General features: G+C 46.6%; 2 protein-coding genes across 2 annotated transcripts in view; both read left to right on the top strand.

Annotated features, from left to right (window-relative positions):
• Positions 1-13593: 13593 nt before the first annotated feature.
• LOC144146208 (putative chitinase 10) lies at positions 13594-32082 on the top strand. The gene is made up of 6 exons (XM_077678172.1): positions 13594-13678; positions 15272-15694; positions 16993-17061; positions 19412-19506; positions 31391-31395; positions 31583-32082. Exons 2-6 carry the CDS (start codon positions 15286-15288, stop codon positions 31986-31988), a joined length of 984 nt encoding a protein of 327 aa, XP_077534298.1. The 5' UTR covers positions 13594-13678; positions 15272-15285; the 3' UTR covers positions 31989-32082.
• Positions 32083-36536: 4454 nt separating this feature from the next.
• The window catches only part of LOC144144891 (cationic amino acid transporter 4-like), a 122428-nt gene continuing 98016 nt past the window's right edge, over positions 36537-60948 (top strand). The window contains exon 1 of the mRNA XM_077676392.1: positions 36537-36569. Coding sequence (XP_077532518.1) covers positions 36552-36569 — 18 coding nt within the window. The 5' untranslated portion in view covers positions 36537-36551. The remainder of the gene's footprint in view (positions 36570-60948) is intronic.

Here is a 60948-nt window from a genome sequence, read left to right as displayed (position 1 = left end):
GCCGTCGTCGTAAGCCTCCTCGTAAGCGTCGTTTCATGCAATCACGGTACTAAAACACCGGTAAACTAGTTTACGCCTCGCGCTAAAACGTAAAGCGTGCTAAAAAAACACCGGGACACTCGTTTACGCCTCGCTCTAGAGAGCTTCGTGCTCCAAAGAGAAGAGACGTTATTAGTAAAGCTGTATACCTCTACCCCCAGCAGTTTCATCTCCGTTGGTAAAAATGTCAAGGGGCCAAAAATACACTTATACACTGCATGCTTCGCCCCTCCTCAGGTTTCACGTTACTGGAAATGGCCCGGTATTTTTTCTTTATTATATGGCTTATTTGAGTGAAGTTCAGGTTAAAAGTGGTGTCACGTGTCAGTATTATTTTTACGAAGCAATCTTTCGAATGGACGAAACTTCGATTGTCTTCATGGCCAGGACGCGGTGAAGAGAAGGGCAGTGTTGATTTTCGAGAACAGAAAAATAACGTCGCAGTTCTTTTTCACGGCTGTAATCTAGGATATCGTCTTAAAAACGTTGGTTTCCGCGTGGAGTAAGCGTTTATAGTGTTCTGGCTTCCCAATAAACTAGCCGAAACTTGGACGCTGGTTGCTAAAAACCCAAATGGGGAGGATAAATCTGCTGAGAAAAAGTGACCTGTAAGCCACAAATATAAATATGTTGCCTATGTCGTTGGGGTCCTTTATCGCATCGCCTAGTAGTTGTTTTAGTATACTGCGAAAACGGGCCACCATGATAACAGCCAGCTACTCGAGCACTACATCTGTCCTTTAAAAAATTGGTGCAGCTTGCACTAGTGGTGCAACGCTGGAGAAACAGCAGAGCTCGCGGCCCCTCTCCTTTCATCGTAAACGGGGGTTGCACCTCATGCTACTTCCATCCCCATCTAAATTCATGTCACGAAGACACGCTACAAATATTAGACAGGGGCAGACATTGTCCCTCCCTTGTAGTCTGTTTCTACCAGGCCGTCCGCACTGTCAGGTATGCGGTGGCTATCCGGACAATAATCATACATATTGGCGTTGTGTACTGGCGACTTCGTCTTCCTTATTTCTTTCCACCAACCCCTTCCCCCCTGATATTCCCTAGTCGTGGTCTAGCTGGGCCACTCTCCCCGGAACCCTACGGGCAGCCCCGTGGTCCCTCTTGGCTGCCCAAATTGAAACTCTTTGTGCACCTCCGCCATGCCCGCCACCGTGGGTGGACCGTGGAACACCCCCTTCCTCCGAGGGCTGATAACTCCGCGTCTCGGACTTGAGCTGCAGAATAAAGTTTGATCTCTCTCTCTCTCTCTCTCTCTCTCTCTCTCTCTCTCTCTCTCTCTCTCTCTCTCTCTCTCTCACACACACACACACACACACGTGGCACGTCATGTGGGATTGTGCCTCCAACCCAGACAGCGCAAGTTTTGAAGCACACCCGGCGGAACTCCAAAGAGCTATTGAGTCAAGCAACAAGACGGATCAAGCATGGGCCATCCAGCAGGTCTTCATTGCGCTCGAAAGGCACGGGCTCCGCAAAGGGGCCAGCGCTTAGTAGGGCCGCAAAGAAGATGTGACGGTGGGCCACGTCGGGGCGGGGGTCGTAACAGACCCAAGCCCACTGCAGGTTTTATTGAAATAAAGTATTTTCCAGTCCAGTCCAGTCTCCATGAATGGCAGGCACAGATCGCTTTGCCCGCAGGCTTTCACATCTCTCCCAAAGCGGACCTCGTTAGCACGGGCTAGAGCCCGTGGCAACTGGCTTAGCGAACTCGGAGTCTGTGCTTCCCACTTAAGGTGCGAACGCACGTGAACCGGCGAGGAGCACAGCACGCGAGAGATTACGCCACGGGCGCTGGGCAGAGTGCTTTCGAAATTCGAGCTGGCCGACGCCGGACGCTCCTCCCAAGTTGCACGCTCACGTGCGCTCGGTATTTTTCTTGGTGTTCCCGAGAGCTCCTCACGTGGCGCAAGCCCACGCTAGAGCCTGGATGATGCTGGGCCCTCCTCACGAGGCGCACTCTCACGTGCGCTCGGCTGGGCTGAGTTTTTGGTAATGCTCCAGGGCGGAACTAAAACCTTCAACAGCTGTGCTGTGAAAATGTTTTACTTCTCCAGTTGTCATTATACTGCGCCTGGCGTGGTTGTGCACACGTTTCTCTCAGCACCACTTTCAAACGTTGCGACCAGCTTACACGAGAAGTGCAGCAAGCCTCCTATATTTGTAATGCAGGGCAACACGCGTCAGCCAAACTTCAGTGAAGTTGGACAAAACGGTAGGTTCTTTATTGTAGAGAGTATGACTTACAAATGCCATTCTACCCATTGCGCGGTATTTTTTATGTCTACCTCACTTCACGTGTGCGGTTTTTCTCTTCTTTTCGTATATAAGTTCGTTTGTTTTTTCAATGAACTTTTATTTGTAATCGTGGCGTTATGTTTTCCTTCCTTCATCTTCTCACACACGTTTTTGTGGGCTTGTTTCTACAAATATGCACAGTATGAACGCAATGAGAGCAGTCTGCAATGCGAAACCCGATTATTATTCCATGACGCTCTTCTTAGTTGACCTAGAACTTCTCAAGGTCAGATTAGAGCAAAGGTCATGACCCCATACTTTTCCTTTATTTTTCTTTGCGGGAGGGTAGCGGGTTGCTGCCCTCGGCAACTCGTTTGCAATGAGTAGTTGAAGCAAAGCGGGCTAACAATGGTGGTGTAATATACCAAAACCACGCCGAGATAACTCCTTGATGTGTTACAAAACTTTACCTTCTCTTCGACACCGCGGTGCCTTTGGTGTTTACACTGGAGTCGTGGGTTTAGGCCGCAATGAGTGCTGAAAAGTGTTCGTCTCCGCGCGACCTCTTAATCGGCAAAGTTACCGATAAAAGGAAGGGCATTTGTATTATTTCTTGAATTGAGTGAGGTTTGGAACGTCTAAGTTCAGAGCTATTAAAAAAAGAGCTCCACCAATCGCGTCATTTAATTTCCCCAAATTCAGCTTTGCATTGCTGCGACACAGATGGAAAAGGAAAGAAAGAAAATGAACACTTATTTCCCCTCTGCTACCGCTGTCCTCACCAGCCGAACACTGCATTTTACAAATCTGCTTCCCCGTGCCTTGAGGATCAGCTATTACTGACACGTGTTCAGCAATGCCACGCGTTAAAATATTCCCATTGAGGACAATGCATGACGACAATGTAAAACGGATGACACACCTTTTTAACCCGTACACTTGCCTCTTGTGGTTGCAGGCCATACTTCTCAATGGTTCCATTTGATGGGTCTGCAATACGAACACAGATTTGGAGCGAAAATATGAAGAAAGGAAGGCATGGTCTAATTTCCGCGTGAAACGGGCTAGATTGGGGGATAGATTTCAGCGGGTGTTTGGCTTATTGTTTTTTATTGTCTGTGCGCAATACAAGAAGAGGTCCCTAAGTTACAAGAACTGTCCGGGGGCCTCCCATTAAAAGATACCAAGCACTGTTACATGAGGAAAGCAGCGACAATTATACATTAACTAAATTAAACCTCATTTCCTATCACGCATAATCAAATCTGGCCCTATACACCAGCCATCACCATTGCCGTTAATTGATTTTATTGTTGTTTTGGCTTCAGTAGCCACTATTTTATTTTAGATACTTTTGTTTGGCGCTCTTTGCCCCAGGTGGCCTTGGGCCAAAAAACTCCAACCATCATCATATACATTAACTAAACAAGGGAATGTGATCAGTACAAAAAAAAATACATAGACAAACTAGTCGGGACAATGTACAAAAGCAATACATCCGATGAAATCGTAAGCAATAGAAATTTTTAACATAGTCATTAACATAGCCAAAGCATTATTCAGAGGTTAGTTTGAAACCTAAAGTTGACTCAATAGCTGCATACGAACAAGTTTATGAAAGCATTAACGAATAACTGAACATGAGCTGTGAAAACCTGCGGCATATGAGGAATCGAGTAAGAGTTATAAATTAGTCACTAATAAGAAAACAATGAAATATTGCTTCACCATACGACTGAACTACGCTGATGTGCGAGCGGATTTCAGATGTCCAGAAAGTCTGTTTTATATTGAAATACCCATGAAGTAAGCTGTAAATTGACCTTAGCTTGTTTTGGCTTTGGATCGAAAAAAATTGTTATTTTCGGAAAACCGCGTGTTCTTGTAGTTAGAGCAGTGGCTGTCAGGTTGTCAATCAAAATTGTCCCGGTCACGAGCACGGTAGATCACTGTGATTTCTTTTTGCTGAAAAATGTATTTCAAAAACAACATCTTTAGGCTGTAGTGCTACTTCGAAGTAATAGGCAGTGCACCCTCACGTAATCTCCGGGCTTTAACCCCATTTTCCTTCCGATGATTCCACGCTTTTGTGTAGTCGCCATCAGAAGGCTAAGTTGCAGTATTACCCTTTGAGGTGTTCTTTTTACACATATCTATCCCTTCTTCGTCACTTTAACGTGCTTGTTGCATTGAATAAGGACGTTCGACCCCTTCCTTTCATACTCGCGGCAGCTATTCAACAATGCGACGCCTGTTTCCACCATTCGTCGGCTTCCGCATCCTTTCTGGCTTCATTTATTTTTTTCCTGTTTCGGGATTTCTGTCTTAGATTTCTCACATCCATATTTCTAGTTTTACGCGCTGAAGCTCCATCAGCTAGACTATGACAGGCGCCATTGTGAAGGCGTGCAGATTATTTTCGGCCACCTGGGGTCCTTTAAATAACGTACGCCGAAATTTTGAGACTACAGCGTTCTTTCTTTTTTTTTTCTTTTTTTCACTGCTGCGGAGTATCCTAAATTTTGCCAGAAGGATGTTGTCTCCGCCCCACGTCCTCTCATGGCGGCGACCGATGATTATGACGATAATGAGTTGGTTTATCCTTGCTGAACGACGCGTTTCCACTCCGGGTGCAGCTTGGATAAAATGCCGCGTTGAAGAAATTTAGCACACACTAGAAGACAAGGGAGAATCAAAATCAGCAAGAATTTTATAAATAAAAGGTAATTCAATTAGCTGCAAGAAAAATTAACGGAAGATTCATTGGTGGATATTTAGGAATGTGTGAGCGACTATTCCTTTTTCCTCCCGCACACCTTACTACAGCTTGATACAGTACCAGAAAATAAAAAATCACCCGATACTATTCATAGAAAAGGAACATCTAGAAATTTCATCAAGATGGTCGCTGTAGTCAAAACCGAGAGCTACGTTCAGTCTGTGGATTCACTTTATTTATATGGGATTTAAGATTAATGGGGCTAAACGAACGTAAATAAGGCGAGGTTGCATTACGTATTTTTGTGGTTTTTCTCTTCATACGTGTCGCTCGAAGATGCATTATCTGTGGTTCCAGATACTGGGAAAGTTAGACTAAGTGGCCTTCTCCTCAAGCTCTCACAAAAGAGGCCCAGGGCTGCAGACACTGTCTTTGTGGGTAGTTGGCGGTGCGATAGACTGAAAGGTCATTTATTGATTGCAGGGTTTAACGCGCCGACGCAACGAGGGCGATGAGGCGCTCCGTAGTGGAAGGCTCCGGATTAATTTTGACCACCTGGAGGTCTTTACGTGAGCCGAAATCTCGTGTGCACAGGCGTTTTCGCTTTTCGCCTCTACCATAAAAGCGGCCGCCGCGGCCGGGAATCGCACCCGCGTCCTCGTGCTCAGCAGCGCAACGCCTTAGCCGATAAGCCAGCGCGGCGGGTCTGAAAAGTCATTTACCACATTGAAAAAGCACACCACCGCTTAAAGAAACCAACCCTGCATGTCATCGGCGCTGATAAATCAACTCACCTATTGTGTTAGGGGTTAAGTTCATGTAGTGTGGGAATCCACGTTAACCAAGCGAATGGGAGGAGGGAGACAGAAGAAAAGGATGCTGAATGGATGAAAGAGGAAAGAGGAAGTAGAGTTACGGGGCAAATGCTCGGTGCGTTGTGCAGCACTGACAAAAGAAGAATGGCAGGATGATTTGGAAAGAATAATGAGAACCCCATTATTAAGCGTTGTGCTATCATCATCATCACAATCATCATTGACGTACAATCAACCATTTCTTCTTTTCCTGCCGACGGTTATCCTCTATAAGACGAAGATGATTAGAAAGAACATGCAGTCGGCTAAACCTCCCGCTGTCTGCTTCACTGATTTTGTCATTCGGGGCGAAAGAACTGGGATTTTGCCACGGGGACCTTTGCCGTGCATTGCACTCATTCATCCTAGAATCAGGCCGTCTGCCGTGTTAGACAACATTTGGCCCTGCTGGATTCCCGGTCAAGCCTAATCCCTTCTTGCTAATCCAATCCACTGCTAATCCATTCAAATATTTAAATATTTTCCTTTTCCTACAAAAACTACGTAACTTCTTTCGGTAAGGCGCCCGTTTCCTGGCCAATCCCCCTGAGTGGGTATGAGTCAGTTTACTCGTACCACTGTCACCACCCTATATGCGGGGCTGTGGCCGTGCAGCTAGTTACAGGGCCGTTGCAGCAAGGTAGCAGAAGAAGGAGAAGAAGAATAAGAAGACGAAGTAGCGAGGTCCCCAACGCTCGTGTTCGCAGCATCCGCCGCTGCGAAAATGTTTGAAGATTCTCATGCTTCGCGTACGTGTGCCGAGGGTGGAGGCCAGCCACGGCGGGGCAACGAATCGCAGCTCCCTTTGCAGAGCATGCACATCCGCATTGGCGTCGGCATCACGTCGCCAAAGGCCAGGTTCTCGTCATCGGCTCTATCTTGGCCCAGCGTGAGGTCGCCTAGTCACGATGTTCTTTCTCCACTCTCGGGTACCGTCGTCTCCAAAGCCGCGCCACCATCGCGGACTTGGGCCTGCCGCCACCGGAAGTCTTCCGAGGAGGCGTCAAGCCAGTGGTGCAGCCCTGTCGTCTACGACACCAAAATACCGGCTATCCCACTGATTCCGCCCTAAAAACTTCATACTCATCGCAGCAATAAGCAGTGGCTGTGGCCGCCCTTCACGAAGATGGGTACCGCTAGCTTGCAGCTGATAACGGCTGCTAGTTTCAACACCTTCTTTTGTTCTCGGAACGGCAAACCAATAGCATAAGCGGGATTGTTCACTGACTTTTACGTCCTCACATTCTTTCATTTGCCTAATCTTTTAACACCACAGCTTCGCCAAGCTTTCTCGCAACCTCAATAAACTAACACCATGATCTTGCTTTCAACCACGCTAAGAAATTTATACTTCATGCTTTGTTTATATCGGACTTTTAACTTAGTGTGAAACACATGAACCCCACATTTCGGGTTCTAACCCCACCCTCTCACCCCGCCGCCTAAATCTGATAGTAGTGCGTTAAGCGCAATGCCAATCTTTACAGAACGACACATTGAACATCGAGGTTGACACAGAAATAATAAGTTTATACGTTTTTTTTTAAGTTGTCTCTTTCACAGCAAACATCTACGCCAGGTTTAAACGTATTTAGAGCCCTAACCGAACTAATCCACGCAAAAATAAACACCGTACACGTAATCCTCGCAAGTACGCTCGCTAACAGCGCTATCGAGATCTCGTTTTCCCCCTTATAGGGACATTAAACCTCTTGCAAAATTGCTTTTTCCGGGCTGAGCACTGAAAACACCTCCATGGTATTCCTTATGGGGGGAGCGAGATGGGATAGTGAAAGCGTGAAGAGTAGGATGGAGAGCGACCTGGGAGGTTGGGTGGAAACGGGATTTGGCTCGGAAGCCCCGTCCCCTGGATTGCATCAGGCGCGGCCTTATTATTTCGGCGTGATTCTCAGCGAACGAAGCAAATACGCTGCAAACTTTTAAGTGCAGAGAACTTTAGGAGTCCGGCTTATCGTCGTAGCTCTTCCGCGATCCCGCTATCTTCCCGCCGCAGTCACGTGGCGTCACGCACCCAAACAGAGGCTTCGAAACGAGACCCGCTTGTCGATCGGTTCAACCTTTCGGCCAAAAGTTAAGAGGATACTTGAACAAGAGGTTTATATGGGCATAACCGTTCGAAACTCCTTGAACCCCTCTCACTTGTCATACATGTCCCCATTATTTAGCGTAAAGAAAACTGCTGGTACATTTAAGGCACAAAATATGTACTTAACCGGCAGTACCGGCGTACACTTAGTTAGGAATGCTCATTGGGTTGGTTTTTACGATAGTAAGCGAAAAAAAAAGTTGCCGCCGAAGAAAAAAGCGGGGCTTTCGAAATGGCGCAAAAGGGATCCAGCACGTGCGAGATGAACGCAAGCACAAAAAGAACAGAACTCACGCTCATTGATGATGATGATGATGAATGAATTTTTATGGCGAAAAGCCGACTTAGGGCAAAGAGCGTAAAGGAAAAGCTGTTTTATGAGGGCAAAGTGATACTAAATATAAAGCATTTAATTAAAAATATAGGTGAAATGCCATAAAGACAATGAAGATGACTGGTGTAAAGGGACAGGGTGTCAACATGCATGGTAAGTAATGAGGTGTAAAAACTTGACGTCGCTAAGAAACTTAAGAGTACGCTTCTGGGTAATTCTGGGGTCGTCTCCTAAAAAGTACGATGGGGTAGTGGAATGTGTTGTCTGTATAGTTCTGCGAAGTGTTTGCGTCGTGTTGTTTCTTATGACCTGCATTGTATGAGGATGTGGATCACGGATAGGCTGTCTCCACACCTGCTAAACAGAGGTAATGGCGATCCAGTGAGCAGGTGGTGAGTGTGTTGCATGTGTTTGCTCTATCCGTAATCTAGCCAAGGCGACTTTTGTACGTGTATCTATTGCGTGTGTCGGTACTGTATGGTCCCGAGTGTGGTTTTATTACGTGTAACTTGTTGTCTGCCTGTGCACTCTAGTGTGTTTGCCATGTTTAGCGAAATTGTTGTCTGATGTGAGGCTTCATGTCGGTGTAGGGTAGTGTTGTTATTTCCACTGTATTCAATAGTGCAGCAGTAGCGGCCATTTGATCTGCCGCCTCATTACCGGCGATCCCAGAGTGACCTGGTACCAAGCTAAGAAACACATGAAGTTTTTTGTCATATACAGACATAATGGCATTGAAGGCAAGATTGCGTACATGGTTTTCGGAAGACTTTGAAGACGACAATGCACACACAGCACTTCTGGAATCTGGATAGATAATGTATTTTTGACTATGACTTCGAAGGATAAGATCAACAAAAAGTATACCATAGGCCTCTGCCGTAAAGATACTGGTATTACTATTGGGGGTTTTAGTGACATTTAATCTGGGTCCATCCGCAGTGCAGGACACGGAGGTAGCAGTTTTGAAGGTTGAAGGCATTCATATAAAATTCAGCGCACTGGTATTTCTGCTGCAGATACAAGAAATGCCGCGGGATAGACCATCTGGGCGCTAGATGTTCCTGTGTATGTGCAAAAGATAAGTCGCATGATACATTGCGGAGATTTCATGGTGCAATAACATCTGCTACAGAAATTTTGATGGTATCTAAAAAGAGGACAGCAAGCTCCGACGCGTCCTCACTAATTCTCTAAGATAAGGGCGCAGAGAACAATGCACGATTTAGCAGGAGTTGATATTTCGATGTATCGTAAAAATCTGACTTAAAAGGATGGTGAGGCATTGATAAAATTTTAAAAGCATAAAGGAGGCCTCTGTAGGCTCGATGACGCTGTAGGTTCCATTTATTACACTCCACGTAGGGGCTTTTGACCGGGCTAGTGCGAAAGGCGCCACATGCCAGGTGAAGCCCCAGTCGAAGAACTGAGTCCAGCATTTTGAGGGATGTTTTACTTGCTGACCCATAGAGAACACTGCCATATTCCAATGATGAACTAATTAAGCTAGTAAAAACACCTAAAAGAAGGTGTTTTTGAAGTGTGTGAGAGAACTTTTAAGATAGTCATTGTCTCTAAACATTTCTGTTTAAGTTGTCTAATATGTGGAATCAATGGATTTTCTTTTAAGGACTACTGCTAGAAACTTGTGTTCGTTTCGGACCGGAATTTAGACACCATTGAGTCTTATGGCTGTATCCAGCCGAACGTCACGCCTCTTGCAAAACAAAACACAAGTACACTTTCCTGGATTAAATTTAATACCGTTTTTGTCCGCCCAACCAGCTAGCTTGTTAACAACTAGCTGGGTTCGCCGTTCGCCGGTAGACAGGTTACAAGACTTAAAGAATAGTTGCACGTCGTCTACATACATTAAACATTGAATTGATGCTGGCAATTCCTTTCTGAGTGAATTCATTTTCACAATAAAGAGTGCAACTCAAAACTCCACCTTGCGGCATGCCGTTTTCCTGCGCATGAACCCTAGAGAGGGCACTTTCAACTCTTACAGGAAAGATACTTTCAGACATGTAACTGGCAAGCGTGTTCATCATGTTATCTGACATGCCAAAAGGCTTCGCGTCGTTGAGGATTCCCTACCGACAATCGGTATCGTAAGTTTTTCCCAGATCAAGGAATGCCGTCATATAATACTGCCTGTGCAGGAAAGCCTCTTAAATATAAGAATTTAATGCAACGAGCTGATCGTTGGTAGATCGTTCCACCCTAAAGCCTGCCTGGCAGCTCTCGAGAAGAACGTTGTGCTCTAAGAAGTACACGAGTCTCCGGTTTATCCTCATCTCGAGGAGCTTGCATAGGTAGCTTGTAAGGGCGATGGGTCGATAGCTGGCCGGTGAGGGTAGGGACCTTCCCCGCCTTCAGGAAAGCCACTACAGAGAAAAACTCCCGCTCGTGTTGTCCCAGACAGAACAAGAATAAAAAAAAAGAAAAGTATACGAGCGGTCTCAGCAGAAGGGGCGTGAGTACTGATAAGGATGGAGAATTGATTGATTGTAGGGTTTAACGCACCGACGCAACGCAGGCGATGAGGCGCGCCGTAGTGGAGGGCTCCGGATTAATTTTGGCCACCTGGGGATCTTTAACGTGCTCCTAAATCTCGTACACACGGGCGTTTTTGCTTTTCACCTCCGTCAGAAAAGCGGTCGCCATGGCCGGGAATCGAACCCTCCACCTCGTGCTCAGCAGCACAACGCCTTAGCCACTGAGCCACCGTGGCGGGTAAGGAGGATGGAGAATTGAATTGCATTTAACAAACATCTGTTCAATTCATCAAGATAGGATTGAGACAGAGAGAGTAATAGCATGAGATGTGTTTGCAAAGAGCGGATAGCCGCGCCACAGCCCCTATGGCGAAAGGCTGCTGTGCACTTCCGACAGCTTTCACGTTGAGTGGAACTGCTTTAATTATTTTTCTTTGTCTCTAGTTTATTAGAGCTACTGGGAAACCAGCAATACATACAAACTAGTCCGATTGATGGTTTTTCTAGGGAATCACCCCAACGCCCCGATTCCACTGGTCGTTTCGCACTGGAACTGTGGAGTTAGATGTAAAAGCTTTATGGATTATAGAGGAAGCGTGCTAATTCATCCTGCTCTAAGACTTTTGATTACCTGAAAAACAGGGCTAGCCTATTTATCAGACGAGAAAAATTTAATAATTATTAAACTTAAACCGGCGTCTGCGTCTAAAGCAGTCATCTGTTTTGTAGACCACCGAGGCGGAGTCAGAAGGTTGCTTCTCCGGGACATTTAATAATAACTCACGAGGTTTTAAAGCGAAGATTTCTTTCCTCACTGATTGCAACCATACGCCGAAACGCACTGCAGAAATGCCAACGTTGCACAATGGGAGGGCAGATGATGATGACGGGTTTCCACAAAGGCACAATAAGTGCCTCAAAAAAAAAAAAGACGTTTACCTTGTAGGAATGGAACCTGGATCACTCGCGTCATGGCGCCGATGTCTATCTCATAGCGCCATTGCTACTTTTTTTTCTTTATTACATGGGAGACTACGCTCAGACGTTATAGTACGAGGAACACAAGCAAACAAAAGAATATACGGAAGTTATGAGAAGCACATATACATCAAATTTCCGGCAAACACATGCAAACGTTCAAAAGAGGGAACCACTCAGGTGGTTGGCCAAGCGAACTATACACACGATGTACAAATGCCACAGTTTCTCGGAAATATGACTTAGTTGATCTTGGTGGCTCAGCATGTATATCACATAAGCGGCATCGCCACAGACTGTACAAACCAATCAATACAAACATGTCACAAGGCGGCTCACCAGGATAGTCGAATGGCAAAAATCGGATAGAGAAAGGCGTAATATCCATGTCTTTTCTGAACGTTCGCTGTAAAATGTCCCAGAAAAAGACAGCATCTCTGCAGTCTAGAAAGTAGTGATCACTTGTCTCTGGTCGAGTACAGAGCTGACAGTCTGTCGACCAAGCTATAAACAGACCCCGGTCTTTCATCCAAGTTTTAACAGGGAGCGTGCCAGTGTGTAATTAAAAAAAATGTTTTAACACCTAGCGGAACACACATTTTGCACACTCTATTGAGGACATCCGGGTACGGACACTGTAGGTACGGAACACAATATAAAGGTGTGGGAAAAATCCCAGAAAACAGGGCAACAGAAATAGACTCGCGCGAAGCAGTAAATATGTACTCAAGGCTAAACCGAGCCTGTAAGAAGCGAAACTTTTTTTCTACTGGATGGAAAACTCGCACTTATTACGGACTACAAAATTTATGAGTTGGTTGAAGCAGTTCGGATTTTGGACTTTGACTTTTATTCAAGTTGCATAGGAAAAAGCTTCGCGTTTTATTCATCTCTCTTTTAAACAAGGGATTGATTTTTCAATAAACTTTGTTTCAAGTTAAGTCAAGGGACTGTTGCTCTCCAGTTTCAGTTGCTGGTCATAAAGACGGTGTCTTTCCTTATGCTGCGAGGAGCAAACAATTTGCGTAAATCCAGCCATGACACCTACAATTGTTGCCTTCGCCGATTCTATACGCAGAAACAAAAGGTAAATTTTCCTGAAGTATTTTTAACTCGGCTCACGCAGATAGCACTTTATCTGCACCTTATTTCGTCGACAAATGTCATTCATGGCGCCCCTGCGCAGCCGCTCTACCGTAAGGCGCAAAAAGTCGATCATAAAGCGACACCACGCGACGCTGCCCAGGAATTCGCTCCAAGTTATCACCGGAAACCGCCTCTAACCTCAACTTTCCGGTACGTTCACCCTTACCGTGTAATAGGCGATGCTGTAAGAGTTAGCAAGAAAACGTAAGCACCACCTCGAACTTGACAATGCGGCTGACGGCCCGCTCAAACATCGCCTTATCTTTAAGCTCTGTTTTGGCGCATAAACTGCCCTTATAGGCGGATGTCTGCCTCAGGCTGGAACTTCCGCCAGCTGCATTCGGTATTTCTTTTTGTATGTGTGACCATATAGAGCAGATATTGTCGTCAGTGTGTTCTTTGGAATCCAAGTCACAAAGACACCCCCCGGTCTTTACGGCTTAACAGTGTCTATATCCATTCTTCAGCCCTGTGCCGTTGTCGTTATAGTGTGAGTAAACAACTGCACAGCATGGTGGAATAAACGCTGTTGACGTCACGGCGTGCTCTCCAGAGTAATGGGAATTCTCATTGGCTGCAGAGTCACGAAAACCGGAGCGTGAGGGTTCCTCGGCAGTGCCTTATAAAGCCCCGCATGCGTAGGTCTTCATCGTTCTAGTTCGGGTTCATCTCAGCACTTTGTGGCCAGAATAAGGAACGAACTACTTTGGCTGCCTGGAAGCGCCGTCAGTTATTCCCCTGTTGCAGGTGAGAAATGGGAGTGTGAAATCTGTCACGCATTTCGTATTCCATTTTGGCGCTTATGCTCCCGGGTGTTAGATATGTCCAGTTCTCCGTTAGCTGTAACATCTGACAGGCTCTTTGGATTATATTTGCCTCCTTGATGCGGTTTAGCAAAGATGATTGCATACTGCTTAGATTGAAAACATTTAGCGGTCTCAACACCTATACTATTAAGGTTGCAGACAATGGAATACCATTAGAAATTATAGAGACTAGCATTTTAAAAAAAATTACAGCATCTTCCCGTAGGGGAACCCAGAGTAGTATGCGAAGCAGCCATGGGGTCGACTGAAGTTCCCATTAGTTTTCAGTTCGTCGTTTCCGTTGACGTTCAGCTTCGCGTGCCTTCGTTGTATCAGTAGCTTCTTGACGTAGTTTGAATGAGTGAAGGCCATAAGGCGCATTCGTAGCACGTGCTCCCGTCTCGGTTTGTAGTGCAGTGGAAAGAGCGCCACAATAAGGAAAAAAAAAAGTGGAAAGAGCGCCACGTACCTCCCATTGTGGCCAGATCGAGATTCGTGGGATCGAAACCGGGCGCCGCCTAACTATTTCTTTTTATAATGGACTGCGCTGACGTCAGCCCAAACGCTGACGGGGCTGAAGAGACGCACATGCGCCGTAGAGTGCGGACGGCGGACAACGACAACGACAACGAGGGAGGGAGGGACACAGCCCCGAGCATGAGATACTTCGTATCTAAAAACTGCTTGTTTGCAGTTGGTGCGACATAATTTTATTGCATAGCTCAAACTTACGATGGGCAGAACAGCAAGAGGACGACGACACGAAGGGCTTTGCGTCGTCGCCGTATTACTGTATCCCCTATGCAAGTTCTCGCTTTCGACAAGAATTGTGTTTATTCGTTTTTACTTGAGATTCATTCGTTCATATCTGCGTGCATACTTTCGTACAATATACATCGCAACATTTACCTCCCTTTCGCGATTTTATTCATAGCGCTCGATACTCTTTATCTCAAAGGCATGGTCGCTCGTATCTAAGTGAAACGTGAGAGAAAACTGACATCCTTCGACGGCGGGTAGAACCAACGGAGTCCTGATCCAAGGACCCCGCGTCAGACAAATAGTTTTTCCTCCTCCTCCTCCTCCTCCTCCTCCTCCTCCTCCTCCTCCTCCTCCTCCTCCTCCTCCTCTATATCCTCTTCCTTCTCCAGCCAATTACTGCTCGCAGGCACAAGCGAACGATTCACGTCATTAATAATTACAAAAGCCAGGGCGTTTCAATGAGAATGAAGGCGTAATCGTATGATTGTAAAAAATACGGCCCGTGTTAGGCACGTTTCAAATTGAACGTAAAAAAATGGCCTTTGTTTTTCTTTAGTCTTTAGCGTTAAAAAAGTATTGATCTAAATAATAAAACAAAATAAGTGCAAAATGAGATGAGGTATCAAGGTGTGAATGGGTAGACGCAACATTCTATCTGAGCCTGTACGTGTTGCGGGGTATTTAGGTGCTATAAGGGCATACCGTGAAGTTCATTCACCAGTAGCGGAGATGTCGTTAACCGCGACTCTAAAGCCTTGTTCATCACTTCCAGAAAACGAGATCAACATGGGTTGCACCACTGTCTTCCTGGCGCTGGCCGCAGCATCGGCCGCGGTTCTCCCAGCTTCAGCTGCCGTCTTTTGGAGCCGTTTTGTAGGGGCGCCCTCCCCGGTCGGTGCTCCGGGAGCAGTGGGGCAGGGCCCCGCGTGGGGCTACCCCGGGTCGTTCGGCTCTGCTGCCTTCGCCTACCCGGGAGCTGGAGGCGCCAACGCCCCAGTGATGGGAATGCCGGCTGAGCCCAGCTGCCCGCCGACAAATGGCATGGTTCCGCTGTATGTTGCCGACCCCGACGATTGCACCAAGTACACGGTGTGCAGCGGGGGTTTCGGCATGAAGCTCGACTGTCCGCCTGGTCTGCACTTCAACAAGCATGAAAATCACTGCGACTTTCCACCAAACGCGCGGTGCGAGGAAGGTACGTTTCAAGGGGGAGGTAGTTTGCAAGTTTTCTTGTTCACAGAGAACTTAATCTGGAAAACTGCATTTCTTTCCAAATGAGGAGGGGGGTAGGGGGGGATCGAAGAAAACAGTTAAAAGGGAACACATATAACAAGAGGAAGAACTCGAAAACTGCTATATGTCGGTGAAAATGCGTGATACGTTAGCATGAGGAATACACGAAGGGAGCCAGAAACCTGTTTTGGGAATTGAAGAATGATCGGCAACTCTACGGTTTTAAAGGGGCGGATATGGCGATACGGGACATATTTTAAAGCAATTCGTTATTGCGGCGAAATCAGCACGTACACTAACTTTTCGATGCTATTTGTGTGGCTGGTTGCTTTGCTCTTAATGTGTGCTCTGCAAAAGAGCCAACTTGTAACACGATGCACAGGCATCTTTTTCGGGTCACCGCCAGGGTTTGATGGAAAGATAAAGGATTTGCGCTTCTGGATGGCCTAACGAACCCCCTAAAGGGCCTTCGTGGACAATGCGTGATTCGGGGACCTCCATGCGAAAAACATGTCTTCCAGCGTATTAAAGTGGGGAGAGTTCCATGAATGGAACACCGAAGGTATACAAAGCAGCGTTGGGAGGAATCGTTATGTACTGTTCGCGAGAGATCCTCTCGCTGGAGTGTGTTGCGATGTTACACGAAACAAGCAAAGTGACGGGACAACACACCAAGGGTGAAGACGAGACGTTTAGGTGCGAGCAGCTTCATTCGTCCTAAAGTGTCGTAGACGGCAGGCAAGATCACTGGGGGCCGTCGAGCTAGGCACACTGATCGAAGGTGTCGGATATGAAACATACTATTATTCCTAGATCAAAATTTTGTTTACTCGGGACTAATCTATGTAATTAAATTCAGTAAGGCTGCCCCTTTGACGTGATGTACACGAAAGGGGTAGTTTGGTTCTAAAAATTTCCTCACCACTTGCTTTCTCTCCGTAAACATAAACCTTCGTCAAACAAATGTGTCACGCAACCGGAAGAATGCGGATCTAATCTCATTGGGCAGTCGTGGCAGATTTATAATGCCTACTTTTCTTTTATACTATTGCGCAGATAATTATTGCGTGAACTAATTGATGTCGCACTAATATTGGCAAAGCTAGGTTATCGCATCGTCTAAATAAGGAATGGGCCTTTATAAAGGGGACGCATCCTGCACGCAGTTGGCTATTCGTTTGTCTGTGAAGGAAAGAGCTTTGCAGAGGTTCATCACTGCGTATTTAGTTTTCTAAGGCATGTTCCTTTTCCTGTCACCAGCAACCCCATCTGACGAGGATCCTATAACGCTGGCCGCCTCATCTGGAGTCAAGAAAAACCCACCCTTCAGTACGTTGTCATTCTATTTTCTGCATATATGGTTAACTGTATCACGCTGCTAACTTATTATGTCGTAGCTTTATAACGTAGTAGTTTTATAGTGCCGTAATTTTTGTCGACGTGTTAAAGTAAGGCAATGAGGTTTGTAAGTGACGAACTCTTGCTCCAAAGCAGTGCCTGCATGCAGCCTGTGCTGCAACTCGTGAAAATTTATGAGTATTTGTATTTACTTCGATTACATCCCATACAGAGTTATTTCTAACGCACCGTGGAGTAAGGAAGATAGAAAAAAAATGAACACAGCGCTTTGGGTCGTCCCAGTACGGCAGCGCGCTTGTGTAGTGGGTGGTAATGCATTACCAACTGGCCCAAAACCAGTACTGCGTTAGAAATCTCGCATTGTTATCTCAAAACATGGTTGCTGGGCCGTTAGTGGACTCATACGTACCGTATCGGTGCTTGCTCAAGATGTGTACAATCAGGCTGTAATCTGTCGGTGTAAGTTGGACCTTTGGGCCAACAGGGCTGCCTGGATGTAGACCAACTGGTACGTATTTACAACAGGAAAGTAGGTGGCTGGGAGACTGCTATTGGACAGTAAGAACATAACTGTCAAATGGACACCTCAACGCGATTAGTATCTCAGCGTGGACACATTCTCAACGTGATTTCTATCGGTGTTATATGTGAAGAATTTAGTGAGTCCACACGAATTTACTAATAGACGAAAATTGGGCGCAAATGTGGTTGCAAATGCAGTACATGCGCGGCTGTGGTATGTTGCTGCAAGGGGTGAAAATGTGACAGTTTTAGTATTTCAAAGTGTTTGTTTACGGTGCTGACCGATGTACAGCGGTTGGTTGAGTGCATGTCCGTGGCATGGCCGTGAAGCTTCCGTCTCCAGATGTTCACGTAGGTATAAATCGGAAAGAGGGCGAGGGAAAGTCGCGTACTGCTTTTTTCTGTGTGCTCTATTTCTAAGGAGCGTGTGCCCTTGAGGGGTACGTGTGACGTTTCTGCGTTTCGCTTCTGTTGGTGGAAGTTCTTGCAACTTCTGTCGGCGTTCCGCTTTGGCGTGACGGGGTAAGGTCCGGTCACGGCCAAGAAGCACGGCTGGTGAGCGCACCAGAATCAGGGAAGTGTGCCTAGTAATATTTTTTTTGCGTTAAAAGCGTCTCTAAGAACATGCATGGAGGACAGATGACACAAGCACTGGCAGACAGATCAAGATGTGCTCCGATAGGCGTGGAGTTGCACTCGAAGTGAAAAAATCTTCACAGAGGAAAACAAATCTGCACAACACTAACAATGTGATTGAGGTGTCCTCGCACACAAGGCTCCTATAGCATATGAATGACCAACGCTTGAGAAGTGTTTTTTCGTCCATTGATAAATAGACGAATGTATGGGATCCCAAACCTTGTGAAAGTCACGAGCGTAAAAACGCACGTTTCATATTTGGTTAGTGCACTTTGAAATCCTTTGCACAGCAATTTATCCACGTGTCCGGGAAGTTGATCGCTGATACTATAAGTAGTAGTATCAGAACTTATAAAGAACAGAAGTTCTACCAAATTGTACAGACGTGACCTGCTATTTTATAGGCTTCCCTGTCAGTCTCCTCGGCACCCTCTTTGGTGCATGCCTGACTGTCATTCCCTTGTCAACGCAAGTCCGTGATGATATCATAATTAAAATTGGTTTGAGCTCATGAAGAAGCATGGCCACTTCTTTTAATTTTTAATCCATTCATATCCTCTGCAGCTTCTAAGTGCGGTGCAAATTCATCGTCCTAAGTGGCAACTAGCGAGTGAACAATCAGATGTTTCAACGCTTCTCGTAATACTAAATATGCGCTTCTTGCAAGCTGAGGCCGCTTTGTGTAACTACATAGCAGTGTACGGCGTCTTTGGCATGGTGAAAAGAGCGACATATGGGGACACAAAAAGGGACACTTACACAGGGCGATTGTAAGTGTAATTGTAAGTGTAAGTGTCCTTTCATGTGTCCCTGTCGTGTCTGTCTTTTTACCATGTCGAAGTGGTTTCTTTAACTAGCCCAAATTTCTGTGTTGAATAGTTCTCTGGCATTCGGCCTTAGACCTCTTTAGCCGAGTACCCCTTGCGCAATTAAACAACAATATCATCATCATCATAATACTTCGGTGAGGACGCGTGTATAAGCATTTGGTTAAATATGCAGTTCTGTAGTGAGTGCAGGTTCGATGTTATTTCGCGTTGTGCTCACCCGAAGCGAAAGCTGCTAGAGGAGTGTCACCACTTCTCGCAAAATATGTGACGCAGTAGAAAGGATAGCGTAAAGGTGCACTAAATATGACCATTGTCTTTTTTTTTTTCAGACTGGAACCAGCTGAGCAGCCCTGGCTTTCCTTTCTTCCTCAGTAATCTGAACCCTTTGATCGGACAGGCGAAAAACACTCCTGGAGTTCCTAAGGCCCCTGGAGCATAAAAAATAGCTATCGACCATCAGCAATCTCGGTGTATCTATGTGTGTATAGCAGGCATGCTCTGTGCAATGATCAACATAAAAATAAAATCAATATTGACACCGTTTAGCGCACTGTTTATTTTGATTTCCGCGAACATGAACACATCCCCCAGGGGAAAGTTCCAGTCATGTCCACGCTTGACTATTTTGTGTGTGCAGTCCGCAGACACTTAAATAGAAAAATGAGATGACGATGTCGAGTGCACCAATTTTCCCATTTTGTTGATAGAGCTAAAACAGTGGTGTGGGCCGCAAGTACCTACGAGTTCTAGTAGAGCAATTCACAGTACCAATATTGCTTCTCACATCCATTAAGCGGAAACCCGTAACTTGAGCATTGAAAATGGTATTTTACGTTCGGTGTTTTATTTGTCGCCTTAAGATTTGTCCTCTTATTTTCGTTGCCTTATTGCTTTACTTTAACGTACTCCGCATTGCGCAACTAATCATTTTTTTCTTCTTGAATAGTTACGAAAGAAACAAGGCGAACGTAAAACGCAACGGAAATATGGCACCAAGCTCAATGGCTGAATTACGAATTTATCACGTTTACCAGAAAATAATTCATCTACCCAGCCTCTTCACTCGACTTAGTGGCCTATTTTTGGTGCCATCCTCCGATACGTACACCTACATTTCCCACATTGCCCACGTCATTTAACGCACAGGCAGGCTTTTTCTATGAGCTTATGCAGATATACCCCCGGCTAACGTGCTCATAGCCATTCTGTGTGCGACGTACGGTTCCCTGGTAAACTTTTGCTAGTTCTATGCCAAAGCGCAATATACCGGATTCATAGAACGCTATATTACATACTAGGAAATGCTAAACGGCAGGAGAATCATAACTTCCTTGAAAATATGGCCCATTGTTCTTCGAATCCGTGTGCTTGTTGCGATCAAACTGGCCCAGAAACTTAGTTCCATCCCAGCGCAATTCTGTTCTCAAGAACAGCGAACATCTGACGAAGTTGAGTGAGAGGCCAGCTATATTTCTGCAAACATTGACCGCGCAAAACTGCCCACACAACCTGCACGATTAACGGATAATCCCTGGAGACGACGTGTTCTCGCGCCGTCTGTTCATCTGCATTAAGGTTCACGCTTAGTTAACCTTCCAATGGGGATTTCGGGGTAATATATTTTACTTCATGTCACTTATGATAGGTTTTCTACCCAGACAAGTTTATTTGGTGAAAGGCAGGTATTTGCGCGCTCTGAATGCGTGGACTCATTACGTTGGCAATCAAGAATCTCGGCAACGCTGACTGCACGCCTCTCGACAAATGTGAAGGAGAGTGAGTGAAGAACACCAAAATAAGAAAAAGCGAGCTTGACGAGACACTTCATAGAAGCTCGTTTTACAGGGGCGAAAAAAATATTTTTTGAAGGAGCCCTAAAGACATAACAAGGAAGTAAATACTGGAATAACGAGGCACTATCAAGATTAAGGCTGTACCAATAAAAAAACACGTGCAAACCAAACCGTTCCACAAAATATTAACAAAATTTCTTATTGCACAATTACCGTATTTACTCGCATAATGATCGCACCCCTGAAGTTCGTCGGCAGAATGTGACCTTTTTTTATTTCCCGCGCAATGATCGCACCCTGAACTTGCCGCAGCCATATGTAGTATGTGTGCCAAGTCTAGACGACGATGGCCATGCTTACGTCAGTTTCCTCCTCTTTCAAAGCGGACACGGCTACGTTATTGCCACGGACTTTATGATATTAGCGACATCGGCAAGCGTGAGTTCATTATTGGGGCGGAAGAAACTCGCACTAAATGCCCTTAATGTACTCACAAAACACATAAAAAAACGCGCTCGGCTTGCTGTGTCGGCAGCCGTGTCTTGATGTCCCACACTGTGACAGCAGCAGCCACTTATTGGTCTACCTGTTCTGACCTCACAGAAAAGTCTTTCCGGCGGGTTCCGTAATTCTGCAATTCCGGCGCGTTCCGCAATGAAAACACTGCCTTTTAATCACTCGGTGGTCATTCGGTGATCATTGTAGTTTGTATTATGTTTTTATTTGTTATGTTTATGATGTTCATGAGACTTATCGTAGACATTCTGAGCTGCAACTTGCGTTTTCTGCGCTTGAACTTTTTCCCGAAAAATTTACCTCGCGTAATGATCGCACCCCTAACTTGGAATCATATTTCTGGAAAAAAAGTGCGATCATTACGCGAGTAAATACGGTACGTAACCCAGTCATCACCAGTGACAGAAAGATGAATAAAAACGAAATAAAAAACTGCTATCCAAAAATAAGAACCCTGAACCACGTTCTTCCTTGTGATTGCATTTATTTCATAGCCTGTAGGTAAGAAGCATGTTCGGGCTATATTCGGGGAGCTGGTTTAGCATCCCTGATGTAGTCTAGTAAATCACGGTGGAGAGAGCCGCGGTGCCACCGATGGTAATGAGTGTCTTGTCGCAAATTTAGGCCTGCCACCATCACAAGCTTTCTTCGGATGTCCTGGGTCTCAGGGCGCATCCAAAATAAATGGGGAAGGTGTGCCTGAGTCATGGCAACGAAGCAGGTTCGGCAGCTCACAGGTCCTCGGTAATCCCCTTTCCATTGGTGGGTGCGGGACGGAGTAAGCTGCCTCCAACCGCAACTCCCGTAGGATAACGTCTTCCATCCTGGTAAGGAGGTCTACTATTTGTCTCCTCATATTCCTCGGGGAATGTGCGGAAATTGAATACGAGCATGGGGCGTGCAGAAAAGCGATAGGACATGAAAAAAAAGAGCAAACTGTGGGACCCACAACGTGCAGACAGCAAGAGTCAGGGCGTAGCAGTTTAATGTAGGGCTTTACAACAAATTAGCGGTTTTAACCGCAGAGAGGGTCTTGATGTGCTTATTGCTAATTGTGAAATTCACTTTCCTGCAGTGCGTTTTTCACAGACTTTGACACCATCAGTGAGGTAGAGAAAGCTTCCCTTTAAAAAAACGACTATTTCAGAAAGCAAAGAACTTATGGCGACACTCACGAATGGGAAAGCATGGAAAGCAAGTCGAATTGGCTATGCTGTTGAAATTTGGTGTCGTTTGATTTGTTTGTGTGGGATTATTACCTCTAAGCTGCCGGTCAGGAAGGGGTAAGCGTCAAGACATTGAAAGATATTATAAGCATCCTTGCTCTCAGTGCTACTAAGAATTTGTAACTAGACATTGCAGATGAATGTTTAGCCCAACGTTTCAAACTTACTCAGGTTGTTTCCGTATTTAGAGCCGGACAAATCAATGATTCTGGAAGATATCGCCCAATTTCGCTACTGAGTGTCATAAACAATATCTTCAAAAAACTAATTTAAATTCAATTACGAAATTATTTAAACAAGAGGCATATAAAAATGAGTAAGCACGATGGTTTTAGGGCAAATAGGTCGACGTCTACAGCTGTAATGGAATTAACCCCCAAAATACATACCTCTTTGAACAATGCTGACACGGCCTGGGTATTTTTTAATCTTAAGAAGGCATTTAATACTATAGAACACGCTATATTATTAGAAAAATTCCGAATCTATGGGTTCAGCAATTAAGCATGTGATTTATTTTCAAGCTGTCTTGCAGGAAGCATTATGCTTGTCTTGACAACTTCAAGTCATTACTCTCGGCTATTAAAATTGGAATCCTGCAAGGATGAGTGCTGGGGCCTATTCTGTTTTTTCTTTACGCCAATGATTTCCCCCGCATACTACCATGCTTTGAAGCTATATCGTACGCTGACAATACTACAATAATTTTGCAGGAAGAACAATAGCTTAGGCGTGAGTTATAGCTAATACCAAATTAGTGCGCGTTTAACATTGGTCTAACAGTAATAAACTAACAAAAAACGAAACCAAAACAAAATACAGTAACCCCTCCTTCACTGCAGCTCGGATATCTCGAAATGTCCGCTAAGTCGAAAATTCATTTTGCCGTGCATTTACCTCCCACAGGCGCCATGTATTTGCACCCCTTTATATCGAAATGTTTTTTTTTTTTTTCGGGGGACCGCTGCTATCTCGAACGTTGACGGAGGGGACACAAGGTAAAGTCCACTACACACGGCTGATAAGGTCTCCGTTATAACGCTTAGCTCCCAGCGCACGCCAAACGCGGTCGTGAACGGCAAATTTACGATGCACGAGGCTGATTTCCGCGTTACCGAAATGCTCTCCGACGCCTGCATCGATGCGAGAGCGGTGGACGATGCAGCTGATCACGAGGATGAAGAGAAGCCTCGAGAAGTGCCTACAACGACAGAAACTACAAAGACGCTGGGCCTGCTTCGCAATAAGGTAGAATGTAGCGGCGATGACAAACAATTGATGCGCTGCATGGAGCAGCTCGCTAACAAAAATGCAAAACAAGCGACCATCATGCACTTCTTTCTTTCGCAATAATAAAAATTCGTTTTTCCTGCGAACTTTTTGCCTTTACTACGAAAGCTCCCCTGTGCACGGGAGCTTTTGTTACCCGTCTCAGCTCTTATTTCAGTGAACTGGCCACAAATTTTGGACATTTCGCTTGGCTCAAAACACCGCTTATTTCTAAATTTTCAGTGTATTTCACGACTTCGAGTTAACGAGGGATTACTGGATATGGCTTTTCAACCTAAACCGACGTCTGTTACTGATTCATTTTCTAGAATATTCGTTGACGCGAACTGGAACAAGTTCATTATAATGTTTACTTTGGTGTCACACTAGATACAAAATTGAATTGGAAAGCCCACATTGAAAGTGTTTGTTCGTGACTTACCTTCATATGCTTCATATTACTGAGAATTAGAAGCTATTTTAGTTGTTGTACATTAAAACAAATGTATTTACCCTGCTTCATTGCCACCTCACCTACTGCTGTGAATCATGAACATTTACGTTCCGACCATATCTCGAACCTACGGTTCGATTGCACGAGCATGCTTTACGCATCATAACTTTCTCACCCCGGGATAGGTGCCCACATATTTAGCGACGTACAGATACTTCCCTTGGCGCTCGCAGCTGAAATGAGAGTTTCAATCATATTAAAAGAGGTGATCCACAATAACCACCCATTGTCAGGAAGAGCCCTTGTGAAATGCAAGCTCCCGTTTTCGTTTATGAACATAGGTTTAATGGCGAATAGTTTGAAAACACGGAAAATACCGTCGCCTCGCCACCACTATGTCTTTAGATTTACGTTTCAGCTTCTTCGGTCTCGAGTCCGACAGTTCTTCCTAAAACAACGCGGAGACATACTCACCGAGCTGAATGATTAGAGCCCCCAAAGATTTTTGCATATCCTCAGTTTCCTCGTGAGGCCCCGAGTAAATATTAGAGAGACCTGACGTGTACTTTACAGCCAAAGTGTGATGTAGCGTTCAACCAAACACTATCGGAAGCACAGCACGTGCATCCTGACCAACTAATTTCAGCGGTTTTGAAGTTGCACACCCCCTGGCTCGGTCCTCACAAAACAGCTCTGCTGTTATAGTAGCAACGTTTAAAGTACATGGCAGTTCTATGGAGTACTGACAGCCATAATTGAAGCCCTTACGGTGCCGCTGTTATTCAGAACACGTTTCAATTTCCCATGTTGACTAACATGCACGGATTAAATGCGAAGCGTTCAGTACGTGCTCTTCAGAAAGCCGCGAACGGGGCCACCGCAGTGGCCCTGCGGTGGGCCAGGGCCACCGCAGCCAGGGCCACCGCAGTGGCCCTGGCTCATATCGAGGAACTCTAAATGCTCCTGTACAGCACACTCGATTCGGTGACGGGAAGCCCACATAGGGAAACTTAACAGTAGATCGTGGTATGTATACGTCATCAGACTTTGACTTCTGTATGTACGTTCTGTCAATAAATTCCGCTGATATGCGCGCTCGCCCCACACGACCCTATTTAACGAAAGAACACCAGAGTATTGACGACTACAAACCGACTCCTGTTTCCGCGGCCCCTCTTGCTCCTCGTTATTCACCCTACCTCATCCCAATCAGTTGCATAACCTGTCCCAAGGCATGCAGAAGTATTGGGTGCTTTCTGCAACACTTGTAAATACAGAATTTCATCACCACTGAACGATGGGATTCAACCAGGCCTAGATTAAACGGTGCAATAAGGATGCCTCAGAAGGAACAGAGAACAGGGTTGGTCATGCCCTTTGCTTGTGCTATACACGGAAGGTACAAAAAAGAAGCGTAGCAAAATTAGTGTCGAAGTGAACGAACCGCCGGAAATGCAAGGGGAAGAACATTGTATTATGAGAACGTTATAAGCATACGGCGCTGTTTTTTTAGATAATAAGCAGATATTCAACTGGTCACCCACATATGTAGGAGGAAGCCACAGATCACCGTTTAAAGTTTATTAGAGAAACATCGGCCATTATTTCCCAGGGGAGTGGTACTGAGCATTGTGCCGTGCCAATTCAGCATGAGAAAACTCCACGAGTAAATTAATGCAGATATTTGGGAGTGCTGATAGAACGAAGGCAAGAACGAATTGAACGCTAATAAGAAACACTTTAACATTAAAAGAAAGCAAACCGGGGCTGTAATGAACCCGAGAGATACGTAAAGGACGAGGCATAGCAAGGCATTTGAAAGGATTAGGTTTCAGGAATCACGTGTCCGAACTTAATACTCTGTGTAAAATCCGGCACCCTATCAAGCATTGAAGTGAAACAAAGAACCGATCGGCTTAGGCGCTAATGGCAAAACAACGAACGAACCATCTCAGAGAGATGGGGGCCGAGCGTTTTTTGAAGTCAGAGAAGCACCATGTAAAATACGTTTTGAGCAAAAGTTAAGGATGATGTGTCTCTATGAACAAATATGATGACTACTAAATATGCGAATAATACTGAAGCAGCAAAGATCTAAGGGCACCAAAAAATGCAGAATAGAGACAGTCTAAGATGGAATAAACCGGACGAAAAAAAAGGGCAGACCTTGAAGACAAAAGTAGGATATGAAATTCTCCCTTCACGGTACAGCTCTAGCGTCTAGAAACGAAAGGACACAAGTTTAAAACAAAAAGACGAACAGTGACCGACAAGTGTATGTGTGCATGAAAGCTTTTGACTAGGCAGAAAGCAGGCTGACAAAAGCGGTCTACAAGCGAGGAACAGCCGGTCTAAGGTGTGCTCGTTGAATTTTGTGCTCTGGCAACAGCGACAGCAAAAAAAAAAGGGGATAAGAACCGACGAGACCCGCTGTCTGGAACCGTGTCAAGGTGGTCTGATAACCCCCCGACTGAGCAGCAGAGGCATGGATGATAAACGCAAGCTTGGGAAGAGAATTTAAAACCCCCGGGACAGAGTAATAAATGCCGCTTCTGCGCTCTGCTACAATTCGGTATCATAAAAAAACTCAGGTTGTCCTAGTTCCCTTAACAATCAGTGCAGTATGTACAAACCAAATTGAGTTCATATACCATCTTGAACGGTGATATATCCAGTGCAACAAACTCGGATCGAATGTAACGCTCCCGCTCATTTACCGCTTCGCAGTGTGATCTTGGAAATCCGCTAAGCCACCTACGCAATAAGATGGCACACAACTCCGGTTTTCGGCGCCTGAATAGCCGTCGGCACCGCAAACAACTAACGACGTAAGTTTGTAGGCTGCCCGACTTGCGTGCAAGACGCCATCTGTGATTCTTTTGCAACACTACCTCTACATATGCAACGTAGAAATGCTTCGAAGCTCTGCCCCACCCCTCCCCCCGTCACCCTGAGCGGGGAAATAAAATGATATTGGCAATAAATGGTCGTTCGATCAGGAAATTACATCGTCTGCTGAGTGTCTCTAACTTATGGTAATGCAACCTTAACCCATGCACGTGTGAAAACCGGTCAACGCCCTACACTCGGTATATCAGGAGGCCTAAAGGGTTAATTAAAAATCCCGTGGGGCCAATGGGAGTTTAACGTAGCTTGCACAGGGCATGAACACATGGGTCCCTTCTGCTACAACTTGGTATAGCTTCTGCTGTCGTAGTGGGAGCTTAAGTCTCCGGCTTCATGCATTGTTATACTACCTTTGTAACTCACCAGCGTGGGTCGGTTACAAATAAAATCTATGATGTTGTGCATGACTTTTCGTTAATGATCTGCAAAATCTGAGGATCAACACGCGAAAAACGTAGTCGAACACTTTACCAGCCACGGTGGCTCAGTGCCTAAGGCGTTGTGCTGCTGGGCCAAAGCACGCGGGTTCAATTCCCGGCCGCGGTGGCCGCTTTTCAGATGGAGCCGAAAAGCATACGCTCGTGCATCAAGACGTCGGCGCACGTTACATGTCCCCAGGTGGTCGAAATTAATCCGGAGCCCTCCAGCACGGCGCGTCTCATCCCAATTGTGTAGCTTCAGCGCGCAATGCCTCAAGAATTTGATATTTGAAATTAAACCCTTTGGCGGCGTGCTTTGACGCTTTGACGTTTTGGGCCACCGGCGGAATTATATTTTTGTCACATTGCTCATGCTTTCGATTTCGTGCTGCGGAAGCAACCACTTGAGTTATCGTTCTCTAGGCATCCGTCGTGGTTGAACCAGCAAATGTGAACTAATCACCCTTTATGGCTTAACAACCTCGTCCATCCGTCTACGCATCCGGCGGAGACAGACGCCTGCGCAAATATGCCGCAACGGAACGCACGCGACGTCAGCAGCTTATCGTCTTCGACGCGTTCCTTCTGGAGCAGTTGGACCCACGAAAACAGGGCTGAGGGATCTCGCGTGGATGCTGATAACGACGGCGCGTGCAACCAGCGTGAAAACCTACATAAGGCAAGCCGTGTGCCTACCTCGCCAACTCGGTCAAGACTACATCGAGGTGACCAGGGTTCCCTGCCTGTAGACTCACTCTGAGAGAAGGTATGTAGGCTGTATGTGGGACGTCTTTCTGTCCATTTGTCTTCTCAGTAGTGTCAATGCTTCCTATCCCCTAGGTGTTGAATATCGAGTACTAGACTGAGCGTCAAACTTGGAGAGACCTAATTCCAAGGAAAGGTAGTAGTCCTGCGTGTCAAAACGTTTTTTTCTGTGGCATTTTTAAAACAAGAAGAGAAGTGTCTTCCGACGCGTAGTAAATGCCGTTCAGAATTTTTGCCCGTTAGTGTGAAAGCCTAGCTGAAATAGGACGCTTTATGAACGTCTTTAGCACGTCTTTCGCAGAACGTCTTTAGCATACCAAAAGCTACTGATTGTGATTTCCAGCTTAGCAAACCTGAAAAAAGTGCCATTGTTTCATGTTCCTTGCTTTTATTTTTTTAGCACAGTGAGCATTAAGCGAGAATGGATTCAGATTAAAATGTAGCATAGGTGTAATACAGCTTCATTTTAAGATTTGAGACCCAGGGTAACTAAGCAGAGCAGCTTCGAAGTACGCGAGTTTATTTCTGACCTTCCTTTACCGGTTACTTCTGTCTAAAGAAATCCCCAAAAGGGAAGTCCCGTTGGGCACGTTCACCGAGCAATTCGCAATTTAATGTCGCTTTACTTTTCTACTTCTACGTTTTATCATTTTTACTTTCAAAGTACGATTCATTTTCCTGAATTAGCGAATACTGAAACAAACTGCACCAGGAATTTTTGCATATAAGATCACTACTGCTGGGCCAGCCTCGTAGAAAGCTAAATAAGATTCCACAAGACATGAGGCTGTAATCGTTCGACTGCTCTGGCCCACCCCTCATCGCAATATCAAATTACAGCATTCGTTTTAGATCAACAGGGGCTACCTGAGTGTGGCACATAACCAAAAGAGGCTATAGCACGAACGTATATTCAATATTTTATCTGCATTAGAGGTACAGCCGGTGTGGCTGGAAACGAAACCTACAAGACATCACCAGCAGATTGTCTTAGCTTCTCAGCGCAGCGGAGAGAATTGCATGAGCGGCCGCTTTGCAAAACAAACTTGCGCGGTTCCCGTTCTCTGCGCTCCGGATCAAAGGAGGAAAATGCTTTGATAGAACATTTATAATTAGCGCAACAACGCAGCCTTATTCAGCTCTCAAAGAAATGGAAAATTTGTAAAAGGAAACAAAATTGTAAAAGGACCCCCCGAGAATAGGTCGGTGGAGGCGGATTAGCTAGTTAACCAATCGCTTAAAGGCACCTTCCATGACATATTGTTAGTACATTTTGATACAGAAATTCTGCATGATATGAGTAGTATGACATTATTTTCGCGAGCTTCAATAGACAGTGAGGCATCCTTGGTCTGAGCAAATAAGAAAGCATCAGCAAGCAGATCAAGTCGAACACGACATTAACGTAAATTGCCTAGTGGTGAGGCATGACCACTGGCAGCAGTGGTATGGGCCACGTTGTCTAAGCCACGTGGCTGGAGCCAACAGCGTCAGTTAGCGAATTTGCTTTGTTTAGTTTTTGTTTTGCTTGGCGCAGCTCGAGCCCACATTTCCTGTTTACGTTCCGCTCCTTTCTTCAACGTCAGTTTAAAACCGTTTTTGTGGTTTTCGTCAAAAATTCCCGGGCCATCTCCACTAACGTGAAAACGAAGGAGGGGCGAACCATGCCATGTATAAGTGTATTCAAAGATTGTAAGTCCCTCTCTTGCCACACGGCGCGCTGATTGGGCGCCGGAGAAGCGCCGGTGCGAGCAGCAATCGCTCGCTTGCTGAGGTGGTGGCGCCCTCTCTTGCGTTGAACCGGATTTCAGCAATTAAATGAAAGACAGGCCCGCCGTAAGTTTTCTTGTCACACGCCGCAGCATGCTAAGAAGTATGATTTAAAGGAGAAAACCTGGTGTTTGAAACCAATGTTGAGACGGAATTCGAGACGGAATTTCGAGACAGAGCGTATGAAGCTTTTTCGTCATCTCAACAGGGTTGTCGCTTGCGCTCGGCTAGCGCCCCTAGATCCTGCCTCTCCTTCAAAAGTAATCTGCAAACATAATCGTTCCCAGTATCACATGGGGGGGGGGGGTAGAGGGTGGCCCTGTTGTTCACAGGCGCCTTATCCCCCATAATGCGGTTTCGATACTGAGCGATCGGCATCTTAGGCCTTGGTGCCTTGGCGTTTTTTTCCCACGGAGATGAAACCGTTGGGAGGTAGAGGTATACAGCTTTGCTGTAAAAGTCGTGTGTCTTTGAAACACGAAGCCTCTTAGCGCGAGGCGTTGAAAACGAGTGTCCCGTGTGTTTTTAGTGTGCTTTTTTGTCCACAGAAATGAAACGTTCTAGCTCGAGGCGTTGGAAAACGAATGTCCCAGTGTGTTCTTTTAGTACGCGTTACATTCTGTCTGCGAGGCGTTGGAAAAGGAGTGTACCATGTTTTAGTACTGTTACTACATGAGACGACAGGAGACGCCGACAGCCCGAGCCCCTAAGGTGCTTCGCCCCTAAAACCAATTCAACGAGTATTTTAGTTCGAAGAACGTTGCTACGCTCGGATTTATACTGACGTCTTCCATCAAATATGCCTAAGGTTCCCTCTCACGGACGAATGTCGGCATGTATAAACCATTACCATCGGTTTGAGGAGGTGCGGCCCATATATATTTTGTGCTCGTGCTGTTTGTTGTGCCAGAACTGCTTTTGCAACGGTCCATGCAAGCGCCTTCAAAGAATAGAGGCAATACAAAAAAACGTCAACAAGAAACCAACGCAATAAGCCTCCCCAGCTTCGCCAAAAATGCTTAGCATACAAAATGGACGCTTTCTTGTTTTAAAGGAGGAAAGCCATCCGTCCTACTGTTTGCCGCTTTTGTTATTGATTCTAAACAGTACGTATCTGGTCCTGATCGGTATTCCTATGTTCGCATTTCTCCTCCTGCACAGAGATGTATAATTGCCTTACCTCTTCCAGCAGAGGTATGATCTTGCAGCTGTTTTTTATTTTCTGTTTTTGTATAACGTCGTCAATAAATTTTATGGCAATGATTACTTACCAGCTTCGATACAGTTCTTGCGAATGCCCGGCCTTCTCCTTCACCACTTCACGAGATCTTTTATAGGGAAAACCTTCCTTGTACACATTCCAAAACGTTTCTGTGCTCAGGTTCAACAAAGTTTGCACGATGGAATTCCGGGTGTTCCTGTTTGCCGTGTTCGTCATGACGTCAACAATGGCTGTGACGTCAGCAGTCGGATTCGGCAGCTTCGGCGGTGCGCCAGGTGCAGCCCCGGCCGCTGGGGGCGCTGGTCCCGGTGCGTTCGGTTCGTTCGGCCCTGCACCTCCGGGCGGCGCCGGTGCGCCATCTCCGGGCCTGCCATCGGAGCCCACCTGCCCTCCCACCGACGGCATGGTTCCGCTGTACGTGCCCGACCCGGACGACTGCACCAAGTACACCGTGTGCAGCGGAGGATTCGGCATGAAGCTCGACTGTCCTGTCGGCCTGCACTTCGACAAGCTGACCAACCACTGCGACTTCCCGCCCATCGCCAAGTGCGAAGTAGCCGCGTGATTTTGCCTGCAGTAATATGTTGATGGCTTGGAGCTATATTGGCTCCATTTGGATTCGTTGTCGTGCTTTATTAAATACGTTCCTTGGTAACAAATGTCAGTCACTGCAATTTTCCCCCGATGAAATGGACACATTTCTATTGTGGGGTTGGTAATAGAGCAAATTTTGAACCTTGAAGTCTGTGTAAAAAGTTCAAAGCCCTTGCCACACATTGATTAGTTCCGACATGAACGTGTGTTCAAGTGGATTCAGGCTCGAGGAAGATCCATTTTCTTTGCTTTTTCACAAGATGAGTCTCAAAATTTATCTAGTAATAGACTGCATCCTTGCCGTTTCTGGTTGCAGTTGATGCCCCTTTTGAGAATTATCAATGATCCTCCAGGGCTTCATTGACAAAAAAATATTCATAAAGCACTGAAATTTCCCATTCATAAGTAAAGGCGTTGCGGCCGAGTGCTAATTACTCGCGCTTTGGTACCCGTGGAACCTGATTGATGATGATTATTATTACTGTGATGATACATTTTACTCAATGGAATAAGGTACTAGCACATCACCTGGGGGAGGTGTTTTTTATAGGAAGGGGAAGGGATCATAGCCTGATGTCAACGTCGGTGGTACCCGCAAACTCCCATCATACAAGCGTCTCTTTCGCGCCCTTCTTGGTTTTGGGGGTCTCTCAAGCCTCGAGAGTTAAAATACTTGGATATAGGTACTCCGCCACTTCATCTTGTAGGCCACAGCAGTCCAGTAGCAAGTGTTCGAAAAGGCCTGTGGTTGCATACTGGCATTAGCAGGCTAAACTCTTCACAATATTATGTCCAGCACTGGCACGTTCCACTATTAGGTATGTGGGGCCTATCGTGACGTGGAGCACTTATACTGGACTTGTCCTCGGGAAGGGTGATAACCCCATTTTCTACATTCACATATTTTACATTCCCGCATTCTATACACCTGCTAGAGAGTTTGGCTGCTCCACCACCGGATCTTCCTCCGATCCGCTTATCTCGCCTCTTGTCCTGCACATTTCCCACGTGCGAGACCCTAAAACCTTGGAGTGCCTGTTAAAGCGCATTCCTGGTCCACCAGAACCCAATTTTGCGCAGCCCGAACATGTGCCGCTTCAAATAAAGATTCTCTCTCTCTCTCTCTCTCTCTCTCTCTCTCTCTCTCTCTCTCTCTCTCTCCCTCTCTCTCTCTCTCTCTCTCTCTCTCTCTCTCTCTCTCTCTCTCTCTCTCTCTCTCTCTCTCTGTTGCACCTTGGTAAGTTCAAGCGTCTGGTGCGTGGGCAGGTTCCATGAAAATGGTGCTCCTTCTCTCGACCAGGTGTAGCTGCTGGCAGCGATGTTCTTTCAGTTGCCTGATCCACTTATGCGCACCCTCTTGTTCGCACACCCAGTATTTGAATCCAGAGTTCGGGAGGTTGATAAAAGGATTAAACTGCTATTGTAAGGCGTATCTGAGCTCTAATGGGCTCCAGGCCGGCGGAGACAAGGAACACAGTTTCATGTGTTGAAGGCTGCGTGCGTATACGGCCAGCACACAACGGTAAATGGTATTCGGCTTTCTCTGCATAACGGCAATGATTTCATTTCATATGAAGCTTTGTTCTTTGTTGGTACACCCAAACAGTGGTTTCGCCCGCATAGATCGTGCGTAGAAAATGGGGCATGGCTTGCCACTCCCTTGTAACTTTCCTTTCCAGAACGTTAAAAATGTCGGCGATATTAGAGAGTTATGGCGGAGCAGAGAACCGGTCCCGGTACGGTACCCTGTAGGCGATCGGCGCTACTGCGCATGCGCAGAGGACGAAAAACTGGTTATGCGCATGCGCAGCTGTACCGGGTACCGTACCGGAAACGGTTCTTCAATCTGCTGTCTCTCCCTTATCTCTCCCGGAGACACTCCACAGACATTACGAAACCTATGCGGCTGTTTGGCACCAGAGGGGATCTTGTATCATTCTTAAAAGGAATTAAGCTCTTGTCGAAGTCAATTATGGGAATCTTACCGTCACTTTCCGACTGCCTCGGTCTAGATGCTGCACAAAAACTTTCTTAAACACAGAGTTGGGATGATTAGCCAGCCGGCTCGGTCAAGCTACTGCTGAGGACCTTATCACATGGGCCATCGGTTCCAGTTATTCCTGGATCATGGAGGTTTGCCAGCCCTTCTTCGGTGTACTTAGATGGCTGTACGTGTTGAGGGGGTTGGGGGGGAGGGGCAGTCCACAAGGGAGAAGGTGGTCTTGGGTAGAAGAAATGCAGTGCGGACAGAGAGGGAGAAGATTGTCTAGGGTGCCGTGCAATAAGCGGAGTCGAGTATATGTGAACGTGTGTGTATGTTTGGGCGTGCCGAATGATTGTCTGCTCATGACAAGCGAACTTGGAGTGGAGTGGAGGAGACATGCGACACGATCTGAGAAGACCAGCTTTGGTGAGGAAACATAGGGGGAGAACCATGATTGTTGTCACTGGGCGTCACCGGAGGAGACTTTCGCGGAAAAGTGGGAGCCTGTTGATTTACATGCTAACCCTCCTTGATCCGACGTCCCTTTACAGTGGAAAGTTCCTTTAGCACTGTAGAGAAGGAAGAGTGCAAGGGGAAAGTGAGACCCTGAGCGACATGACAGCATGCGGACTTTGAGTCCGTGTCGACGTGACGGTGCGAATGGGGGAGGGTTGGCAGCATCAGCGGAGGCTATGACGAGAAGTTCAGCTTCATCAAGTGAAGGGCATGTGGAAGTAATGGAGTGCCTTCTGAAATGGCCAGAACGAGTGAAGCTAGGTCGCTTTCAAGTGTAGCATCAGCGAACGCATGGAAGCTATCGGTACTTCGGTTGCTTTTCTTGGTGTACTATACTAGAAGACAGGTGGGATCACAATCATTGTCCATGCGGTCAAGAGGAGTGCGTTTAAAACGAGGTGGTCTGGTTGTGTTTACTGGTTCGTGCGAACTAAGCCGACCTGTCGGAGTTTACCAGAGGCGCTAGCATTGACGTCTGCGGCGAATGTCGATGGAGTAGGATACTTTGGGAAGAACCCTAAATTTGGAAGTCGGGTGGTACTAGTGGTGATTGAGAAGCCCAGGGTAATTTTGGTCACTTTGCGTATACAAAAGCGTGTAAGTTTGCTTTCCAAGATGAACTTGAAGGACGATGTACGAGGCTTCATGGCTACTGTCTGGATCACTCGAGGAAGTCGCGAAATCATCGGAGACTCGCTTTGGGCCGTCAACGATTTGGTAGCTCACACTATCAGCCCATGGCTTACTCTGCTGAGTAAGCTATAGGCTGATCCCTGCTCCCTGCCCACTCCTGTCAATGGCACCCCTCAAGTTACCCTTCGGCATCGCGCTCGCACAATGCGCCGACAAAAGTCGGTAAAAGCTCTAGATCTCCATATACAATCCGATGGAGGAGGAGATACCACTGCACAGCGCCTTCGCCGTCACACCGAACTCATTATTAATATCATGCGCAGCTTCGCTGCGCGCTCAATGAGTTTTGAGGAACAAGAGCTTCTCCAACTCCGCAGTGCCCTCATCATATCGCGCATGTGCGATCAAGCTCTTCGAGGCATGGGTTCCGTCCTTACGTGTGATAAATTTATTTCATTCCGCCCTTTTTGTACTAAAAAAACTCAAGAAAAGCTAGGGAAGAAATTTAAAAATAACCTCACTTTTATTAGTTTTTTTATTTATTGATACTGCAATCCCACATAGGAATTTAGGCAGGAGGGTACAACTGATAAGAACATCACGAAAACGCCGACAATAAATACATATGCACACAGAAAAAAATGGCCGCGTTGATTCCGTGGTGTACTGAACCGAATGCATTACTCTTTAAACCGTGGTATTTACGGAATAATATAATGGATGCGATACCGTATAGCCTAAGGAACGTCCGGATATCAAACTCTGTAATGGCGCTAAGAATCCAGCCGAAATACACGAATGAGAGCATAAATTCATAGCTTATGGAAACAATGAGCACGCCCGTTCGTCACCCCTGTTTGCAATACACGCAATCCTCGCTGCGGAGCTTCTCGCGTTCCCGTTGGGGCGAGCGCCGCCGCAAAGGCTGTCAATTTGCGAGCATGCGTGCCGCTGTTTGCGTACGCAGCCTCGCGGCCAAACGTCTGCCACGTAAATGCACATAACACGAAAAGACGGCACATCCGATGCGGGCGGTCGCTCTAACGCAGCTGTTGGACCTCACGCTTTTTGGGGTGAATGCTGCAGTCGTTATCGCCGGGAACGCGACTCTGGGCTCCCCGGCACTCTTCGGCTGCCGAGGGAACGGAGCCAGCAGCCGTAAGCCGCCAAATGTTAGGCTGTCGCCTTAGAGGGCAATCCTGCGCAAGGCGGTGAGCGCTTAACGAGTGTAGTTTAAACGCACGAGTGTAGGGTTCGCAGCAGGAAACTTTGCGCAGCCTGTTGTGTAGCCCGCTGTGCTCGCAGTGTAGCCATTGAAGTGAGTCCTTTTCTAGTTTTGTGCTCAAACGACTCTTGGGGCTGTGCGCGTTCGAACTGCGACCTGCCGGGAGCCCGTTCACCATGAGGAAGGACCAAGGGGTGAGTACGGGCATTATAATTTCCAACATTCTGACTAGGGAGTTTTCTACGGCTGTTTATTTCTTCTTTTCTCGTTGGAAAAGGGCAGAACTGCGTAAAGATACAAATCCAAGCAATAAATACTCCTACTACCCGTAGCGCATCTGTAAAAGAGGAACGGGTGGGTCTGTTGGGACAGTCTCAACAGTCGCAGCCCACATCCCAGCAAGGATGATCAGAAGCCCATCTCAAGATCGTATTAGTCTTTCATTCATACCTTCCTCCAGTTCCCATCCTCCTTCCACTTGCCCTACCCCGGTTGAACTATAATGTGGTCATTCCACCATGATCAATACCTTCGACAGCTGCTAGAACACCATCGCCATCCATAGTACGTAGACATGTTCAATGCCCGACTGCACAAGTATGGGTGATAACCGACGTTTAATAAGCTGAATTGTTTTTTTTTCTTATTTTTACCAACGCATTATTGTGTACCCAAGTATAGGTCGATGCTCAGTTCGAGACATAGAGAAGAAATTGTTGATTAATGGTCGACCTGGTACTGGCATGTACGCAGCCATAGAAAATAATTCATTTTGGAGGGCGCAGTTTATACATCGTTGTCGCCCTAAATGGGGTCCAATTATCTTTGTAAGGAATCGCAAGCCCTGGAGCGCATATGCGCGCGATTTCGGTTGTCAATAAACGTCACGTTTTTGTCATAAACAACCAGCTGGAGGGAGACAGCGCTTCTGTTGTCTGGTATCTTCCAGCAACATAAGCGCTTTACGCTGAAGTTGTGATTACGTTTAATAGATTCCGGATATTTTATGAATCAGTCATCTACAGACCGGCTTCAACGCAGGCAGGCATGCCCAACTGAACTTAAGTGTTGTTGGATAAGCATTTACACTTGAGAATATAGCAGGACGAAATACAACCTTGTTCAATTCGGAAGACTTCGCCTTTGGTAACTCACTCATCCTCTTTGCAGCTAGGGAAGGCGTTTTTTAACCGAGGAAACTGAAGAAATATGAAAACAAAACTTTCAAATTTGGCGCTACAGTGACGTAATATGGGCCAGCACTAACAACACAGTTACCAGAGTGAACTGCACGTTAGAATCCAAGGGACGCCATGTGAACAAGTGCTGCAGTGATCGCTTTAATTTCCCCCTTTATTCCCTTACACACGCTCGGGCCTCTGGTCTTCCTGCCTTAATAAAAGTTTTTCGACTAATTAATCATCCAAGGGACTTCACCAATAGAAACCAGAGGCCCAACAACCTCAGCCCAGTCACGTTTACTGGTGGTGGTTTTGGTCGACGGCAACCAATCGCACTAACAAGATTCTGTGACGTCATAGATAGAGGGGGGGGGGGTGAGAGGGAGAATTTTATTGCACACGATTCACGTCCGAATTGTGGAAGTTTGGTGCATTATGCGGTGGCGGTGGAGCTTGACTAGGGCATGAAGGTGCGGAACTTGCGGGTGGCGATGAATGCGGCTGTGCGCAAAACGGAAAAATTCGGCCGCCTTCGCAATCAAGATGCGAAGACTGAGAAAACAGCAGAGCTTGTGATATTCACTAGCTTTAACTTGGCGTTTTGTTGGGTCGGCCCATTTTGTCAGTAAATCAGACAGTGGTCCCGCTGCGCACACGCCGTCTCTCCTAACTTATCTGCACGTCAGAGCCTACGTCATAACTAGGCGCTGCCAATGACCTACGCGCGCCTACCAACCAGAACGTCTGTCCACTTCAACTCGGCCAAAGTCCAAAGCCAGCGCCCACGCTGGGAACCCAAATGAAATGCGGTGCGCCCCGAATAGGATGAAAGCGCAATCGGAAAGGCGCCGGTTTTATAACGCGAGGGACCCAGGTTCGATTGCGACCCCGGGGGCGTTTCTTTCTTGAGGCGTGCACTCCCCACATTTGATTCCCGGCTCCTTGCCTCCTCGCCACTTTCCCTCACTTATTGACCAAGCATTTTCTTTTCCCCCTATCCCCTTTGCTGCACCGAGTGTTGAGCAACGCCGTGCATGGACGGAACTCTCGCTTAAACAGCTCCGCTGTTAAAGTTTGCGCTCGCCGAGTTGGAGCCATTGCGTCGCACGGAGGTTTGTAGGAGAAGTGACCCATCTCTCCCAGGGACCAGGGACGATGAATGGGAGAGTGCTTGGGGAAACCTAGTGTGGCGAGTGAGTGGCACGAGGACAGGACCAATATGTGTGTTGGGCGTTGGGGTAGAGAAATCGCTCTTAAGTGGCTCGCGAGTCGCCACTGCTTCATGTTTTTTTTTTTTAGTATCATTTGTATCGGGACAAAGCAGTCTTTTAAAGGTCTCCTTAGGTATTTTTAACCAAACCTGTGTTTTGTCTTCGTCGCCTAGCAAGTTGTCCTTGCTAGGCTATGGATAGGGCACCCACATGTCACACACGTGTATCTGCTCACAAGGTCTTCAAGACCTCCGTTTAGCAGGTGTGAAGAGGCCATATCCCTAGTTCACATACTCATTCAATGCAAGGTACTTCACACAACACAACGGAAATACTTCACACAGCTATACCGACTGCACATCCAACTACACCCAGCGTTTTTCCTGTGCGACGGTCACATGTTCTCTGTCAAGCATGTTTTTAAATATTTACCAGAAGCAAAATTTTTAGACCTAATTCATACCACGCATAATCACAACCTAGCCCTCTACACCGTACCTTCGTTCTTGTTGAGTGATTCTTGCGTTTACATCTTCACCCGTCATACATAACCACTGTTTTGGTGCTGTTTGCCCCAGTTGGCCTTGCGCCATTAACATCCAACCATCATCTTCATATTTTGTCTTCATGTCACATTCAGTTAGACTGCAAGCACATTCGAATATGTTCATCTGCAAGATGGGAAAAAGTCAACGGAGAAGGGGGAGGAGTAGGAGCTACAAATACGTAAGCATACTCACGCCCTTGGTGGCATTGAAAGGATTGAAAGGACGGGGTCAACCCCCACATCATCTCTTTGTCTCCTGATTTACTTATTTAATCGTACGAGGGTGCTGGAATAAATACATCTTTAGAATGTCCTTGGTTCTTTCTCAGTTTTTTAACCTTTTTTGGCTTCCTGTGAAGAAAAATGGTTGGGCAGGTGTAACTCGGAGTACTTTTCGTTTCGGCCGGTTATATTTATAACTTTTTTTCTCTCCCCAATGATCTACATTTACAGCATTATAATTGTTTAATGTCTTGAGTATGATGATTGGATTTTTATGCGCAAAGGCGACTATGGGCAAAGAGCGCTAAAAACGGTTTGTCTTAACATCATCAGCTGTGATTTGTCGCGCAGGTACAGCACATTACACTGTTCGCGTTGAAGTGCTGGCAAAGGATGCTTACGCATTAGCAAAACAAGACAATACACACCAATAGCCCATAATATTGCTAGGGACGAAAAACTCTTTATTTAGGCCGCATTGTAAAACAAAAGCACCGAGATTGGTACCAGAAAGTGCAAACACATGGGTTTACATAGTATGCCTCTTTGATCAACGATGCGTATTCAGTATACGTTTTATTTCCCCGCACTTACACTAGTAAAGCTGCACCACGTCCTCGTATACTTTTTACTAACTTTCCTCTGAAGACAGAAATACGTTTCCTTTTGCTTTGTGAATCTGGTAACAGCTTTCTACAATGAATTCGAGTTTTCACAATCGCGCTACATCGGCACTTTTCTACGCTAGGCCAGACGAAACCATCCAAGCAGGGTTCTCAGCTCGGAAGCAGTAGCGGGGAAAATACCTGCATGCAAACTGCATTGCCCCTTGCCTTCAAACGCAGACTCGCTAATGAGGAGGTCCTCGTTGCGGCTGTTTAGGGCGCATCTTAATTCAAATATGGCGCTGCGGGGCCAAGTCCTCAGCTTTCAACTGCTTCCACCTGCGCCCAACAGATGACGCCAGTGCCTTCGGTGCCGTGCGATTCTGCAAAAGACGGCGCGCAACTTTGCGACGTGATTCAGAGTAATATATCTAGGGAGCTACTATTACAGATCTCGAGATTTAGATTAATATGTGCAGCATAAAGAAGGAAAACTACCCTAGTGGCGTTTTTTTTTTTTTTTCATTCAGGTTTCAATGCCCACCATTCACATTTTCCTTTTTTCATGTGTGCGTGTTTCCGGAATACGTGAGTCTTTGCCACTCGACAACTTGGCAATAGCAATCAGCGATGACTTTTTCGTGCCAAAAGATCTTTAACCAGTAAACTCGGTTTCAAAGGATGGCCAATCTAGATTACTGGCATCATATCGTAAGTGCGCTCGAACACGTTATAACGAATGCCAGAAGGGCAAGCCGCGCAACACATACGCACCCTCGCATTAATCGCAGTACGTGATTTACTTCGTCTAACAATCAGTTGGTTCTTATCTGCGTATGCCTGAGAGGTGACATCGACTAATTCTCTCAAACCAATGAATTTCGAGTGAAAGAATCATCGGAGTTAAATTCCGCTTGCGTAGATATAAATGAAACCATATTCATTCAAACGAGCGGTTGTTTTATTAACTTTAAACGTAATTAATCCACTCCTAAATTATTTATTGGTTTGGTGAGTGGAGAGTTCCCTTCGTTGTTTTCATGAGTTATTCTTTTGATTAGTTTAATCCGGGAGGTGACTACGAAAGGCGCGCTATTGTGGCCATAGGCATGCACAGGTTTCTCAATTACGAAAAGTCCAGTGCGATCGTAGTGCCTCGTTTCAACAGAAATAATTTTAAATAGTATCTACAAGAATGTATTATTATTGCATTATTTATCTTCACTAATCATTACTTATTTGTAAGTGATAAGTAAATGTTAATTTCCGGTTTTGTTTGTTACCAAAACTTCTCGCCCGGCTTTTTATGTTCTGCGCAACACATGAGACGGTGTGGTCAAAACAGAAAATGGCTGTTTTTCCCGAATAGATTTCAAGTAATAAGCAATGCAAACTGCAGATCACTAATTAAATGACAGCCGTCGAATTTTTGGATGCCCCCGGCCGTAATCCATAGCGTTTTGACATTCCCCATCTTAGGCAGATACACCGTGGAAAAACAATTTACAATCTCTGGCCGAGTCCCAAATATTCAGGGAAGCTTGCACTCACGCGAAGACTTGAATGACGAAACTGTTGTAGATGATCACTGACGGGCACAAAGTTGAGTTTTAGTATCGTTGTGGTGCCGCGGTTGACTTCGATGGCATGCCATTTCAATGAACCTATATTGAGCAAGACCACAGTGAGCTCGTCGTTTTGGTCGACGTTTTCGTGCGCCACTCTGCAAGCGCGACTTTATGGTCTCTAGCGAATGCTGTGCCAGCCGAGCCTCTCGAAGCGCGGCCTCTTCCTCGGCCATGCGAACTATTCGCGGCCGGGCCATGTGGAGTCAGTGATCACCTACAGCAGCTTCGACATTCAACTCGCGGCTCTTCTACGGTACAGAGCGCATGCGCACGACGACGCGAGGACGAACAAACGGGGGGCGTACGCTATGACGGGTCCTTCTCATTCCAAGAGAGAGAGAGGGAGAGTGAGAGAGAGAGGAAACACGTTTTATTTCTGGCAAGGCTTATGGCAAGTGTTGCCCCGATGCGACGAACGCTGAAGTTTTCTGTGGCCAATATTGGCCAATTTCCCTAGGTAGGTATGCATAGCTTGACGAATGTGCGCTCGAGGCACGCGTGCACGAGCGCTTGGAATTTTCTTGGTATTTTAACACGAGAGTGTTTTATGCCGGTGTCCACCAAGACCACTGACGCCATATCCGTTACGGAAATGACATCGCCAGAAAAACTTCGACTGACACGGCTGCGCCGACATTCGAGCCACGAACTCTTTTGCCGCAAAAGGTGGGTACGAAACGCCCTGCAACACGGGCGACAAACGCGCCTTATATCCTTTCCTTCAGATGGTGCTGCCGTCTAGGAGAGCCGAAGCGAAGTAGTGCATCATGACGCTATTGAGCGCCGACAGTTGGCACCTCGATGCCAGCGCCTACGTGTACGGGGGACGCGCAGCGTAATCTGCGGCGGAGCCTGAAAGGCAACAACGCCGATTTGGAATGTCGCGCTCGTAACGTGGTCCGCTGCTCCTTTCGCTGCAGGGGACCGCGAGTTGACCAAACGTTTCGCTGACAACCCGTTCGGTTTCGTTCGCACAAACGGTTCGCGAGTGCCTGTGGTTTCAATCGGATTTACGCAATGCTCCGGCGCGTGCAATCCAGTGTCTAACGTCGATGCGTATAGGCCTCCTGCGCTGCCCAGGGGGCGCTGCGCAAGCGGCTTCTGGGCAGTAGTTCCTGGTAGTACAAAGCTGGGCGGGTCCCATAGGATCCCGTGTTGACAGAAGCAAAATGAGCTCGACGCTCCCGATTATTTTGCGACGTGGTCAGCAGCTCATCCCCGACGCGTCCGATCTATTTCACCGATCAACTTGGCATTAGGGGAAACAGCTTTTCAGCGCTAAACACGTTTACAGCGCCCACGAAAGTGCGGGAACGTGACGGCGTCTGCTACTCGCAGGTTCACCGATCGATGGTCGTACGAAGTGAAATTTTAAGTGAAATTTCTAGTTTAAACTAATACTCTAGGTGACAAAGATTTCTCAAAAACAGCCGATCAAAAAAAAGAGTAACGCAATCGGCGATGATAGCGCTTTAAAAAGCCAGCGAGTCCGGCGGACTGCAGGCTCGCCTGCTGCGGTGCGCCGCTCTTTTGCGTACCTGCACACTATGCGGGCACTTTCATTAAACAGTGCTCGTTTGTGTCGTGGTTACGAATACATGGTGCAGCGTTAGCTTGCTGTTTTGTTGCGTGTCTCAGTGACAAAATGCCGCGACCGTCAGAAGCGTGAAATATGTTTTGCGATTCCGAAATTAGTGGCCGTAAAACAAAGTGGTCGGGCGAACTAAGAGGCCGCTCGCTTTCCTTGTTTGCTCTCACTTTACTTAATTACGCTCCTGCAGCATACATTCCCAGTTCGCACTTAATAGCCTAGAATGAGGGTCAGCAATGGCCGAGTTCCATGCAGCCGACACGGCGGAGGGCTGGACGTCAAATCGGGGGGAAGGGGGGGGGGGGGGGGGGGGGGGGCTTTGAATGCCGAGAAAAAAAATCAGCTAATTTCTAATAATATTTGACAATAATCTGGCGAAGTGTGAAGATTGGGGGGCAATTCAACTGGAGGACGCCAATTCTCTGTTCTTGTCTCGCTGTCTAACTCCATTTGAAGTCAAAACTGGCGTGTCGGCGTTCAGATTCGACGACCCCTGCACTAGAAAGCCAACACAGTCAGTGATGATCGTATGTAAATATTCGGAGCCCCGCGCCGTGTATGAGGCTGTTATGTTATGCTGTGTTATGTGATGTTATAGAAGTACGCATCTCTGCAGGCAGCGGGCGTGCGATTTGGCGCATGTCTTGCGTCCTTTAATAGCGCTTAATTTGTTTATTTAGCGCTATTGCCCCCCCCCCCCCCCCCCCCCCCCCACACACACACACACAAACACACTCGCTAGTATACTTACATCTACCCTGCCGTTCGTAAATCGGGAGGCGTAAAACGTTACGCGGGAAATGTTTAGTTTGCGAAAATACGAAGCAAAATTTCCACTCGTTTCAAAGGCGGTGCCAGGCCAGCAGTGTCAGCTGAGTCGGCTGCGCAATTCTTGCGTTCGCTTGCATGCTCCCACTGAAGCAACCTTTTGCAGTTACCTCAGGATATAGGATGAGCAGCGTTCCCTGTTTATGCTACTCGTGAACTTTCCTTTGTCGACCGCACGCAAGAAGAAAAAACTAAGAGTCGTCAAACAGTTAAACCACCCGACCTGGCGATACTGTCCCACGCCGCGACCACCGCGACAGCTCGCTCAAAAGAAAGCCGATAAATCGGCTGCTTTTAGCGGATATTACTTTGTTTAGCCTCCGCAACTACTTTAAGCGCTATTTCATATAGTATGCAGTCATTTAAACACCCCACAAAGCGCCACAACCAACTTTCACTATGGCTTGTAATTGAAACACATGGAGGGCGGCGAGGGTCGTCCGTTTTTGTACTACCCAGAGGCGTCGGCCGCTAGGGGCGCTGCATGTCGCCAAAACTCCAGCGCAGGAGGCCTATAAAGCGCTAGACACATGGACGACTGGTGCACGCGATTCGCATGCGACTGATCCGCCAAAATCGGTCCTAACGATTAGCCGTAACGATCAGTCGCATGCGAATCGAGTGCACCAGTCGTCCATGTGTCTAGCGCTTAATGGTGCCACACAAACGAAATATAAATAGCGATGTGCAAGTTCATATCGATGCGCAATACGCATTCAACTGCTCCTGTGAAGGCAGATTTCACTTTCGTGTGTTACCGGTTCCTATGAAAGAGGGATCAATCACATTTTTTAACTGCAGACACCATACACGAGCGATTTCCTCAACAGCTTCGCTGCTAAAAAAGCGAGCTTTGCAATGAATGCGGATATAAAAACGAAGCAATGACGTGGTCCTCACAACGGTCTGCCTTTGGTCCACGGGTTTGCGGTGGTAGAGGGGGGGAAGCATTCAATTTTGGGCATGCAGCATCAGGGGTCCTCAGCCGAAGTTGTCGTCAACAACATGCATGGCCATCCTAACTGCGCGCTTTAAACAAAAGCGATACACGATACATACCCGTCCGAGTAGAGGGTGGGTCAGGATTAGGGCCGCCCTTAAATGATTAGGAAAACAGCACACCCCCCCCCCCCTTTGCTCGCTATGAGCACACGTTTAGGGGGACTGCATATTCTGGGAAGAGCCCAAACACCATGGGCACTAATATTGTGAAAAATGAAGGAGGCGTTCAGTTGCTTGGCACAGAATATGGACCGCATTCCCACCTCTTCCTATGCGCAGCCTCCGGGACTTCCTCTGGCGTAATGGCTTAAATCTATAGATTTCCCTGATGTGGTGATGATGCTGCCTGGAGTGGTTCTCGCGCATAGAGTTGGCCCTACTAAATTGCTATAGCTCCATCTCCTCGCCAATTGCGAAATTCGCGCGGGCGCGTATAATGAGAAAATGCACACGAAAAACGTTAATTTTTGGCTTTAGCTTCAGCAGAGGTATGGAGCGGAATATCCCTTTTCCATACCTACAAGAATCAATTAAACACCGTTGAAGAATTCCTTTCCGGCCATTAATCAACTCCCCTTAAAAGAAATTAACTCTGAGAGGTCTGCTGAGATCCGGATTTATCCTTTTTCCTGAACATGCAAAATCTTATTAGATTTTTAATTGTAGATATGTAAGGTCTGCAGAAAATCTGTATATATCCGTACAAATCTGTAGATTTTGCAACAAATTTCGTAGTTTTGGAGAAATTGGTGGACTCAGGTTTTTCCAGGCTAGAAAGAATGGCGACAATGTACACAGAAATAGAGACGGCTTAGGTAAAAACGCAAATCCGACCACATACATTTGCCTGATGCTTCAGAATATTTGCAGCGTTTTTCTTACAAGAAACAATCCTGCCAGAAGCCTGGAGCTGGCCCTTAGATTGGCGTAGTTGCTTTGCAGTGTCATTGTGCGCAGTGAGTGGGAAGTGGCTATACTTCACAGAAGCGATCAAGCACACAAGTGCAAAGACAAGGCGCCCGGAACCTGGCAGACACCTTGGTCGCAACAATATCGTTTCCCGTATTTGGACACCCTTCAAGCGACCGCTTCAGCGTCAGGAGTACGGGCAGAGACACATCCAGACCTGCAATAAGCGTCCCAAGAGCCATATCCAAATAATAAAGATGGTATTGTTGGCAGTGGTTTAGAGAAACTTCCGAACCACAGTATAGAGGGACCCTTTGTGAATTCAAATGAGCCAGCTGGTAAGATTTAGGAGATGCCAGAATTCGTATACGCCGAGAAAGAAAAAAAATCATTGAAATGGCGGAATATCAACGACACATTCTAACTGCAGATGAGTTACGACCGCTCTAAAGATAATGTTTCAACCACCTATACACACAATCCTCATACAAACACACAAGCGAAAGAGTGATCTTCTGAACCTCGTCCCCTACTTCTCTCTGGGCTGTATCCGGGTGGCGCACGCTTCGCTTGAGAAATCTTTAGCCGAGCCTCTCTAAAAGAACAAGAAAGTAAATGCTACTTTTCTTATGCAAAACGCAATCTCGGAACACTGCAAGCTAGGCCGCAGGCGATATCTTATAGTCTCAGAGAAACTCACCAGAGGTCCTAAAAACCTGCTCTTCGCCACCTTCAGGCCAATACGCTTTCGCACCCTACGAGTCGATGCTCCCCATCCTCTGCGATCCCCTAACGTCAGGATAGGAGCCCTTAAATCGACCTTACCCCCAACCTCTTCCGAGAGCAGTCGGAGAGAGAATGCACCAGCTCTTGCCCCTGTAGACAGCTTCAGCTGATCAAAATGGCGAAGACGGAAGGTTTTTCCAATGGCGCAGTGGACCGAAACCTCCAACCATGGCCTTGTTTTTTGTATCGCTCTACGTTTTTCCTGCCGCACCACGACGGGTTTTCCGCTCATTGTGAAATCGTTTAAGGAATTCGATTTTCTTAAACAATGACTGAATATTCAGCTACGCCTGAATCTAGTTGGTTGGCCGGTTGTTTGATTGGAGCCATAACATCAATCGTGCGTACCCGCTCTGGGGGATTGGCCAAGTCTGATTTTGGTCTGATTGTTGACGCAAATGAAGAATTAAAACTACCGTTTCATCTGCTGTCGTTGTTGTTATTGTTGTTTTTTAAGGTATTGCAGGCGCCCATTTAGGGGATTGGCCAGACATCAGAGGTTGGAGAAGAAAGTTTTTCTTATATAAGTACGGGGCACTGTACAAAAAAAAATTTGCAGGGTAGGAAAGCATTTTGGATTTATCTTTTCTTCGTCCACGTCTGCTTAGCACCATGGTTTCTTTTCTTCAGGAATGAACCAACTCGCTCAGGAACAAGGTTTTTTTTTTTAATCCGCAAAACTTCGTGTTTGCCCCCCTCCGCACGGCACTATTGATGCGTAGGGTTCATGAGAACCTAGATGCCCAATAAGGGGTCGAGTGCCGGCATATCTTCTCGCCTCTATCCATCAGTGAGGTATGCACATGGCTCGCTGGACACATGTACTTGCCTACTGGCTCCACGCAGCCATTGTTCCTTTTCCGAAGGCAGGCAAATTACCCAGCCATGGCCCCGCTTGGCACTGAACCACTTCGACATGCACTATGGGCAAATTACTTTAACATGGGCTGCTCACGCGACACCAACAGTGGCTTGGAAGTTGGCACCGTTCAATGGTATCACCCAGTGCGATGTCGGTACATACTTCACGTGCACCCTTCTAGGACGGGGGTAGCGGTAAAACTCTTTTATAAAACTGTTCGGCGAGAGTGGTCCCTCGCTTTATGGATCCATCCAGAGGACGCCCGGACAGAAAAAGCTGGGTCTCCAGTTGACCGCTAGTCGTTGGTTTCTCCCATGGCTCAGACAGGGGCGAGAAGTACCCTTGGGCAAGCTGATAGGTCCCATTAACTGGTTACCATGCAAAACGGATGAAAATGAGAAAGACGATACAACAAGCGCCTACTTGTGCACCTTATAAACCGCTTTATATACGCCAACCACCAGAAAATACGATAAGATGCATGCGCCGCCCCACCACTGCTCCGCACTCTTTAACCGAAAATGCAGTAATTTATCTCTCGTATTATTATGTCTTTTTTCTTTCACCGCTGAAATTAGGACGACGCGTGACCGAGAATCAGCTAGGTTCGCCGAATTGATAACGGCACTCAGAACTCGGTAGCTCCCGGGCAACCGGGTCATGTTATGAGGTGGTAATGCTGACATCCTGGACCTTTCAAGGCGCGCGAGGCCTACTTTACTGTCCCACACCGGCCGCACAAGTACGCCTAAGATAAGGGTTGCGGATAACGGCTTTGACGAGCGAGCATGTACGACAACGAAGCCCACAAAACAAGGGCGCAGCGAAGCGGCCAGAACAACAAAGCGGTCGTCCGTCGTATCTTTTGCTTTTCATGTTTGCCCTATCTCCTTGTTGTGGCCTACTTTCAAAACAAACCGGTGTTCTATACTCTCTCGTTCCTTTCGGATGGGAAGCAACAATCGTCAATACGAGATAAACAAGGAACAAGGGAGCAGCGCAATCCCTATTACAGTGTACTAGACGACAGAGGTGTGTCGTTCGGGGCCGATTAGGGGGGTCCCTTATGCGATGAAAAATTATTCCGTGGAACTCCTGTTGTAAGCAGCACCCCTGGCGGCCGCTTCTTACCAGTTGGTTTCAGAAGTTTTGTTTGTTAAATTAATCCTTATTTATTGCCCTACAGAGTCTTATTTCTTTATTTTATGATATAAGGTTTTCTGAGACCCGTCAAATAGCTCTTTAGTTCGATTTAAAAACTCATAGGTGGCGCTGGGTGCAACACGAGTTCGCTGGGAACGCCTGCGCTTTATACAATTATTTCATCGTAAAAGGGACCCGCACTCTCCATAGGTTTTTCTACCGCACGGCACACCTTGCCCGTATGTCACCGCCCACTACAATGTCAGGTCGCTTTGAAGTCGGTTGCTATACAAGCGCTGTTTCTACTTTTACAGGATGTACAGGCGGGGACTTAATATTCCGGACCACGCGATCGCGTGGCAAAAGCCACCGATGCGCGCTCTGCAGAGGCCTGGCGCCTGTTGCCGAGACCCATAGAGATAATATACTGACTGAGAGATAATATAGAGATAATAGACCGGCGCGACGCGCATGCGCGTCCTTTTTTACTCGCAGGCACGCTGATTTTCTCGCTTCCTGCAACCGTGTTGCGATGGTCACTGAAGCCCCGTAGAGCGACGCTTTCGTAGCATTCCTTTCATACCGCTGGTGCATTTGCGGCCTCTTGTGACGACTGCGCCGGCTTTGGCGCAAGTGCTCCTTGCTTCCTGATGCATGCTTGCGCGTGATGTTTTGGGTTGTATTTTTCTGCTTTGTCGTTTGTACAAGCTGAGGCTAGCGGCTTGCGAGCGGCGTCGCCTTATGAAGCGTGTATGAAGCACAATCACAGGGTGCCCCGCTATCGACAACGAAATGTCAGCGAGATTAATTGCGAACCTGTGCGGGCTAGCTGGTAACGACTGGGCTGACCAGGAGGCAAAGAAGGTTTCTGCAAATGCAGATGTTGTACGTCTGCCCTTCGCAAGGACGGACACGACCGCCCTTCTGTTTACCATTCTCCGCCACGCCTCGGCGAGTCACTGGTCCCACCCTGACAATCGTCATAGAAGACTACACCTACGCCACTACAACTACGCCACGCTGTTTCACCGACTACGGCTTGGCGTAGCCTTTACCCGTCGCTACAAGCACCTCATTGGCTTTACGAGTGACCCCGACTGTGAGACATGCCATGTACCAGAGACTATTTCGCATGTTCTCTGCCACTGTCCACGCTATGCGCAACCTCGAGAACAATTAGTGAGAACATTGGCCCGTTTGGACTGTCGTGTGGTGTCGCAGGAAGTGCTGCTGGGACCTTGGCCAGACGCGAAGCGTTCCTACAAGGCATTTAAAGCTGTGCTGACATTTCTGCGCAGCAGCGGCCTCTCAGAGATATTGTAGTTGAGGCCCGTCCGGCTTAACTTTAACACATACACCGTATCGGTATAGGCATCTTCTATACATAGCCATTTATTCATTTCTCCGCCATCTTCATCTCTCTCGTCCTCTATCCACACTCTTTCCTCCCCTTTCCCTTCCCACACACAGAATAGCTGGCCAGATATACTACCGTCAGGCCGACCTTTCTGTGTTTATTTCATTTCAATAAAATTCCTCTCTCTCTCTCTGTAATCATCCTGTTTATTTTGTATGCTACTTCACCCCTGAACTTATCTTTGAGCTCGCTTTCCACGGCCGATAAAGTAGGCGATTTGCAAGGTTCATTAAAGAAATTAGCTCGGTTTTTTTTTCTCTCTCTCTGTGTTTTGACTTTATAGTGATCCAAAGACATAGTCATATAACTTGTGTGTCAGCTCTGCAAGTCGAAATTCGTCAAATGATTTCTCATCGAAGAACGCCGTGAGATTATTCGCTACTTCGCTACTTAGCGCTTTCCCGTCCCCCCAAATTTTCATTCCAGATTAGCGTACGGTTGAGGTCGCCTGAAGAACCACCAGAATTCGCCTGCAGGCGACAAACCTGCAGTTTTAAGGACATGCTCGTTCATGAAAATCTGAAAATCAAGATTAAGCCAACGTCTGATCCCTGTGGCCGCTCCAGATGCTGTACTGTAAACACATACAGCCGGGCGACGCGCGGACGTCGCCCGGCTGCGAATAGCTCCTCCGGCATTTTGCGCCAAGCTGCGCCAGGAACCCGCCGCGAGCCAATCGAGGAAGTCGTGCTGTTTCACTGACGGAAAAGAACGGCCGCAAAATGGTGAAAAGCAGGAAAAAACTCATGTGTGCATACATGTGTTCTGACTTGAGCCTTATATTTTGTCATTTATTGTCTTTACCAAGGTGCAAAGCGTAATAACATGACAAAGCGTGTCGCTGTATTTTGTTCAGCCAACTACCAGACTTTGATGCGTATATTTGCCTACCGACGTCGCCTTTCGCTGACTACTGCGGTTCAACAAGATCTACTGTACGAAAAGCATTACTTCCTGCCCATCTTGTATTACCTCCACATCAACAAAACTGTACAATCCTTTTTGTGCGGAGCGTTATAGTTCTGGACGCTGCTCCATTGATTCCTTGCCACCCGCCTGGTCAGAAGCAGCATTTTTTATTTGCCTAGCCCCAATTTTACTGAAACCATGTCTGTACCTCAAAACAGATAGAAATAGAATGAAATTTAGGAAACGTTCAACAAGGACAACACTCAACAGCAGTGCAATAAGTTGCTCCGATGAGTGAACTACTTAGGAGCATAGAAAAATAACAAAAAGCCGATTGTTTAATTAAGGACGAAGAAGCACGTTCTCTTGCTTCACTTCCATATTATACGAATGTGCCGCAAGTACAGCCGAGTGCGATCTGAAGGTTATTGCGGGAGCGTAACTTGTGCAAATGAAGCAGATGAAACACTAGCTTTAGCAGATCTTCCCTGCCAGTTTCGTTATCGTCGGCATAGATAAAAGGCAAACAAGTCTGTATTTAATCAAAGTAAATGTAAAGCTTAAAGCAGAAATAGTGGCAAATTGGTCGTGGGGGCCATTGTTGTAGCATTGAACTGCCAACAAGGGAGGGAAGAGTGCGCGACCTTGATTCACATGTTTCCGAAATAAACCGCAAGGCCGCTGGCATGCTTGGCCGGTCGGTGCTCGTGCGATAACCTGCAAATTCATTCATTCAAGGATTTTTATTCGCCATTTCTACATGGCATGGCCGACGATAAAAGCTTCATACAAGCAACTTGACGAGCCCATCAGCCCAATTCTGGCGATAAGCAGCAGACGGAAAAATGCATGCTGTACAATTTCTACAGCATTCAACACAAAACAGAAGTATCACAATCCTGTTGCAGCAACAAAAATATGCAAAGGAAAAAATATATGCGCCATAACAACTAAACAAAAAACGAAGACTGCATTCTATGAGACAGCGCAAAACAAAAAAAAATCTTGCTAAAAAAAGAAAATAAAAACAACGAAGCACATGTGGAAGCCAACTTTTCTATACAAATATTGTCAGTCTACAAAGACGCACTGGTAAAGAAAAAGCGATAAAAAGAGTACACATACGAACTACTGCATACAATCGTGCTCTACTAAACTTCGTTTCTGCATAGAAAAAGTATTCGTCCCTTTTCCAAAGGAAATGGTAAAACACGCGAAACTGGATGGTAAACGCGCAACTGAGGCCTTCGTTGCTTGTTGGCCTCCACTTCCACCTGACGAACTTCGGGATCCACACGCCGCTCACGAGCATGCTCACGATTACACCCACGAGCGCGCGCCCGCCTAATCGCCTGCTCTTCGGCCGAACAAATCACCCGTGCCCTACCCATAAACCTGAGAACGTGAATTCAGGTCATCACCATCATCACATAAGCTTCTTAAGGTGGGCTTTACTGTTAGCGTTTAGCATGCGCACATCACACGTTCAAGTCAGTCATGTCAAGCTTCGCTCGAAAAACAACGCACAACTCTTGCCTTCCTACCTAACTCTACTCTTTTCGACGAGCATCCCCTTTCCCCCACGAAAAAAATTCCTGGCTACGCCACTGACGTCGCCATTATAGAGGGTCCTACGACGACCTGTGACATTCAGCACCTCACACTTATAAAAAAATGGTAGACGGCTTTGCTGGGCCAAAAACGCAATACCATGGGGTGTACTACATTCCTGTTAATAAGGCGTTGTACGATGCACCACTTTGGGTGTTTTCTACTCGATGGGTTTTTAACCTTTTGGTAGGCTTACGAGTACGCACACGGAATTCAGAGTGCGGAACAGTTCATTGTGGTCGACCCTCGTATTGCTTGCTCTAGAAGTAACTGCCTGAGTAATTTTTAGAACGTTTGGTGCATGGTTTTCAGCATTCACCAAGCTTATAGATGGGACGCGCATCTGCTCACCTCGCTGCAAATGTCTTCAAACGGCTATAGTCTATTTCCACCCCTGCCACGTAAATGCCTCTCTTCTCTTTCCCGTGCACCTCTCACGCTCTTCCCCTCCCGTCTTCCTCCTCTCACGATAAACACCTTCAAGGTTTGCCCAAGTCAATTCAATTTTCCCGCGTTCGCACCCCTTGCACGCATTTATTGGAACCGTTCGTTCTAGGTCTAGACTCCAGCGCGAGCGCCGTTTGTATTTTTTTGGTCAGAACATTGTTTTCAGCGTGTTTTTGTTTGCTATTATAGAAACAAAGACCACATCTATTCCTAATTAAAAGAACTCTGTTAGAATAAGATAGTATGTATTTCTGTTTTGCGCCAAATACGCCTAGTGTTTCGTTTTTGCTGACCAATGTTGACAAGTATTGACTATACTACCAGATTTAGTTGTTCGGAGAGATTTTGCCTATATAAACTTCTTGTTCATGAATTGTTTTAAATTTTGTCCGGGTGGCTGAATTGAGATACACAAGACAAACTAACCAAAATGTTTGTGCTTTAGTAGGCTAAGAAAGACTATCGTATTTAAAAGTACCTTCCAATACACCAGTCAGGACATGTCTTAGACCACGGGTGTTTACTTTGATAGACTAACAGCAAACTCTATTGGGCGTGCGCCCGCTAAACGTAACGTTTCGCTTTGGGGTCTCAATGTCAACCGGTACCCGCGGCTTGGCGTGCACTGGATGCTTTTTCTAGAGGTATCGGTTGAGTATGTTGTATTTCGAAGCGTGACGGCATACGCTAACAGCGATGTTTAGGCTTAACGTAAGGTCATCTGAAGGCTGAGCGTTGCGGCGTACCAAGCAACGTAATACTAACTGTACGTCGGGCTCGACCAAGTTAGTCCTAAAGTTGGAACATTGATTGATTGGTTGTGGGCTTTAACGCGCCGAAGCTACACCTGGATTATGAGGAGCGCCGTAGTTGAGGGCTCCGCATTAATTTCGACCACCTCAGGATCTTTAGCGTGTGCCAAAATTTCGACAGGCGGGCGTTTTTCGCTTTTCCCTCCATCAGATAAAACAGCCACCGCGGCCAAGGTCGAACACGCGTCCTTGGGCTCAGAAGCACAACACCAGCCACTGCGCCACCGCTGCGCGTGCCGGTCTATTGCAAGCCCGCCCTCCCTCTGCTACGCATCGACTTTTGCACAACCGAGCTATAAAGTGTAGACCACAGGATGCTTCATGAAATAGGCTTCACTAAAAGGGCTTCACGAACTAGGGTTCCCGAAATTGCTTCACCGGACAAGCCTCATGAATTTCCAGCGAAGCCCGCACAGGTATGGAAATAGGGCTTTCACACTAAAAATAAGAGTTAACCATGTCTCTCTTGCTTCCCTGCAAAGTGCGCCGGAATACAATACTGGGCGTGACACGCCGTTTCTCTGCATTCCTACGTCATCTTCCCACACTCTCCTCCTTCTTCCTTCTCCTTCCTCCTCCTTCCTCCTCCTTTCTACGGTGTCTCTAATGGGAAAATAATGCGAGCGTAAAACGCGAGTTAGTACATAAACGGCTGTTTTCATTTCATTGCTTCTAAAGAATTCCGGGTGCACCAAATTAATCAGCAACATTTCACTCTGAAATTTAAAATCCGAAGTTATGGAGGTTTAACGTTACATAGTTACACCTGGGCTAAAGGCGCGCCGTGGTGGGGAGGGGGGGAAAGGGGGGGGGGGAGGCTCAGGGCTAATTTTGACCGCATGACGATCTGTAACGCGCGCACACACGCACGCGCAGACGCGCACTCCCACGCCCACGCGCACACACGCACACACACGGCACACTAGTGCTAGTGGTTTTGGCTGCCATCAGGAAAGATTGAAATCAAATGTTAATTTTTCAACACAGCGTTTATTTTTCAACACAAGAAGCCACTGTGGCCGGGATAGAACCCTCGTCCACGTGCTCAGCACGGCAACGCTTCAGCAACTGAGCCACCGCGCCGGTAGCATTTCAGTGCGGTACACATCTCTGGACGTTAGCGCTACTTCAGTTCTTCAAAGGCGCCGTGAAGACATAATACAAGTTTGCTTTATTCGAGAGATTTCATGTTTAATAGTTCCCCCAGCTTTTGTCCGGATGCAAACGATGTTTTATTCACTGAGAAATTATTCAATTTAACTAAAATTTTGATTTTCCCGCTAAATCATGTGTTTTCGTGGTCTGCAATGACATCACAGGAACAGACCGCTCTGCAGCCGATCGCGAAGGCTTGTTTACCATTAGTGAACCTAGATGACGCCACCATACCGTGGCAAGCCATTTTCGGCCTCTGGTTTATTTTTGACAGTATTTGAACCTGTCTTGCCTTTGTTCAGGGAGAAAATAAGCGTTTCGCGAAATATAGCGCTCGCTCGACAGATATGCTCACGTAAGACACCGCCGCTTGCTTCAATCGGCCAGTGTCGTCTGAGACTACCCCAAAGCCCTGCAGTCCTGTGCAGCTAAACCAAGCATAGTGCGCGCAGTACCAACAGCAGTACGCATCGGTACTTCTATGTTTACGTGTGTTTTCGTGGCTTCCACTGTTTGTCCCACCATCCTTACTGCTTTAGAAAGATTGTGCCTTAAATTTAAGCGCAAATAGCTCGTTGGGCAAGCTTATAAGCTCTGCCTAATTGGCGTTTGCTTTTGCCGGCCTCCGCCAATCGCAGAGCTGGCTTGTATGACATCATAGGTTCTTTTGCGGGAAATGAGCTAGGGGGTCGCATGGCCATTCCCTTTTTTCCTAATTATATAGCTTAGTTGAGCGAAGTTTACGGTAAAGGTGGTGTCAGTATGATTCTAATGAGGCAATGTTTTGTATGAACCAAACTTGTGTTTTCTCTTCGTGGCTCCTTTAAGCAACACTTTGAATTCCCCCATGTCTTCAAATTACCGCGCAAAAGCGCCGTACGTAGTGAGTCACTGCTCGCGCATGGCTGACGTAGGTGCGAACTTGAACTTTGTGGAATTTAGTTCCCTGCAGAATTGCGACAGCGCGAAACATGAAAAATCTCTATTACGGGTGACCAGCCTTCCCAATCGTTTTTTTTTCTACCCCAGATGTCACGGCCAACGGCTCTCTGTTTTTCCTTCTTTCCTTTTTACCCAGCAACGCACCTGCCACGACTGCCGGTTTTATATTCTTCTTTTACTAAACCATAAAATATTTCTCTTTTCAGTCGTCTGGTGCTGTCACTATAGTCGGCAGCGAACTAAATTCCACAAGGTCCAACTTCGCACGTGTGCGTGGTGAGTCACTGCTCGAGAATGGCTGAGTTAGGTGTCAAGTTTAACTTGGTAGAATCTAGTTCCCTGCGAAACGGTGACAGCACCACATGATTAAAAATATAAGGCCAATGTATTGCGTAGTAAAATGCCTACAGCCGTGGCAGGTGAATTGGATGGGTACGAAAAAAAAAAGTAAACGCACAGAGCGGTTGCGCGTGACATTCAGGTATGAAAAAAAGAGGTTATCGGCCGTTGCAGCACAACCCAACTGGGCTAGTGAAACCATTATCGCCAGGAATTAGAACAACTATTCAGGGATTGCTAAAACGGATTACTCAACCATCTGTTTTCTTTTTGTTATCCTCATGAATTTTTGTGGTGAGCTTCGTCATTGGGAAACTTTCTGGCATAGGGCAGGTACGCCGCTATTTCGTCCCCCTGCAGTAACCCGACAGATTATAGTCAGCAACAAGTAAAACAAACGTGAACGCGAAAATGGGAGCATGAACGTACAAGTTCCCCGTTTTTTTTTTTTTGCAATGAATTATCAATTGCTGGAATTCATTCTTTTTGAATGCACGCTAATAATGTTTATTGCCAATTCCTTGCTCGCTTTTTTTAGCGAGGTCATTCCACGTCCTGACAACAGGTCGTAACGATGACTTAACCTTGCCTCAGTGAATGGAAGAATTCTAATTTGGTGATCTGCTTTTGATATTTTATTCGTGTTTTATTTGCTGCTGGTTGCAAACTACATCTGCAAGGGGGAACTAAAAGCTGTTATTAACAATTATGAAGTTTCCTATCGATAACCTATCAACATAAATTTGTAATGGGGAACAGCCTTAATATTCCTGGGCGGGAAAAGGGATGGGGAAAGGATGGGTAGATTCGATATTTAAAAGGATGTACACGAAAGCAGCACGTCCTAACGCGGCCTAGTTTGGGCCTTAGGCAGTCAAGACTGCGTGGCAGAGCGGAGTCACGCCTAAGCCCCTAAGTCTCCAGTCACGCACTCGCGTCAGGTGAATAAGCCGTTCGTGACTATGGTATCCGCGTTGTACTGACAAGCGAGATCGTTATTCTGCTGATCTAACCACGGACAAATGCTACGTGGGGAACAAAAATTAGGTCGTTGTAATGCAAAAAATAAGGCATTTCTCATGGCGGCTCATTATCGTCCGCAACGACCCCTCATCGCAACGCCCATTACTTTCATGGTAATGATTGAGTTCATGATGATGTCTCCTTTCATCATATCTGACTACAGTCGGGCACTCAGAAGTGCGAAGAGACTACAAGACAGAGACAGAGAGAGAGAGAGAGAGCATACAAAATACCCACGGAGATGAAATGCTTAATCGAGCCTGAGTATCCCAATAAACGAAAGATCCACCACTGCAAAAGATCCAATCGAGAAAAAGATCCAAGAAGACGAAAGATCGAGTCGGGCCCGAATATCCACCATTCAATCTATCCTCCGTGTTTACTCAAGACGATAGTTTCAACAGCACAAAGGTTCAGTGCTGTATTCAAGGCATTTTGGTTGTGGGTTTTTCATGAAGCTTAAGTTAACAGCGGTGGGTTCGACAGAGTTCTGTCAAAATTTGCCCTACAAAATCAAATGAGCCCTATAATATCTTGGTGGTACGTAAGGCCTAGTTTTGCTCCATGGTTTAGGGTGTTGCACATAAACGCCCTGTATTGAAGGAAGACCCTGACAAATCTTGGTGCAATAGTTTTTCACTAAAACCAAGAGGTTTAGTTTTGTCTATTATAATCGGTCGGAATCCACTCTGCTGTATTGCGCTATTAGCGGGTAAGCGCAACACAGCAGTTGCGCGAACCCGCCCTCACACCCGCCCGCCCGCTCACTGGTGCCCTCAGTTCAGGGCACCTCTAACAAATTCCTTGACAAAATTCCTTGACGCCGGAAACAATGCGCTCTTTGATGGGGATGGGTATTTTGCCATTGCAGCCAATTGGGAATTGATGAATTGACCATGCGCTTCTGACGGCAGTTGTCATCGTCACTGGCCAGATTCCTTCAGCGGCTATGTGGTAATTGAGGGCCAGCTCATGGGTTTTTCGGCCTCATAGTGGGCACGCCGTATCTCAGAATTCCCGAAGAACCAGCCATACCGGGCCTAAACAACTTGTCCTCAGGCCTCCAACAACTGGTGTTGTTTTGACTTTACTATAGCTGCCGTTCCCCGGTATCAAACCTGTAACTTCGGGCTCAGTGGCGCAATGAGCTAGGCACTGGGCTACCGCTGCGTCTCGTCAATTAGTTGCTTTGAGGAAGTAGAATATTGTACGTGTAATTATTTCATACATGCGCCCATGGTACCAGTCTGTACGAAAGCAATAACCCCGTTGCACCATCGTGAGATAGAGGCTGTGACGGAGTGTCAATCCGAAACTTTCACAATTTTCGGTCAGGTATTGAATCGCTTGTTGACAGAGGCAGCCCGTGAAATTGCTTCGTGATTAATGTGTACAACCACACATATACACACACACGCACACACATGCACGCACACGCACGCACTCACACACGCACTCACACACGCACATACACAATAAAATTAAACTATGCTTTTTAAAATCAGTTTTTAAATAACCTGGCTTTTATGGCGTGCGTAAAGGATGAGCCTTCTTTTTCAAAATCTGTGCCTTCCATTCGTGGACAGAGAGCGGAAGAAGAAAGGAGAACGACACAGCGCGTGCGAGGAGAGGTGACGTCGAGCAGAGTTGGCATCGGTGGCGCTGCCTTCACGCAGCTGTTGGCCTAGGAAGCGACAGCGTTTCGCAGCGCAAAATAACGTGCAAAGCGGGTGCAGAACTGAGTAGACACAAAAGACGATGGATGGGGAATGACACCGACGAAATTCCCATATAGAAACAACGAAAACAGCGACGGTCAGCTTACCGCTGCTAAAGCGAGCTAACGTGACCGCAGAGACAGGTTAGAAAGGAAGGCACGGTTGGCATGGTGCGCGAGGGTCTTGCAAAAAAAAAAAAAGCGAGTTGTAGGCTTCTAAAACCCTAGCAAGGCGTGCGCAAGACAGCGAGGAGTTAGTTTTCTTGGGATGAAAGGGATCACTACGCGCAGTCTAACTTCGAGTGGTTCCTTCGTGTTTCAAAAATGGAGTGGCATAATGCTAAAGTAGGCTAAAAGTGAAAATAACTGAGGGGAACTGAACTGTAGATGTCTGTATTCTTTCGTATCCGCTGTACGAAAGCCAAGTAATATTGAGATTCCTGAGGTGCTACGTAAGTACAATAAGCTACTTGAGGAACGAATAATCTTTCCAAACAGCCGTATTTCAAAAATGCTTGAGACTTCTGAGCACGAAGTGGCGGATACTGCGTTAGTAGACACTGCACCTGCTATACAACGAGCCCCGTCAAAAACGCTGTTTCCACTACGCACGAAAAGATTGCTGATAACATACATTTGAAACGCAATAGATACCGTTCGCAATGGAAGCATGAAGACCCTATAGCGTTTTCGTAAATACCTCCTGATTATCCCATGTATCCGTATATAACAAGTACTAAACACTGAGCCTCTTTAAAGTCAGCTTCGCTGTTCGACATGTTTGCATTGCACAGAAGACATTTTTGGGGCAGTTAAGCAGCCGGTCATCGAAGTATGAAGGATCTATAGGTCTTCTAAGTAAATGCCTTCTTAACACCCGCATGTATCCTTCTAAAGCGCTAAAGACAGAGTGCCTTGTGAGTCGGTTTCGCTACTAAGCAGGAGTGCATTGCTGGAAATAAATTTTTGAGGTCGTATAGGCGGTAATATACAAATACGAAAGCCCAAGCACCTTGTGTTAACAGCAGTTTTATATGCGGCGAAATTGTGACACATCAAGTTTTGCAGACGAGCAGACGGTTCTCCACGTTGAGTCCAGATAGAAATGTAAAAGCTTATTCATTTCATGTCCCGCAAGCGCTTATTACTAATCAAACAACCAAATCCGCTTCGCTAGTAATTCCTGCCTCAATTACCTAATTAATCATCATCATCATCATCATCGACAACAGCGCACTAGGTCCACTGCCGGACGAAGGCCTCTCCCACCGACCTCCAATCACTCACAGAGTTTTTATTGTGGGCGTGTTAAAGTCAGGGTGTCGAACAGGAACTGAACCTAACCGAAAACAGAAATCGAATTGATGTTTTTGCCGGAACTGACCCGAACCTTTATCTTTAGCATCCTGAACCCAAGCCTGAGCTAAACCGGAAAAAATAAATCTCTGTTACCGGTTCACGCCGAACGGTTTGGGCACCGTTGTTGATAATGCGTGGTCAGTGTTATTCCGTTTTGTCTTTCCTTTACTTGCCAACAACTTTGGAATCATCCACGGACTCCTGTCCCAAGAACAATCACAATATTTTCAACACCTTATTCGTCGTAATAATTTGAGGGAAGGAATGCGCATCACTATCGGAATCATATGTTGCTGCTAGTCGTGCGCAGAGGTAATGCTGCGAAAA

This window comes from Haemaphysalis longicornis, unplaced genomic scaffold (genome assembly GCF_048455015.1).
Source record: "Haemaphysalis longicornis isolate Haplotype H1 unplaced genomic scaffold, Haemaphysalis longicornis Haplotype H1 scaffold_7, whole genome shotgun sequence".
NCBI lineage: Eukaryota > Metazoa > Arthropoda > Arachnida > Ixodida > Ixodidae > Haemaphysalis > Haemaphysalis longicornis.
The sequence above is the reverse complement of the archived record's forward strand: the minus strand, read 5'-3'. Positions and strand labels throughout refer to the sequence as shown.

Coding starts and splice junctions, on each gene's coding strand:
- LOC144146208 (XM_077678172.1), top strand. CDS start 15,286: ATGGGTTGCACCACTGTCTTCCTGGCGCTGGCCGCAGCATCGGCCGCG. Junction 15,695..16,992: donor AAACGCGCGGTGCGAGGAAG/GTACGTTTCAAG, acceptor TCCTGTCACCAG/CAACCCCATCTGACGAGGAT. Junction 17,062..19,411: donor CAAGAAAAACCCACCCTTCA/GTACGTTGTCAT, acceptor TTTTTTTTTCAG/ACTGGAACCAGCTGAGCAGC.